The following is a 72089-nucleotide window of genomic DNA, read 5'->3' as shown; positions in this document are numbered from 1 at the left end:
ATATAAATTATTTCCTGTTTTAAAGCCAGTATTAACACAAAATAACACTAAAATGCACTGTTTTATTCAATTCGCACTGTTTTAACATGTGAGAACGTTGTGGTACAGAAACGTCACTGGGATCAACACTATTTATTTATTGTCGGTGAAATGCTGCCGTACTTTTCCGCTCACGCTTTCGGTCCAGAGGCAGCAGCAGCAGCGTAGTGACGTCACCCATAAGAACCTGAACTTCCATTCCGAAGCCTGGCAATTTGAGCTCGACGTTGATGTTTTGCAACACATAAATTCACAGATGTTCCTCCAAATGTGCGCATAATTTAGAAAATTTGACAATCACGTGCTCTGGACGAGGAGCTGTGATCGTCTAAAACACCATAAATCGAGCGGATTCCGCCTCAGACTTCAAACCGAGTACATTTTTTTGCAAACAGCGCAGTCATCGTCCCCCCTGGTGGCAAAGTGCCACTTCCATTCTACTTAGGATCTTCACTTTGCAAACTGTACGACTACATCCATTTTAATATACAGGTGAGGCGGCTTCTGCAGCGGCGGTGTCACACACAGCAGCTCCCCGCGGACTCGCTGACTCTCTGACTCGTGTCCTTTTGTTGCGGCAGCAGAGGATGAAGCAGCCGTACGTCACAGAGCAGCTGTGTCCTCCGAGGTGGCGACAGACAAAAGCCGACGGAATCAATAAAGCCTGAGCTCCAGCCCCACTTCAGCACACTCAGACCTCACATTGGCCTCTTTATCTTTCCTTTTCTCGCACAAATTCCATCCCTTTTCTTTCTTTTTTTCCCTCCCTCCCTCCTACTTACATTACGGGCCAATTCCAATTCCTATCTTAACCCTCGAGCTCAGCCCTTAATCTTAACTGGCCCTCAAAACCAAGTGTTGAGGGTTATTTTGTCACTTAGAAATGGGACACCCCTTAAATGCAGATACACAAATAAACTGTAAATAGAGTCTTGGCAGCGATGGAAATGTAGGATGACAGACCGGGGGGCTAATTCCCACCTGGACCAGGATTTGCTGGAAGACACGATAGATGGACACAGATCTTTAACCCACTCATGAAAACTAACGATCCAGATGTTTTGTCGTCTGCTACGTCTCTCCAGGTCAGCAACTTTACTTTTTGACCTGTTGCTCAGGTTCAGGTTCAAGTTGTTGAAGACATATAATTGACTTTGGTAGCGCTATCTGCCAGAGAGCAGTTGATGCAAGCTAAACTGGTTGCCAGAGCCTTGAATTCCCTGTCTTCCCCTCTTAGTCTTGGACATTGCTACACAGGGCCAATTCCAATTCCTATCTTAACCCTCAAGCTCAGTCCTTAATCTTAACTGGCCCTCAAAACCAAGTGTTGACTTAGAAATGGGACACCCCTTAAATGCAGATACACAAATAAACTGTAAATAGAGTCTTGGCAGCGATGGAAATGTAGGATGACAGACCGGGGGGCTAATTCCCACCTGGACCAGGATTTGCTGGATGGACACAGATCTTTAACTGACTCCTGAAAACTAACGATCCAGATGTTTTGGCGGCTGCTACGTCTCTCCAGGTCAGCAACTTTACTTTTTGACCTGTTGCTCAGGTTCAGGTTCAAGTTGTTGAAGACGTATAATTGACTTTGGTAGCGCTATCTGCCAGAGAGCAGTTGATGCAAGCTAAACTGGTTGCCAGAGCCTTGAATTCCCTGTCTTCCCCTCTTAGTCTTGGACATTGCTACACAGGGCCAATTCCAATTCCTATCTTAACCCTCAAGCTCAACCCTTAATCTTAACTGGCCAGTTAAAACCAAGTGTTGAGGGTTATTTTGTCACTTAGAAATGGGACACCCCTTAAATGCAGATACGTCTTCAGACTGTAGGGGGCAGAATAACGCGAAAGCTAGCGTCCAGTCTGTCAACTCCAACAAAAAAGAAGAAGAAGAAGAACACATTTACGTCAGGATTATTTATTACGATCCGTTTGTCAGTCAAGTTATTAGGTTGTCAGTTAGTTATAAGATGATACTCATACAAATACCACAACCACGGACATATTCAGCTGACAGTTACCACACACCACGGCTTATTGAAAAGTAAACCATAGCAAACCATCGCTTGTCCGCACCGGCCGACTATTGACAAAAGATCGTAAAATAAAAAATAAATGTTACGCAAACAATGACGTCAGTAATCCATAATATGGGCCTAAACTAAGATAATACAATGGTTTTCATCATTTTTATATCTCTATTAAAGGTGCATTATGTAATAAATCTAAAGCAACTGGCCATAAAATCCTCCTAATATGTCACAGAGACTCAGGAATAATGTTCATATAACAAACTGAACTCACCAACAACAACAGTACAGACAAAATATTTGCATTAAAAAAATATATTTTGCAGACTGCAAATCATGTTTATGTTTTGAAATCATGTTTCGGCATGTGGCGCCACCCACCGCCGTCTACCAATCGTCGCAGTCGGTAGAGTCTCAGCTGCCGAGCAACCACGGGTTGCCAGTTACGTCAGAAAACGAAAACCTTAAAGACCTCGGTATTTTGAATTTGATTGGAGTAACCGTTTTTGGCCACATTCTTACATATGGCGCCTTTAATTCGTAGGGTACTCGTTTCGCTGCTTTCGGCGCCATCTTTGTTCTGTCAAAACACGCACTGCATTCTGGGTAGCCCTTGCATTCTGGGTAGCCCTTGCTCCCAAGGGTGGTCCTCAGAAAATCTCAATATTGATGGCGATACAGCCCTTCAACTTGGCCCTCAACTTGATTTTTCTGAGAATCGGGACAGCACTTGCACTAGAGGGAGTGTGCATTTTTGAGATTGAGGGTTAAGCAAAGAATTGGAATTCACCCTTCATGTCCGTTTTTTTTTTTTTTTTTTTGCCTCTCCACCTCTGTCTTTTCCAGGGTGACATCATTTATCTGTGTCTGACTCCAACTTCTGTCAATATTATCTCAATCTGGCCTTTCTGCTCGGCCCTGGGTGAACATGCTGATTCACAGTGAAGCTGTCAGCCTTGACAAGTGGAGGTGAAAGCGAAGGGGGGGGGGAGGAACCATGAGACCAAGGCTGGAGGATTACCGAAGGCCGTTCAGCTTGTTAGTGCAAAAGCACCTGCAACAGTCAAATGCAAACTTCTTCTTCTCCGTTTCTTTTTTTTTTAAAAGGGGGCTGAGTGATAGAAGCTGTGGAGGGTCTGAATGGTCCCCATACAGACAATTTAAATGATGGAGGACCTTGTGTAGTATTCACAAACTATTTCAGACAGCAATGAAAAAGCTATTAGAGACATAGAGGAAGCACTGGGGAGTAGTTTGCAGTAATTAAAGCGGAGCATCAATGTCACCGCTACCTGTTTATGACTCAAAAGAGTAGCGTTTTCCTGCGGTGAAGATGTTTGCCTTTCATTTATTACCGCTGATTCCCATTATGAAGTCCTCCTCGCCAACCGGAGCCCGGACTTTTATTCTGGGAAATGGTAATTTCAATCTCCCCTGGAAATATTTCGCCATAAAAATGATAATAGTTATTATGAGAAGTTTTGGGAAGTATAGACGAACGCTTTTGTTGAATTTCAAAAAAAAACCACAAAGCTCTGTGTGTGTGTGTGTGTGTGTGTTCTGGTTCGTGTCTGGTCTTTTTTTGTTTTCAGTTCACTTCCCGACAATCGCTCGAAAGCATATATAGACATTTATTCTCCTGTTATTTCAGTCGCTACGGAGCGAAAAAAAAAAAACATGCCAAACATGTAAAATTTTAGTCCGATATGTGAAGCCAGCAGAGCGTGAAGAAGCATTTTGAATGTTTACAGCTGCTCACAAATTAAAAATGATGTCTGTGTGTGTGTGTGTGTGTGTGTGTGTGTGTGTGTGTTTGTGATACACTTAAGACCTTAAGAAAGAGTCGCTTTAATCTCCAGTGTAATATGGATTCATATTCTTGTTCGGCTGCCCACGTCCAACCCCGTGAGCCCAAAAAAAGGCATATGTGTGCAAACATAGAACAGGCTTACATAAGAAACCGGATTTAACAGATCAGCTCAGCATGTGTGTGTGTCCTTGTATTTGTGTCTTTGTGAGGTCCAAAAAACATTAAAACCTGTCTTTGTGGGGACATTTGGGGTGAATTCCAATTCCTTGCTTCACGACAACCTAATAACTTGACTGACAAACGGATCCTAATAAATAATCGTGACGTAAATGCGTTCTTCTTCTTTTTTTGGAGTTGACAGACTGGACGTAGCTTTCGTGTTATTCTGCCCCCTACAGTCTGAAGACGTATAAGGGGTGTCCCATTTCTAAGTGACAAAATAACCCTCAACACTTGGTTTTGAGGGCCAGTTAAGATTAAGGGTTGAGCTTGAGGGTTAAGATAGGAATTGGAATTGGCCCTTTGTCCATCCATCCATCCATCTTCTTCCCCTTATCCGGGGCCAATTCGGGAAGACGTTTACGTCGCCCAGGTTGGCGTCACCGGGGCCCCACCCTGGAGCCAGGCCCGGGAGTGGGGCTCGCAGGCGAGCGCCTGGTGGCCGGGTCTTTGCCCGCGGGACCCGGCCGGGCTCAGCCCCAACGAGCGACGTGGGCGCCTCTCCAAGTGGGCTCACCACCTGCATGGAGGGCCATAAGGGGTCGGTGCTGTGTGATTTGTGTGGCAGTCGTGGGCGGGGGGCCCCGGCGGCCCAATCGCGGGACAACAACTCTAGTCTGGGGGGGGAAAGAGCCTGAGCTTGTGCGGGAGGTGGAGCGGTACCGACTAGAAATAGTCGGGCTCACCTCCACGCACAGTTTGGGCTCTGGAACCCAACTCCTTGACCCTTTGTCTCTGCCTCATTACGTTAAGTGTTAAGACCTGGTGTGAGTTTGCAAATGAGCTACCGTTCATTTATAACGTGTAGTTCATTCAAAGTGAATAACTTAGAATCTGCAACCCTGTCAATCATAGACTGGTTCCGCCCTCTCAGACTCCCAGAGATGCCGAGCTTCCGTGGAAGTGACCCGGGAAGCTCAGCAACACCAAACAGAGTGAGCGTAAAAAGGTTACTTCCCTCACTGCTGATTATATATTATTACCCAGACTCTATAGGGTGATAAATTGGCACAGCAGGGAAATATAATCACCAATAGCAGACTTATATATCTATATATATGTCAGGTGCTACAGTCTCTCTGTCCTCTGTTAATAATGAGGGAAGCTCCTGGTTTGCTGAAAATGTCACGGTGTAAAATGTGACCCAAAGTCTTAATGTATGAATATGTAAAGGTAAAAAATGTAAGTCTGGGTTCTAGAATGTTGTTGTTTTTTTAATCACATATTAAATATTTGATGAAGATGACGATTATAACACTTTGGTTATGGTTTAGACGACGATGTAACGTGTTATTAGATCATTAATGATGATTTATAGTGTTAACAGCCTAATTATAAACCCTTTAATGAATACTTTCGAGGTCTGGGGGTGGTCTTATGTTAAAGTGGTAGCATGTGTGTGTGTGTGCGCGTGTGTGTGTGTGTGTGTGTGTGTGTTGGACACAGCCTTCATCCGCCCAGCCTTGACTAAAGGGTCAGTTCCTTGGTCCAGCTGCAGGGTCAACAACATTATGCAGAGGTATTGATTGATCCACACCCAACCCCCGTTTGCATTTTTTAATGTGAGTGTGTGTGTGGTTGTGTCTGTGTGTGGTTGTGTGTTCTTGTATTGGTATCTTTGTGAGGTCCAAAAAAAAACATATACCTAAGGAAGTGAGGACATTTTGGTTGGTCCTCACATTCTGACACCAGTAAAAATGGCCTTTTCGGGGTTAAGACCTAGTTTTGGGGTTAGGGTTAGGCACTTGTGTTGGTTAAGGTTAGGCTAAGGGTCACCTATAACCGTATGAATGTCTCTCGAATGCAGTGAGGACCAAATCTATCTTTGTGACGACATTTTGGAAAATCCTCTCAACTTTAAGGAGCTTTTTGAGAGCATTGGGGTTAGACCTGATGGGGTTAGGGTTAGTGTTATGGACTTGTGATGGTTAAGGTTAGGGTAAGGGTTACTTATAACCTTATGAATGTCTCTAGAAGGCAGTGAGGACATTTTGGTTGGTCCTCACATTCTTACACCCCTAAAATGGCCTTTTCAGATTTAAGACCTAGTTTTAGGGTTAGGATTAGGGACTTGTGTTGGTTTAGGTTGGGCTAAGGGTCACCCATAACCGTATGAATGTCTCTAGAAGGCAGTGAGGACCAAATCTATCTTTGTGACGACATTTTGGAAAATCCTCTCAACGTTAAGGAGCTTTTTGAGAGCATTGGGGTTAGTCCTGATGGGGTTAGGGTTAGTTGGACTTGTGATGGTTAAGGTTAGGCCAAGGGTTACCTATAACCTTATGAATGTCTCTGGAAGGCAGTAAGGACATTTTGATTGGTCCTAACATTCAGACACCCCTAAAAATGGCCTTTTCGGGGTTAAGATCTAGTTTTAGGGTTAGGGTTAGGCACTAGTCATGGTTGAGGGTTAGGGTAAGGGTTACCTATAACCTTATGAATGTCTTTAGAAGGCAGAGAGGACATTTTGGTTGGTCCTCACATTCAGACACCCCTAAATGGCCTTTTCAGAGTTAAGATCTAGTTATAGGCTTAGGGTTAGGGACTTGTGATGGTTAAGGTTAGGGTAGGGGTTACCCATAACCTTATGAATGTCTCTAGAAGGCAGTGAGGACCAAATCTATCTTTGTGAGGGCATTTTGGAAAATCCTCTCAACTTTAAGGAGCTTTTTGAGAGCATTGGGGTTAGTCCTGATGGGGTTAGGGTTAGTGTTATGGACTTGTGATGGTTAAGGTTAGGCTAAGGGTTACCTATAACCTTATGAATGTCTCTGAAAGGCAGTAAGGACATTTTGGTTGGTCCTCACATTCAGACACCCCTAAAAATGGCCTTTTCGGGGTTAAGATCTAGTTTTAGGGTTAAGGTTAGGCACTAGTAATGGTTGAGGGTTAGGGTAAGGGTTACCTATAACCTTACGAATGTCTTTAGAAGGCAGTGAGGACATTTTGGTTGGTCCTCACATTCAGACATCCCTAAATGGCCTTTTCAGAGTTAAGATCTAGTTATAGGGTTAGGGTTAGGGTTAGGGACTTGTGATGGTTAAGGTTAGGGTTAGGGGTTACCCATAACCTTTTAAATTTCTCTAGAAGGCAGTGAGGACCAAATCTATCTTTGTGAGGGCATTTTGGAAAATCCTCTCAACTTTAAGGAGCTTTTTGAGGAGATTAGGGTTAGTCCTGATGGTCAAGGTCCGGGTCTTTGTCTATGAGTCTCCTCATTATGAATGCTGCCCAAATGTGTGTGTGTGTGTGGGGGGGGGGGGGGTGGTGTATAAGCAGGCAGATGAGGCCATGCCCTGAAAAGAGAAGCACGTTCTGGAAGAGTAAGTTTGACATTCAATCTAATCAATGGCTGTGCGGCCTGTTCGCAGACAGACTGAGCTGCTCCTTTATGACGTTTACTGCAAACACTGAACACATGAGTAATCCTGTCACTTCACTTTGGCAGAAAACACTGGGTCATCATTAGCGACCCTGATTTATAAGAGAATAACGCCCACGACAAGAACAAGCAACCAAGGATGATTGAGAACGCGGGAAAATCAATATTCAATATTTCACCTGCTGCTAACTTATCACTGTTCATGTACTCACACACACACATGATCTCTTAACCCTCAAATGGTCCTTTAAAGTTGTGAGGACCAGCAAAAAAATGACCTCAAAATGTCCTCACAAAGACAGGTTTGAACTGGACGGACAACTAAACCCTTGCCCTAAAACCAGGTCTTAACCCCCAAAAAGCCCTTTAACATGGGGCCCCGACAAAATGTCCCCTCAAAGATATAAAAACATGTATGCACACACACTCATGTTTGCACAGCATTCATTATGAGGACACACACACACACACATAATGCATTAACTAACCCCGTAACTTCACCTTAAAACCAAGTCTTAACCCTTAAAAAGCCCTTAAAAAGGGTGACAGAACATGGGGACACTTTAAGATTCTCGTTTTACACTTAAAAAAAGTTCTCTATAAATTGTTTGTTTGTTCTTTTCTCATCAGTAAGATGATGTTTTGTTACCTTAAAAACTCAACAACTCAACGGCAACATATTTTGTGTAGTTTGTGAAGCCTTTTGTGTCATAAAACATCACATTGTAGGTGAAGAAAAGGTTTATTTCTTGTATCCTTGGCAACATGTTGGTTTTTATTATTTGTATCTTTTTCTATTTTAAAGTACTTTTTGAAACCAAACAATTGTGTTTAGTCTTGATCTTTTTGTCACATTACAAATTGTGTCACATTTGTTGTGTAGTTTTTCTTATCATAAAAGTGACGTGCATTAAGATTAACGTTTGTTGGTAACATTTCAACATTTTGTGATATGTTTGGTACTAAAAAGATTGGGATTTTTGTTATATTATTAGTTAAAGGTACAATATGTAGTATTTATGGGTTTATATAACCCAAAATCCACTTTTTTATACATATTATGTGCTCCTGCATTGTCTAGTCGCTGTATAATAGTTTTTGTTTCATTTTCGTAGTGTTTCAAAAAGTCATGTTAAATAACATGACCGCGGACCGCGGTTGCATAGCCACTGTTAGCAGCGAGACGCCATGTTTCTACCGGAGCCTGTAAGGACAAACGCGAGAGAACAAAACAAGCGTCTCTTTACTTGTAGCGGAAGTCCCGCCTCCTCTCTCTCCGCTTCGTCTGCTACGGCCACGGTAGCTCCGCCCTCTCCCTCGCCTCACGAACCTCATCTGCTGGTTAGGGTTAGGGTTTGACCAGCTGCGGATACCGTAGCGCTCAGGGAAGGGAGGGGGTGAGCAGAGCAGCAGGTCTTTGTTGTAAATTTCAGCCTCTCCTCTAGATGGCACTATAAACTACTTATTTCCCCTTTAAATATTTTTCTTCCATGATAACATTTGCTAACATTTCTTGGTAAAAAATAAGTCATTTTTGTGCAGCAGTAGCTCCTTAATTTCCTGTGTTTTCTTAACTGAGAAAATGTGCAGAAAAATGTCTCAAAATGTTCTTACACAACTGTTACGGAATCAAAATAAAACTATATTAAACATTTTATTTGTCACCCAATTTAGGTTGTGAATGACGGACACTGAATTCCTTGTGTTACACAGAGACACCAACAGAGTGAGCGTAAAGGTTACTTCCCTCACTGCTGATTATATATTATCACCCAGACTCTATAGGGCGATATCAAAAAAAGACAAATTGGCACAGCAGAAAGAAAGTCTGCGACACTCTTCGAGGGACGAGGAAAGAACACTTTCAGGTTTATTTTGATCACATTACATGTGACAGAGACGGGAGGTTGTGACAGCTCAGCACTTTCTGAGTGTTTTCGGGGCAAAAGGATTAAGAGGTGGACTGTGAAGGCGGGAAGAGACGAGGGAAGATGACGAGAAGAGCAAAGTGAAACCTGCTGAAAAGATGCACGGGGAAGAAGACGGATGCACCGAAACAACAAAGCTATAAACAGCGAGATTAGAGGGTGTATCGTTGCTAAGTCAAAAAACGATGTTTTTCTGCCAAGATCAAGATTACACTGTGTGGGTTTAAAAAAAAAAAAAAAAAAAAACCTGCACAAACGCTATGTATTCACCTCATCTGGTGCATCAATAAACCAGAACACAGCATCCAGGTTTTTTCGCTCTGTTTGAGAGAAGAAGAAGAAGGAGTCAGTCCGGAGCAGAGCATGATGGGTAACAGCGTGGTACGGAGACCAGCAGCCACTTACTACCGTATGCCCCGGACTATCAGTATCAGACTACACTGTATTTCTTCAGTGTGACCCCCGACCGATCATCGTTCACGACGCCGCACGAGTTCAAAGGGAGCAAATCCCAGTTACCGAAGCATCGTGGCGAGATTCTCGCGGTCTCGATCGCAGACACAAAAACAAGGTCGTTGACAGTTTGGAACGTCCGTCCTTCAGAGAAACGTTGAGGTTGAGAAGTTATCTGCACTGAAGTTATCCTACTAGTCAACGTCCAGGAGAAAGTCCTATGGAGGGATTATTTGTCCCTGGATGGACCTTAGAGATAATTTCTCCTTGGACATACCGTATGTAAGTGGTGTAAGCACCACCAAAGAAGAACCTCTGCAAGAACCTGGAATTCCTTAAGAACCATGTTTAGGACAAACTGAAGAAGAACGTACTTCTTGAAGGATTGATGTTTATGGTCATTATTTTTGGACTGACCATAGCCAAGGCTTGTATAAGAAGGTTTGCCGATTTGAGTACCCAGAGGCGACTCTAGAGTCTTAAGGGGCCCTAGGATTTTTTTTTTTTTAAATGAATGAAATAACATGGAAAAACCTTGTAATTAAAAAGAACAATAAAATACTGTAAATAGCTTTTAAAAAACTATATAAACTTAGTTAACTGAAAAAAATAACTTCACACAGGTTAAAGTGAGGTGGGGCCCCTTTAGGGGGGTTTGCTACTGAGATGTCATTGCAAAAATGGCCCATTGTTGTTTAAGGGGGACGGGGAGGCGGCAGTGTCGGGGGGGGGGGGGGGGGGGCTATCAGCTCGGGGCCCCAAGCAGTTGCCTGCCTTGCCCGTTCACAAGCTGCGCCTCTGTGAGTACCCGCCAGGTGAAGTGTTAGGGTTCCCCCTGAGCAAAGGAACCCAATCCCCATTGCTCACTGTTAACTGGACGCTAAGCATTGACTCCAGCCACATCCAGTTTGCTCCTTGTTCTGGTCCCACGCCCGGATTAATGGGAGGGTTGCGTCAGGAAGGGCATTCGACGTAAACAAAAAAAAAATCAAATATGTGGATCGTCCACTGTGGGGGGACCCCTAGAGAGGAAGAAGCCAAATACCGATACAGTAAAATAAAGGAGTAACGTAATCAGTAACTGAATAACAAACTCACGATGGCAGTACTTGTGTACTCCGAAGCAGAAGAATCAATCGTTTGCTGTCAACATCTTACCTCTGCATTGTTACAAATGTATTTCCCAGCCGTCAAACTTTATCTTTATCAGTTGTTCTTCACGTCTGTCGTTTGTTGTCTCTGTTAGTCGCTTCTTCTTCTCCTCCTTCCTTGTCAAGCCTTGTCAAGAATCGTATTGATGATGTTTAAATCGGAGAATCCACCGTTGACGACTACAGCGTCTCCTCCTACTCCACCGGCGCCGCCGCCCGCGTCGCCGCCCGCGTCGCCGCCCGTGTTACAAGCTTGTTAAAACCACCTCGGAGTGACAGCTTCTGCCGACTTAAAAGTTAGCGGGGTTGTTGTTTTTTTGGAGCTGCGCTCGCCCCGCGGCGTCAATCCTCTTCCCGCGTGTGCCTCGACGCCTCCAAAGCTGAGCTCGGCTTCAGATTCTGAAGTCTGGAGTTTCCTCACAGTCGACGACAGGCTTGACTTGTTTCCTTGCTTTTTTCGGGTACGGTACGCGCGCGTTCAAAACAATGTGAGCGCTCGCACGGAGACGACTGAGATCGTCTGTTCTGCCGCAGCTCGCTCTGACAAAAAGTATGAATGAAAGAAGGGAAAAGGTGCGTGGGTTACCTTGTGTTAAATTTGTGGCAGCAAATGACACAAATAAACTGTAAATAGAGTCTTGGCAGCGATGGAAATGTAGGATGACAGACCGGGGGGCTTCCCACCTGGACCAGGATTTGCTTGAAAACTCTTTAACTGACTCTATCTAACGATCCAGATGTTTTGGCGTCTGCTACGTCTCTCCAGGTCAGCAACTTTACTTTTTGACCTGTTGCTGAGGTTCAGGTTCAAGTTGTTGATGACGTATAATTGACTTTGGTAGCGTTATCTGCCAGAGAGCAGTTGATGCAAGCTAAACTGGTTGCCAGAGCCTTGAATTCCCTGTCTTTCCCCCTTAGTCTTGGACATTGCTACAAAGGGCCAATTCCAATTCCTATCTTAACCCTCAAGCTCAGCCCTTAATCTTAACTGACCCTCAAAACCAAGTGTTGAGGGTTATTTTGTCACTTAGAAATGGGACACCCCTTAAATGCAGATACGTCTTCAGACTGTGGGGGGCAGAATAACGCGAAAAGCCAGCGTCCAGTCTGTCAACTCCAAAAAGAAGAAGAAGAAGAACGCATTTACGTCAGGATTATTTATTACCATCCGTTTGTCAGTCAAGTTATTATATATTATATGTTATATTCAGCTGACAGTTACCACACACCACGGCTTATTGAAAAGTAAACCATAGCAAACGATCGCTTGTCCGCATCGACCGACTATTGACAAAAGATCGTAAAATAAAAAAAAATGTTACGCAAACAATGACGTCAGTAATCCATAATATGGGCCTAAACTAAGATAATACAATGGTTTTCATCATTTTTATATCTCTATTAACAAAGAAAATACTTCATTTGTATCGTACTCGTTTCGCTGCCTTCTGCGCCATCTTTGTTATGTGAAAAACACGCAATGCATTCTGGGTAGCCCAAGGGTGGTCTCGGAAAATCTCAATATTGAGGGCGATACAGCCCTTAAACTCGCCCCTCAACTTAATTTTTCTGAGAATCGGGACAGCACTTGCACTAGAGGGAGCGCACATTTTTGAGATTGAGGGTTAAGCAAGGAATTGGAATTCACCCTAAACATGTGCCGTGTGTATTAAGATATGACGTATATATAGTTTTGGCGGCGACGTTGTCGACGGTGATCAGCTCCGCCTCTGTGGACGCTCGGCACAGAGCGGCGTTAGCTCGGCCTGTCCTGAGGACCGATCGCAGCCCTTGCCGTCTCCGTTGTCCCTTGACGGAGTGACGGACACTTTGTCGTGAAAAAATGTTACAAATATTTCGTGCAGCCGGAGACGACGCAGAGGGCTCTGCGTGACCTACGTAGAGCACTTTACGCAGGAGTATAAATTGAGCTTAAAGTGAATGCAAGCAGATAAACGTGTCCAAGTTTGAGTTTCCTCACAGTTGTTTGCAGCTGAAACCGTCGCGATGTCACGATTGTCACGCTTGTGTCGGTCACAGATGCTGATGAACGGACACGCGCAACAAAGAAAATCAGCGCGGGGTTCGTTTGATTCCTACACTTTTTTGGTGTCGGACTGCAGGGCTCAGGAGTGAGCGAGTGAATGAGTGAGTGAGTGTGGGCAGGGATAACATGCTGTACGTAGGCACACACACACAGAGAGACACCGCGATGGGATCCAAGAGTTAAGGAGGAACATCAGAGCGAAAGGATGGAGAGAACGAGAAAACGAGTCGCTGACACCAGAGGGAGGGAGAGTTAGATTGTTTCAGCGTGAAAGCACATAGAGTGTGGGAGGGGAGTTCAGGGAAGAGGCAACGAGCACAGAGAGTGAGGGTGGAGAGAGAGGAAGAGTGTGTGTGTGTTTATGGAGGAATGTGACAGTGTTTTCGGTGGAGTGGAGATGATGGGACGCACTCGCTTCACCACATCAGGTGCTGGAGAGCAGTGAGAAGAGGGGGAAAAGCCCCGCGGAGAAGAAGAAGAAGAAGACAACGCAGATCTCTGTCTCTTTCTCGTATATATATAACCAGCTGGAATCGGGTTTGTCCGGCGTGTGTGATCCTCGAGGCAGTGAGTGTGACCCGCGGGGGCAGGACGACCGTAATGGAGGTAAGTCACCTGCAGTCAGGCTTGGAGGAAGGTTACGGATGTTTGAGTGGAACGTGACGGGGGGGGGGGGGGGGTTCGGATCCCGGCGAAGACTTCCTAAGTGCACGTTGTAACGTGGCCTTTCAGTGAACTTATTTGCAACAAAAAAAAACTAGAGCGCGGAGGAGAGATTTTGCTGCATTTCAAAATAAAAGCATGCCTGAGTTGAGTTTGAGGGGATCTTCAAAGAACTCCTTCCAAGTAGCGAAATGATAGGGATCTGTCTCAGCGTTCTACACCGTACACAGCAATTTGGCGGGATAAATGGCATTGAGCCGCAAGGATCGGCGGTTTCGCGGCGGGTTGAGCGTGAATTAAAAGTGTCCGTCTTTGCTTTTTTTGTCCCCACCCGATGATTTCCCTTCAACAGTCTCATTATAATATATTATTGTATAATTACTGGCAACAGGGTGGAAGAGTTTTCAGAAAGCTTTTCAGGGAGCTGTCACACCTTCATGTGCTCCGTATATGTGTTCAGACATGGATCCAGATCCACTGCACACACCGGTGACAAAGGTGGATACAGTGAGGCGTGCGTGTTCAGGCCTGTTCAGGATTGCGCCCCGTGTGTTTGTTATACCGAAAGAATCACAGAGCAGAGGTTGAATGGGAGGAAGAGGAAGAAGAAGAAGAAGAGGAGGAGGAGGGAGTGGAGGAGGAGGACGACGACGACAGCAAAGACAGTTCCCACTGTCTTTAAACGTAGCTGAGATATTTATCTCGTGGATCCGAAAATACAGAATGTGAAAAATGGAATATTTTTCCACAGGAGTTTTTGTTGCATAACTGTGTGACAAAACCACCGGAGCTGTCGTGACCTGCTAAAGGAGAAGCGGCTTTAAATAACTGTCCCAGATTCACCAAAATACAGCATCCTTTCATGAGTGAACGCTCTGTCGGGGACGTTGCAGGATGATGCTGCATACTTCTCAACATTTCCCCACCCTAATGATTCCCCCATAAAACAGCGGCCCTGGAATAGAATTATAGAGCGAAAAAAAAACACAGAGGGCGAACAGATGTGCACAGATGGTAAAATACGTACGCTTGTTGTTATTTGCGGCACGCGAAGCCGCTAATGAGTTCTGTCTGCGATCAAAGTTCTGAGAGCTCTTTTTTTATTTGTCTGGTTTTCTGAGACGCAGGTATCGCCCGCGGCGCATATTTCCAGCTGCTTTTCAAAAAAGGTGATATACTAGATCCCTGAAAGTGATGTCATTGTGTCTCACTCCACACTCCTACATTACACCACACACACACACACACAGAGAGCGAGGAGGAGGTGCAGATTAGAAGAATGGGAGGAAGACTACGCTCCTAAATGACAACCTTATCGCTGAGTCTTTAGCTGGCAGGGTCAACGGGGCCCCCCGTGCCAGGAAAAGGCCTCATTCTTTTCCACCTACCTATGCATATTATTCCACTGTGATCATGTGTCAAAGCAGAGTCAGAGAGAATCTGAGAGAGAGTGCAGCAATCATGGGGTTTGCAGTATGAGACACCGATCAACAAATCATGACGTTATTGCACTGTAAATAGTTTGTATTTATATATTTGTATTAGTTTTAAATTACCACTTAAAGCTGCCATTCACTCACACAGCGCATCTATGCAGCACATTTTCAACTGTATCGCACATCTTTTATAGCCATTCACAGGCTGCAGGTCAAGGTTTTTTTATAAAACTAACGAAATAAACGAGAAAAAATGAAATTAAAATAAAAACTAACTTATAAAAGAGGGAAAAAAATAATTGTCCGAAATTTGACAAAAAATGTCGTCGAAAAAATTACACCCAAAAAAATCGAAAAACAATTTTGTTCAAAATTTTTAGAAAAAAAGTCAAAAAAATGTTGTCTAAAATGTGTCCAAAAAAGTCCAAAAAAAATGTTGTCCAAAAGTTGTCCAAAAAAGTCATAGCGCGTTGTCGTCCAAAATTTCACCAAAAAAAAGTTGAAAAAAAAATTTTGTCCAAAATTCCACAAAAAAAGTTAAAAAAAAATGTTGTCCAAAATTTGACAAAAAAAAGTCCCCAAAAAATGTTGTCCAAAAAAGTCATAGCACGTTATGTCGTCCAACATTTGACAAAAAAAAAAAGTTAAAAAAACTATTTTGTCCAAAATTTGTCAAAAAAAGTAAAAAAACTATTTTGTCCAAAATTTGTCAGAAAATGTAAAAAAAACTATTTTGTCCAAAATTTGTCAAAAAAAGTAAAAAAAATATTTTGTCCAAAATTTGACCATAAAAATCCCCCAAAAAATTCATACTACTGTATTTAGTCCGCTAACTGAAACTAGCGATAAGTGCTTAGTTTTTGTCTTTATGAGAGGTTTTATTTGAGACACAATACTTATTATCACCTTTTACCATCTTGCGCCTGGAAAATACTACATATGACCAAAAACTAGCACTAAGACTAATAAAAAGTAAGCATTTACAAAAACTAAAAACTAGCAAACCCACTCAAAAAACAAATTAAAACTTTTAACAACAAAAAGTCAAAACGAAATAAGAACTAAAACTAATGAAAAATCCAAGGACACATCGGCACGTAGACTAGTGGAGCTGGGAGTTGAACCCACAACCTTCAAACGGCACAACTCAACAGTTCGTCATTGTCATCAAACCAAAGGACAAAAAGCACAAATACAGGACATTTTACCAAAAAAAGAAGACTCTTTATATCGTTATAAAACAGGGCAGTGAAGCTGAAAAAATAATAATAATAATAATAATGTGATTCTCAGTTCCACTCAGTCTGTGTTCTTCTGGGATGACATTTCATCTGTCAGTCTCCAAGGCTAATGGTGACGCTCCTGCGCATAACTGTGCACATAAAGACGGCAAGGTTTTTATTTAAAAATGTGAAGAGGCCCTGCAAATTGTGCATTTTAGTTTGAAAACTCCAGGGACATCTTGTTCTGTCTGGACACAAAGAAACAAAAACCCTCGGAGATGCTAACACACCGCTCCGTCGCGTTCATTTCCAAAACGGTTCCAAGCGACCGTGACCCTACTGTCGGCTGTAAACGCTGACTCACAAGAAGACAACATTGTAGAGAGCAGAGAAACCCAACAATTCACACAATGGGCAAACACTCTAGGCTTTTAACAGGGAGAAATGTGCCTAGACAGGTTGTGGTGAAAGGAAATATGGGGGGGGACAGAATAAGCAAGAGGGAGGTGAGGTCGAGACAGAAGATAGAGACCAGGAGCAGAAATACAACAATTGTATCAAGTTATAAGTTTAGATAGTTTAGTTTAGCTAATAGAACTAAAATGTCATTTATATCAGCAGCAGCAGAGATTGTTGATAAAGAATTATACTGATATCAACTGTAATTATAGCATAATAATAATGATAATGGTGATGATATATCAGCATATGAATGAGAATAATAATAACAGCCTCAAAACGGGATCTGGATCCTGCAGCCTGCAAGATGAGGATACACAGAGTTAAGGACAAGAAGGAAAGACACAAACTATGGAGAAAGAACAATGAGTTTTTATGAGTTGCTGCTGTTGCTTGAAAAGTTGAATGTTTCTCAAATGTTTTCAGCATTTTAAAAGCAAATTTTTTACCCATTTTGAGGTCTATGGTTGTTATTGGACATATCTACAGCCATTCATATACTGTGATCTGACGCTCGTTGCTGCCTGGATCAGAATCACATGAATTCGGGCCGCGACACATTTCCACCGTGAACGTCAGGAGCGATTAACAGTGCGACGTAATAGGAAAAACAAAAGAGTCGGCTCATTGGAGACGTCGGCGTTGACGTATTTTCAGCTTTTGTCAACTCGGTGTCCACTGAGCCCAGTGGTGGAAGAAAATAGAATCTCTCAAAAACACGTCACAAAGGGCACAAAGGTGAGCCTTCAGATTAAAACGCTTCAAATGGAACTGAACTGCTATGATTCAGGTTTTTTAAAATCACGATTCTCAAACATTTCCTCACCCCTAGTTTTCAGATACTTCTGATCGCAGATTCCTTTGAAAATCCAGTCCAGTTTTTCTAGCACAAAAACTGACCTGTGAAAAAAACCCAGTTTTCCAACACAACGGCTACAGTAAAGCGTCCTTATCTCGCTGCTCAGAGCTCAAAAGTGCATGAATAATAATAATAATAACCCGGAAGCCACAACAGAGCTTTTATGCCAGTGACGTTTTATCAGGCTCTCATATCTCGCAATAGACATCGCGGCCAAACAAGTGGACGAGCTTAATGGAAAAAATTTAAATATTTATGGGGCAAAGCGATGGGCGATAATTCATAAAAAAAAAAAAAATCTATCGTCTAAAAATAATCCCACTTGTTTCCGTATGTTTTCACTCACTGTTTCAGAGCGCGATAAAAGCCTTTCACTGCTAAATAATTCATGACCGATCAGCTTTTTTCGAAACTGAAGACTTTTGGACACGTTCCAGGGTAACGCGCTGTGCTCCGAAGCATTAGCGTTAGGCAAAGTACGGCAAACGTAGTGTGAGTTAAAGGTGCATTATGTAATAAATCTAAAGCAACTGGCCGTGAAATCCTCCTAATATGTCACAGAGACTCGGGAATAATGTTCATATAACAAACTGAACTTTAACCTTTAACCATAATAGCCTAACCCTAACCCAACCCTTAATCATAATTACCTAACCCTAACACCAACCCTGAACCATAATGGCCTAATCCTAACCCTAACCTTAAACATAATTACCTAACCCTAACCCAACTCTTAACCATAATGACCTAACCCCATCCTTTAACCATAATAGCCTAACCCAAACCCAACCCTTAGTCATAATTACCTAACCCCAACCCTGAACCATAATGGCCTAATCCTAACCCTAACCCAAACCTTAAACATAATTACCTAACCCTAACCCAACTCTTAACCATAATGGCCTAACCCCATCCTTTAACCATAATAGCCTAACCCTAACCCAACCCTTAATCATAATTACCTAACCCCAACCCTGAACCATAATGGCCTAATCCTAACCCCTACCCAAACCTTAATCATAATTACCTAACCCTAACCCAACCCTTAACCATAATGGCCTAACCCCAACCCTGAACCATAATGGCCTAATCCTATCCCCAACCCAAACCTTAATCACAATTACCTAATCCTAACCCAACCCTTAACCATAATGGCCTAACCCAACCCTTAACCATAATGGCCTAACCCCATCCCTTAACCATAAGGGAACTCACCAACAAAATCTTTTGCAGACTGCGAATCATGTTTATGTTTTGAAATCATGTTTTTTTGCATGTGGCGCCACCTTCTGCCGTCTACCAATCATTGCAGTGAGTAGAGTCTCAGCTGCCTGAGCAACCACGGGTTGCCAGTTACGTCACAGAAAAACGATACCCTAAAAGACCTCGGTATTTTTTGAATTTGAGTGTAGTAACCGTTTTTTTTTGGGCCACATTCTTACATATGGCGCCTTTAATGACCGGTAGTGTCCGACACGGCACCATACAAGTAAATATACAAGGAAAATTCCCCTTTAAGATTTAATTTTAGAACTCTTTTAGAACATCCACGAGCATCAATTCCCATCCTCGTCACTGTACTAAAGGCTCCCATTTGGACTCCATTAAAAATACATTTTCCTCCATACTCCAGCTGCCAAGGTTATGCAAATGTCTGCACAAGAGCAGGAGTTGTCCAGGCACACACACACACACACACACACACACACACACACACACACAGACGAAACCTCCTTATCTATTAAAACCCAAGGAGGTTGATTGTTTGCTTGACCTAATGTCTCATTTGGATGCACATTACAGCATCCGACTGCAATCTAATTTCAGCAGGGGGCCGTTGACTAAAACCTGGCCTCCGGGCAATGGCGGTTGCCAATAAAGAGACACGGAGATGGAAATGAATGAGAACTTTGCAATCGCTTAAATAAACTCGCGGTTCCTTCGTTTCTGCTCACCCTTCATCATCTCACGGTGAACAGAGCAGACGCCGACTCTTTCCCAGATAACGCAACAGTTATCAGTGTATAATGCGGCGGCGGCGGCTATAACAGAATATAAATGGCTTGGTCTTTCTTTCTCTCTCTCTCCGTGCCGCCTGGCAGTCCATCTCTTCACTCTGGGGCGGTAATGAGTGTCTGCTCTTCAGCACTGACGCCCCATTCATGCTCAATCTCCTTTACAATGCTCTAAAAGGATTACCCAATTAGCTGCTATTGGATGCCTGTGTGTGTGTGTGTGTGTGTGTGTGTGCGTGTGTGTGCGTGTGTGTGTTCTTGTACTTGGGGCATACTGAGGACCAGTGAGGGTTTTAAACCAACAAAGTGAGGTCATTTTTACGGAGAGAGGACATTTTGGCCGGTCCATCACTTCCTTAGGTTACTATAACATGCTATACTCAATTTGTCAAAAAAAATAATAATTCAAATTTCTGTCAAATTTTGGACCAAAAATTTTGGGTCAAATGTTTTTTTCAAATTTTGGACGACATAGTATAGTATGACGTTTTTTCTCAAATGTTGGACCAAAAATTTTGGGTAATTTATTTTTAAAATTTTGGACGACATATAGTATGACGTTTTTGTCAAATTTTGGACCAAAAATTTTGGATAATTTTTTTTTCAAATTTTGGACGACATAGTACAGTATGACGTTTTTGTCAATTTTTTGACCAAAAATGTTGGGTATTTTTTTTTCAAATTTTTGGAACGACAGTGTAGTATGACGTTTTTGTCAAATTTTGGATCAAAAATTTTTGGTCAAATTTTTTTTTTAAATTTTGGACGACATAGTATAGTATGACGTTTTTGTCAAATTATGGACCAAGAATTACAAAAAAAAAAAACATCGTAAAAGTTTTCCAGCCCTTTTGGCTCTGGGGCTCCACCTGCAGACATTTTATGTTACTGCAACCAGTAGTTCTTTGTAGATGTCATTCATGAAGTAGATATTTGCAATTGTGTTGATTTATAAAGTGGAAATGCTGGTCCTCAGTATGCAGCAAGTACAAGAATGTGTGTGTGCGTGTGTGTCTGAGGAGTGAATGATGGATGGTTGTCTCTACCCCTGCACCTCACTCCCAGTTGATGTTCTGCTAGAGGCCACATTACTCATCCACAGTGAGCGTAGGACATGAGACGGGGGAAGTGTGTGTGTTTTGTGTGTGTGTGTGTGTTTTGTGTGTGTTGCTTGTGGTGGTTGTTCTTTGTGAGTCTTCAAACACCGGTTCAGGATCCTGACGATTGTAATTGTGCGAATGTGTGACGATGTGCGTTAGAGATAATGATGAGTTCTTTTGACTTTTTTTTGAGTGTGTTATTGGTTAGAGTAGACTGGTGTGGGGACACTGCACCAATACACACACACACACACGTTTGGCCTAGTCCTAACCCTAACCCAAACCTTAAACCTAATTACCTAACCCTAACCCATCCTTTAACCATCATAGCCTAACCCCAACCCAAACCTTAATCATAATTACCTAACCCTAACCCAGCCCTTAACCATAATGGCCTAACCCCATCCCTTAACTATAATAGCCTAATCCTAACCCAAACCTAACCCAAGCCTGAACCATAATGACCTAATCCTAACCCTAACCCAACCCTTAACCATAATGGCCTAACCCCATCCCTTTACCATAATAGCCTAATCCTATCCCAAACCTAACCAACCCTTAATCATAATGGCCTAATCCTAACCCAAACCCAACACTTAACCATAATGGTCTAACCCTAACCAACCCTTAAGCATAATGGTCTAATCCTAACCCCAACCCTTACCCATAATGGCCTAACCCTAACCGAACCCATAACCATAATGGACTAACCCTAACCAACATTTAACCATTATGGCCTAATCCTAACCCAACCCCTAACTATAATGGCCTAATCCAACCCTTAACCATAATGGCCTAATCCTAACCCAACCCTGAACCATAATGGCCTAATCCTAACCCTGGTCCTAACCTTACCCTAACCACAACCTCAACCTAACTTTAAAACATATCTTCATCTTAAAATATAGTCATTTACATTATGGGGACTCGCTTTGTGTCCCCATAAGGAAGACCCCATAATGTGACTGCGTAAACAGGTTTAGGTCCCCACAACATTAGTAATACCTGGACACCCTAATAATGCAAATACTATAAACTCGCCAACAATGTTTAGTTTGTTTTCCTGGTTTAAACTAAATTAGTTGACTTTATATTTCTCACTAAAAAAGTGACTTCAGGTAAAAGCATGTTTTCACTCTAAATGAATCATCATAGCAAACTTCATTTGATCCATTCATGTCTGTGCGGTTAAATAATCTAAAAACTCTAATATCTCTGGCTGATTTCCTTCTGCTTTTATTTCGGTGGCATGACGTCGACAAAAGAGAAAACAAGTAGAGCAGAGAGAGAAAGAGGGAGTGAGTGTGTGATGGGTTGCAGGTGTGCATGGTTGTCTCATTGACTGACAGGTGTGTGTGTGTGTGTGTGTGTGTGTGTGTGTGAGTGTTGAGGTGGATGCTGAGAGCTGATTGGTCCTCCTTCACTGGTGCTTCCACTATAAGAGGCCGGATCATCGTCGTTGCAGCTGCAGTGGACTTTGTTGAACCCACTCACAGTCAGAGAGTCTGTGCTGGTCTTTATATAAACTGTATTTAAATGGTTTGTTTAATGTGTTGATGTTGATTTTTTGGGGTGAGTTTGGAAAGAGGGAATCTCCACATTTGTAACCTTTGGACATCAAGAGCAGAGTATTTGCTGGAAATGTGACGTTTCCTCGTTCTTTTTGTATGTGTACATATGTATGTTTATACATATATACTTAATAATGACATAGTGGATCATTAGTACGTTCTCATGAATCACTGTTATTCAGCATCACACAAAGATGCCCTCATCAAATTAATTAATTCCATTTATGACGATGAAAACTCAAGTGTTCTGACATGTTCCGTTGCTGTAGCAGTACATACACAAACCTTGGGTTACATTGAGGATAAATCTTCCTTTGCTTCACTTATACTCCCCTTTGGAAAAAGACTTAAAACTTTTAACGATTTTATTACAAAGTATAAAACCTCATCCACCGACCGATGTGAAATCACATTATGTTTGAAAATGAAATACAATAAAAGAAGTGTTTCAAAGTTTGGTGTGAAAGTTTCACACATGGTTGATTAATATTGAACCACGATATAAAAAATTTGAACAGATTGGTGCGGTGGCCCTGAGGTGCAAAACGCAAATGACAAACGCAAATGACAAAACACAAAACACAAACGCAAATCACAAATCACAAAACGCAAAACAAAATACACAAAACGTAAATGACAAAACACAAACGCAAAACACAAACGCAAATCACAAAACGCAAATGACAAAACGCAAAACACAAACGCAAATGACAAAACGCAAATGACAAAACACAAACGCAAATCACAAAACGCAAATGACAAAACACAAACGCAAATCACAAAATACAAACGCAAAACACAAACGCAAATCACAAAACGCAAAACAAAAAACGCAAATCACAAAATGCAAAACGCAAATGACAAAACGCAAAACAAAATACACCAAACGCAAATCACAAAATGCAAATGACAAAACGCAAATCACAAAATACAAACGCAAAACACAAACGCAAATCACCAAACGCAAAACACAAAACGCAAAACACAAACGCAAATCAAAAAACACAAACGCAAATGACAAAACGCAAAACAAAAAAAACAAACGCAAATCACAAACTGCAAAACACAAACGCAAATCACAAAGCAAGCGCAAAACAAAAAACGCAAATCACAAACGCAAAACAAAAAACACAAATGCAAATCAAAAAACAGAAGCGCAAAACAAAAAACACAAACACCAAAGCTGTAAAAAAAACATTAACTAAGTTTGTGTTTTGTGATTTTCTTTGTGATTGGCTTTTTTGTGTGTGTGTGATTTGCGTTTGTGTTTTGCACCTCAGGGCCACCGTAGATTTGGGGACCACAGATTAATGTCTAAGCCGCATAATGTATCCGCTTCAACTCAAACAAAGAGCGATAATCTGTGGCAGAATGACCTAAAAAAACACAGATAGATTACACTTTACATCTGTCAGACATTACCATACAGACAGACAGTGAGAATTAAAGCGGCGCCATCTGGAGGTACAGTGACGACGCGCGAGACGCTTTCACGGTTTCATTGTGGAACAGGTATAAATCCTGCATCTTTGTGCCTCCACACAATGGATTGGCTATGCTCTGTGTAAACTGTTCTATACATTTAAGTAAGCAGTTTGTGTGAGGGAGGAGGAGGAGGAGGAGGCGGAGGAGGGTTCACGCTGGTCAGCTGGAGTTCTTTTGTGTGGAACAAGCGGCCAATCAGACGTGAGATTAGACGTACACACACACACACACACACACACACGGTCCCTCCTCACCAATGGTCTTAAATCATGTCGTCCACTCTGAAGCCACAGGGTCAGATCATTTGTGACGGAGCCGTGAAAAAGTGTTGTCAAATCACTGCTATATGGAATATAAAGGATAATTGAAAGTGAATAAGGTCGTGTTTGTGTTGCAGGTGACACCAAAGTGAAATTATGGGATTATTTAGTCACTTAGTAATGTACTTGTTTTTGAAGGGAATGCACTTTTTTTTTGAATATAAGATTAAATGAATCAGAAATAGACTCTATACATTGTTAATGTGTGTAAATGGAAGCATATCTTGACAAAATCAACATCACATACTATTGGAAAACACCCCCAAAACTAATGATGGAGACCATTATCACAGGGAAATGTACATATTTTGTAAATCAAGTGAAAAGTAAGCTTGTTTTCCTTTAGACTTTCATTCAAACTAGTGGTCATTCAATATATTCTTACTTCCTGGTCAGCTTCAGGAGGAAACTGGAAGTGTGCTTTCTACCGTTCAAAAGTTTGGGGTCACTTGGAAATCCTTATTTTTGAAGAAAAAGCACTTCTTTTTCAATGAATATAACATTAAATGACACTCTATACATTGTTAATGTGGTAAACAACTATTCTAGCTTCAAACGTCTGGTTTTTAATGGAATATGTACATACACTCTTAGAAATAAGGGTTCCAGAATGGTTTTTCTACAAGGGCTGAGGTTCTCCCTGGAACCATTTGCTTCTGAAAAACCCTTTCCCGAAGAAAGGGTTCTTCAAGGGTTCTTGGTAACACAAAGGGTTCCAGTAAGAACCATTTCGATCCAGAGAACTATTAAAAACCCATTTTAACCTTTATACCTGGAGCCAAAAAAGGTTCTCCTATGAGGACAAGCCGAAGAACCTTATATGGTTCTACTTCGCACTTTTATTTCTAATAGTGTAGGTGTATAGAGGCCAATTTCCAGTGTTCTAATGGTACATTGTGTTTGCTAATGGCGCTAGAAGGCTATCGGATGATTAGAAAACGCTTGTTCAACGACGTTAGCACAGCTGAAAACAGTTTTGCTGGTTCTTTGACGAAAGGGCAAAACTATTATCATCAGTAGGGGTCGCTGCGCAAGGTTGTTGTGCTTCTGGCTACAGTGAGCAATGGCGTCCGAGAGAGAAAGACTGTTGTTGTTGAAACAGTGGCCGTTTCTCACTTTTCTGTGTCACGGAACGCAGTTTTAAGACTATTTGAGGCGAGAAATTGGCCATTTAGAGTCTAAACATGTGGTTTGTGTATTAAGATACGACTTATTTACAGTTTGGCGGCGACGTTGTCGGCGGTGATCAGCTCCGCCCTCTGTGGACGCTCGGTGCGCACTGTGAGCCGGCACAGAGCAGCTTCGCTCGGCCTGTCCTGAGGACCAATCGCAGCTCTTGCCGTCTCCGTTGTCCCCTGACGGAGTGACGGACACTTAAAAAATATTTTGTGCACCCGGAGACGACGCAGAGGCTCTTCGACAGGTTCTGCGTCGACGCAGAGTCTCTACGTAGCCTACGCAGAGCACTTTACGCAGAAGTATAAATTGGGCTTAAACATGTGCTGTGTGTGTTAAGATATGACGTATTTACAGTTTGGCAGCGACGTTGTCGGCGGTGATCAGCTCCGCCTCTGTGGACGCTCGGTGCGCACTGTGAGCCGGCACAGAGCAGCTTCGCTCGGCCTGTCCTGAGGACCAATCGCAGTCTCTTGCCGTCTCCGTTGTCCCTTGACGGAGTGACGGACACTATTTCGTGAATATGTTTTTAAATATTTCGTGCAGCCGGAGACGACGCAGACGGCTCTTCGACAGAGTCACTTTACGCAGGAGTATAAAATGGGGTGAAAGATTTACACTTTTTTTTCGTTTGGAAACACAGTTTTCTTTTGTTTGTTTTGTTTTTTTTTCATCCACAAGGTGTTTTTGTCAACACTCTGCGGGACGCCGAGCGCTCTCGAAGTCCAGGCGTGAGACTTCATTCGTGTGTGTGTGTGTGTGTGAACAAACAGCGTAAAGAAAGGACGGAGGTAAATCACCGTAAAAAAAAAAAACTGAAGCTCTCTAAACACTCACTGTGAGTGAGGACCGGAGTCACTCATTTAACACTCGAAATATGGTCCTGGGCTGTTTTGGAGGAGAATATATGAAGCGGGAACACCAGAGTCCAAACAAAGAGAGGGCACACTTCAACACACAAAAGAGTGAAAGGAGAGAGAGAGAGAGGGAGAGTCTTTTTTTCCCCTCTCCTTTTACAATTGAAGTGTTGTTTGTTCAGGGTGGGTGCAGGGCAGCACCGGGTGGGACGGATGGAGCGAGGGAGGGAGGGAGCAAGTGAGGATGAATGGTTATTACGCAGTTAGTCGATGCACAAACGGAGGAGGGGGGTGTGTGTGTGGATGATAGTGGGGAGAGACGAGGGGGCGTGAAAGATCCTTTTGTGAAGGCCGAGAGTTAATCACTTGAGCGGCACACGCCGGGTTCTGTGGGGAGCACATGTTGGACACTGGATCCCCAGGGAGGGGGGAGGCCCTCGACGCACACACAGGCCAAGTAGAAAAAGCAATGAGGACACACCCCCCCCCTGAAAGAACAGTGAGCAGAGCAGACCCCTCTGGCTGTGGTGATAGTGGGAGCTTTGCATTTTGCTGCTGGTTCATTCAAGGCCTCACACTCTCACACAGAGGGATGTACACACATGGACGGATGGACGGATGGATGGATGGATGGATGGAGCGGCCCCGTGTTTAGAGATGGATGCCTAGTTTGACTCGGCAGTAAGTAAAAATCTACCGCTTCGTGAGAGTGGATGTTAATGTGTGTGAGTGATGGTGGAAGAGCAGCGATGGGGATTTAGAGGCAGCGGCGTTTGTCAGGGACTGTTTACATCACAGGACCGCGAGGGGGGAGGAAACGGGCACGTGACGACGTTTGTGACTCAGCGTTCTGCCCACTGTTATGGGTTTGTGTTGTGAGATTTGGACTGTTAACCTGGAGAACGTGTCCGTTTTTTCGAAGGTGTTTTTATAGGCAATTCTCCTTCTCATGGAAATTGCACCCTACGATCAGCGTTGCAAAATGACGACGTTCTCCGACGTCTCGTTTTTGTCCGCGAATGATTTGTGGTGACTTCTTTGTCGCGCGGAGCAAAGAAACGAGGAAAATATTCACATTTAAGAAGCTGAAACGATCAGAAATCTTGTTTTTAATCATGAAAAAAGCTTCAAACCGATTCATCGATCATCAAAACAGTTGATGATTTAGTAATTTAGTAGTGGATTATTAATCCATTAGTTGTTTCAGCTCTAAAATAGTCTGTTTCCAGCGTTAAAGTCAGAGAAAAATCACAAAACATCTCTTTTTGCCCACTGTTATAAGTTTATGTTGTGAGATTGGACTATTACCTGGAGAACATGTCCGTTTTCGAGGTGTTTTTACAGTCAATTCTGCTTCTTATTCTGATGGAAATGATGGAAAAACAGAGACCTGCAACTAAGGATTACTTTCGTAATCGATTAATCTGTTGATCGGCGTTTGTCAAACCTGGAAATGACGACGTTCTCCAACGTCTCGTTTTGTCCACGAACCAAAAAATGATTCAGTTTGAATGATTTCTTTGTTACGTGGCACAAACAAAACGAAGAAAATATTCACATTTAAGAAGCTGAAACGATCAGAAATCCTGTTTTAAATCACGAAAAAAGCTATTTCAAACCTATTGACGATTCATTTTAGTAATCGATAAATAATCGATTCGAGAGAAAATCAAAAAACAAGCTCTATTTGCCCACTGTTATAGGTTTATGTTGTGAGATTTGCTTATTACCTGGAGAACGTGTCCGTTTCCGATGTGTTTTTACAGGCAATTCTCCTTCATATTCTCATGGAAATTGCACTATACGTGATAATTGATAAATCAAAACACAGCAGAAGCAGCATTTTGAGGATGAACTTGTCACGTTTTCACGTCCGTTTAAACAGTTTCTCAGTCATCAGTGACCTGGCTTCCTCCCTGCAGGCTCCTCACTGTGTGTTCTCTGATTCTAACTAACTATTATTCTGCATCTATTTCCCTTCCGTCTTTGTTTTACTGCACTGGTGATGAAAAGTGACAGCGATGAGAAAACTCCACGTGTGGATTTCGCCTCCAGACGAATGCACACGTACACTAATACGTGACTTACGGCGGGTCATTAGTCCCGAGCTCTGTCGTACAAAGCCTAGAGAGTGACGACCAGGTGGTTAGGGGGGGGGGGATCTGCCAGTGTGGAGCCTCTGTTCCCCCCCCCCTAAGAGGAGACCCCCCCCCCCCATCTGTGGATTAGCGATCGCAACATCTGGGGTCTGGTTGGCTTTTTAAAAAATGAGTGACAGTAACTGCGAAAAGCAAGAACGTTACCGTATTAAAAGTGGAATATTTATAGCGCTTATCTCACGATAAGATGCCCGAGTGGAATAGCAAACACACAAAAAAAAAAAAAATGATTGCAGAGTGTTATTGAGACGGCAGCACCGGCCAAGTGTTGAGCAGGCAGTAAATGGCCTAATTGCCAGTTTGTTTAGAGGAAGGGCACCCGAAGGCTTGTTTATCAAACTCAATGGTGCCGGGGCTATAAATCTGGGCACACAGAAGCAGGCAGGATGCCAGGACGGACCTGTTTCACTCAGCAGCACAACTGTGAACACACCTGCTACGGCTCGTCTGGACCTGAAGGAAGAACAATAAACTTAAAGGACACTTGGGGGGGGGAAGGAAACTGCACGACGACAGCTTTGTCCTTTTCGCCGATGAATCTTTTCAAAAGGTGTCGTCGAGCGTCGCTTTTACGACACAAACACAAACGTCTGTTACGCTCGGCCCGTTGTCGGAGACGTTGACGCAAAGACAATTAAAGCCACGCGACTCTCTCGGTGTCACCTGCCGCCATCATACGCTCCCAGAAATAAGGGTTCCAAAAGGGTTCTTCTGCCAGGGCTGAGGTTCTACCTGGAACCCCTTGCTTCTGAATAAACCCTTTCCCCAAGAAATGGTTTTTCAAGGGTTCTTGGAAACACTAATGGTTCCAGTAAGAACCATTTTGATCCAGAGAACCCTTTAAAACCCCTTTCCTGGATAAAGGGTTTTAAAAGGGTTCTTGGTGGATCCCTCCAAAAGGGAAGCCAAAAAGGGTTCTGCTATGAGGACAAGCCAAAGAATCTTATATGGTTCTACTGAGCACTTTTATTTCTAAGAGTGTAGGAAGTGATTTACTACTGCTGTATACACTCCAATGCTCCCCCATTCAGGTCCATAGAACATATTATGTGACCATACACTTCAAGTTTCCTCCTGAAGCCAACCAGGAAGTAAGAATATATTGGATAACCACTAGTCGGCGCCACTGCTGGTTGGAAAAATAACTCAGTTTGAATGGAACAAGCCTACTTATACTCATTTTATTTACAATATCTGTACATTTTCCTGTCTTAATGGTAATCTATACTCTATATACTATAAAATTACTAGTTCGGGGGCCACATACAGGGCAATTTGATCTCAAGTGGGACGGACCAGTAAAATAACAGTGTAATAACCTATAAACAACAAGAATTCCATTGTTTACCTTTGTTGGTAGTTAATAGTATTTGTAGACATATTTGAAATGTCCTCAAATTCATCCTGCGGGCCAGATTGGACCCTGTGATGGGCCACTCCTGGCCTGCGGGCCTCATGTTTGACACCCCTGATTTAGAGGATAAATTGAACAGAACAAAGGCACGCCACATAATGAGGGGGGACCCCGGTGTGATTGACAGGTGTTATCGTCCAATAGGAGCCTGATTGCAAAATCTGGAAGCTTTAAAACAGGAGTTCAAATTAACCGTGACCTGTTTCCACTTGGTCAGGTCTGATAGTTTTGCTTGACAGAGCCCATTTTTCAGAGCATTTAAATAATGTCACAAAGGGTACAGAAACAGGCGAAGCTACGGTTTATTGGCTTTTTAATAATACATTCATTATTTATGGGTTAATGGGCCGGTCCAAATTGACTTAACCCTTGTATTGTGTTGAAAAAAAAGTGTGATTGACAGCTGTTGTCGTCCAATAGGAGCCTGGTTGCAAAATCTGGAAGCTTTAAAACGGGAGTTCAGATTCATCATGACCCGTTTCCAGTTGGTCAGGTCTGATAGTTTTGCTTGACAGAGCCCCATTTTCAGAGCATTTAAACAATGTGAATGAACTGCAGCGGTGACAAACCCCGTGTTTCATATGTGACGTCCTTGTCTCGTCCTGCAGATGAAGCCCCCGACCGCTCTTTCCCCGATGTCATGAGTTGTTGTTCGTCCTCCTCACTTCTGCGTAACCTCGCCACCCGGACCGCTTCAGCCCCGCCCCCGCTCCGCTCACCTATGCCTGCAGGACCATGGGTAGCGTCAGCAGCCTGATCAACGGCAACAGCCTCGACACCAAACACTGCAGGGCCTCCGAGTATCGCCTGAGAAAGGGAGCGAACCAGCACCGGCGGAGCGGAGGCTGCAGCCTCGACGGGCTCCTGAACTGTGGCTTCGCTCCGGGCTCCTCGTCTTCCTCGCATCATCCCTCCAAAGGCCTCGCACACTCCCGCTCGGGACGCAGCGAAGACTTCTTTTACATCAAGGTAAGAGCATGTGAGCCATGCTTTTTTTTGGAGCTGAACGGCAAATATTCCACCGCTGCTAGGTAAATGTTTCACATTCGTTTCATTCAAGGTGAACCATAAACCGAGGTCGGTGCATCACAAAGTGGGAGCGATGGAGGAGCGAGGGAACAGAGGCGGAGAATCAAAGGCCCGACTGCAACCGAAGCCGCCGCTCGTGTCGGGGAAAAAGCCCGAGATGGTGAAAGAGAATTACCTGACTTTACTGCACACAGAATTTAAAGTACCTGAACTATTGTTAGTACAATATTGCAATTGTTTAAACTATTCATAGACACACACTTCTCAGTCAGACAGTCCCTTCCTCTTCCTCGACTTGCTCCGACAACCGTTTTCTCAGCTTTTTTTTTTGTTTTTTAGCCGACTCTGCCGTGACGTACGTCTAAAATAATGCAATCACTTTCTTGGTTTTATAACCGGTGCCTTGTGTAGTGCCGTAAAGCAATCAGTGTGTACCTGCGAGACCAGAAACTTCGCAAGATCTCCTGATTCTGAGGGATTCAGGGTCGGCGAACCTGATCGTGCAAGGCTGGTTTTCTGCTATACAAAACAGTAGAGGGGAATGGAGATGACCCTTAATCTCATCTCAACAAGACATTTAAGAGACATTGGAGATTTTCTGTGCTAAATGTTGGAGATTAACGCACGTGTTCAGGATTTTTTTAAGTCTTTTTAACTGATATACAGTTCGGCATTGATTCGATTTACAAGGGTTAGGGTTAGGGTTAGGGTTCAGTGGACGGCAGTTTGTCAACATCACGCATAGCATCAGCTCTGCTCGCTTGGAACCTCGTCAGAACAGACACTAAAAATGTACAAGGTGCCAGGTACACCAAAACGGCCAAAAAAAAAAGATGCCGAGTCACGCTGTTCCAGGACCGTGTAGTGCAGGGCCAGCTTTTCGGAAGGCTGACCATCCAGTGGGCCGGTCAACCCCTGTACTGCTATTTTGTGTTGCACAAAATGTTATCAATTATTTAGCACTTATTTATTGAAATGGCTGCAAGTTTTGTGCTAAAAAAAGTTACAAAAGTAACAAAACCACCAACATTCAGGTACAATACACTTTGTGTATCGTGCAAAAAGCTGACGGTTACAGTACCACCAACATTTGGGTATAATATATACATTTTAGGTAACCATATAAACAACATTAAGATGCGGTGGCCACAATAGGCTATTTTTGCAGAAATAAAAGTTACAGTACCAACAACACAGGCACCGCTACTGTTGGCTCATAGTGCAAAATATTCCGGTACATACATAGGCTGCATGCAATTACAGCTGTACTAGTATTTGCCACCCAGAGTGGGGCCCACCGTGAGTACCGTTAGCACTCTTGCCTTTACTGCAAGAAGACCCGGGTTCCTGAGTTCGAGCCCACCGTTTGGAACAACTTCGGAACAAGGGCCTTTCTGCAAGGAGTTTGCATGTTCTCCCCGCGTGTGTGCGTGGGTTTTCTCCGGGTTCTCCGGCTCCCTCCCACAGTCCAAAAACATGCGATATGTGGATTAGGTGAATTGGTCACTCTAAATTGACCGTAGGTATGAGAGTGTGAGTGAATGGTTTTTTGTCTCTATATGTGGCCCTGTGATGGACTGGCGAACTGTCCAGGGTGTGACCCCGCCTATCGCCCAATGGCAGCTGAGATAGGCACAGCACCCCCCGCGACCCTCTGGTGGAGGATAAAGCGGTAGATAATGGATGGATGGATGGATGGATGGGCCAGGGACCGGTCAAAATTGCTTGAAGGGCCGGTTCTGACCCCCAGGCCTTAAGTTTAATATCCTTTGTGTAGTGGAAAAGTGCCAAAAGACTCATTAGGGGAAAACAATCCAGCATAGTCACGCTTTAAACTTTGCCGCTTTGCCCTGCAAATGTCTGTCGGACAGTTTGAGCAAAGTACATTCGATTATTATCACACCATCAACAGCATGTACTCTGGTTGGTTGGATGCCAAAGGTGAACATTTCTTGGGTATTTCTTGGTCTGAAATAAATAAAATCCGTATCATCGCTCACTGTTGTAGACGCTCACGACGACTGGATCCAAGAGTTGGAGAAATCGTATATTGACGTGTAAATACGTCGCTCGGTGTGCAAACGAGTCTTGATTTCACGCAGATGTTCCTGCTCTCGGTAAAGGAAAAGCTCAGCATATATAATCTAAGAGGCAAAGTGTCATTATTTTTTTGTTTTAAACGAGGTTGTTATGCATTATGAAGCAGCCATTGTAGACTTTGTTAATTAGCCCGCTTTAGAGGCGCTCTGGGACTCGTTTCGTTGCCGTCGTAGAGCGCCAGGTTTGCTTTTTAACCCTCTTTTCTGTCTTTTTCTTCTTCTTCTTCTTCTTCTTCTTCTTCTTCTTCTTTTTGCGACGCGGCGCTAACCTGCTGCCGGCTACAGCTCAGCTAGCATGACCACGGCAGACTTTGAAAAGCTCGGCGCGCACAGCGGGGGGTTTAATAAGGTAGCCGACGTCGCTCATAACCTGCGTCGAGCGCCTCTCGGTTTATTAATCACCGTAATGACCGAAGAATGCCTTGATCTTCTCGGGGGAAGTAAATTTCTGTGCCAAGAATAAGGGAAGCAAACAGAGGTGTATTCTTCTTTCTTTTTATTCCTCGGGGGGGGGGTGTGTAAAAGAGAGGGAAGAGGCAGAGGAGAATAAAGGAGGACGAGCCAAAGAGAGTTTGAGGGAAAGGAAAAAAAACGAGGCATCCCAGTCATGAAGTCAGTGAGGAGGAATGCTGAGCTCACAAGGCTTTACCTCTTTTACTTCAGCGGTAGCTCATATTATTAATATCCCACAGAAAGGCTATTTATCTTCACTCAGACAGCACATAGGGGGAGGATGTGGGATGCAGAGGGAGGAGGATGGAGGATGGAGGAGGATGGAGGAGGAGGAGGGGAGGTGTGGTACCGCCGCCGCTGACGTTTCTTGGACAGCGCAGATGGGGCATGTGGAGCATAAGTTCATCTTTGAAAATGAGTTTTTCTCCTTTTTATGACAGTCTGGTGAATTGTACTTGCAGCCACTGCTGTGTGTCTGTTTAAGACTGCCAGCTTGTAATGAAGCAATCGCGTATGCTTCGACGGCTCTGTTTCTAATATGAAAAGAAATGATGGGGGCGGCGGCGGCGGCGGCGGGCGGCGGAGTAAGTCCCTTTCGTTCGTACCGACTTCCACCATGTGACAGTATTTATCTGCGTAAGAGCCCGTCATTGCGATTCTCAACTTTCACAAACGTGACTCATCCGTGGGGACTTTTTCTTTCTGCGCCGTCAGCTATATACGAGAAGCGGCGGAAAATAAAAACGGATATCTTGAAGAGCACACACACACTCTTCTTCACCGCCCACCCCCCCCCCCCCCCTCCCCCCCGCGTCTGACTGATGTGTCATTTTTTTACTCCTCCAGACCAATCCTGAGAAGTCAATGGTCCATTCCGCTGCCTTCAAGCCGGTCCTTCTTCCTCTCCGGAGTACGTCGTCCACGGAGACGGGCCACAGCGGCGGCGGCGGCGGCCTGGATCACATCCTTTGTCCTCTGGAGAAAGCAAGGAGTAGACACAAGCAGGACACCTTCTCAGGTCTTTATCTTTGTTTATTTTGTATATTAGCTCTGCCCTTAAGGACCACTTTAAAAAAAACATACAGTGGGTAACAGTGCTGCTTCAGGTTCTCAGATGGCACAGTGTCCATGGGTGTTCATGTACAGACGCTCAGAAAACAGCGTCATAGAGGTTTTAACCAGCCCTAGAAATAAAAGTGCTGAGTAGAACCATATAAGGTTCTTGGGCTTGTCCTCATAGGAGAACCCTTTTTGGCTCCAAGTATAACCTACCTGGAACCCTTTTTGAGGGTTCAACCAATAACCCTTTTAAAATCATGTATTCAGGAAATGGGTTTTAAAGGGTTCTCTGGATCAAAACGGTTCTTACTGGAACCATTAGTGTTACCAAGAACCCTTGAAAGACCCTTATCTTCGGGAAAGGGTTTTTCAGAAGCAAATGGTTCCAGGTAGAACCTCAGCCCTTCAATCAATCAATTAATCAATCTTTATTTGTATAGCCCAAAATTACAAAACACAGTTTGTCTCACAGGACTTCACAGGGTTGGTAACATCCTCTGTCCTTAGACCTTCGACCAGGGTAAGGAAAAACAAACCCTTATAACAGGGAAAAGGGTAGAAACCTTAGGGAGAACCACAGGTGAGGGATCCACTCCCTGGACGGACAGACGTGCAGTAGATGTTACCCAAAAACATACAATACACTTCTTGCAGAAGAACCCTTTTGGAACCCTTATTTCTAAGAGTGTAGGTAGAGCTGCTATTGGTATTGCTCATCCAGGCTGGTTTTACTGGTGACTTCTGTGAGAATGTATCTTTGATTTGTCGGCAATTCATTGGAAAGCTATTCCGGGCAAAACGACACAAATCTAGATGTTGGCCTCAAAATTGACTACTACAACTGACTAGTTGGCACGAAAACAGTGGACTTATCTTTAACTTATCGTCCACAGTTTGCCAAGATAGTACTTTATGGAAATCTCCCATACGTTTGTGTGGAGTGAACTAATCTTTCTGCCATTATTCATAACCCAAATATGGGAAACGGTGGTGCCTTTTCCTATTTGAGCGGTGTCTGGTTGGTTTAATCGAAGGGCCAGGTCATACATTTAGCAAAATACATGGGTGGGCACTAGAGATGCAACGGTACAGTTTCCCCACGGTTCGGTATGTGTCACGGTTTTGGGGCCACGGTATCGGTACGGTTTCGAGATCTTAATATAAAACTACTCAGACTAGCAAAGGCAATAGAAACTACAGCTACAAATACACCAGGCTGCTCCAAGTGAAAGTGATGGGTGATGACGCTTGCTCTGGGTGGCGCTGTAGAGCGAGTGTCTGTCCAATATCCAACTTCACTGCGCTGCATATTGCATCCAATTGGATCATATTGGATCTAATCACGCAGCACTGTGTATTTTAATATATTTTGACAGACTGAAACGTACCGAAATACCGTTGTTTGCCGTAAAATACTGAATACCGTTGCATCCCTAGTGGGCACCACCAGAGTTTTGATGGTTTCTGACTTTTTCCATTGTCTTTTTTTTTACCAAAATAAGAGCGTGACAACAAAGTGGCCTGGAATCTGTCATCATCATCATATCATATAATTATCTATAGACAGGCAGAGGGCAGTTAAGAGCATTAATAAGAGCATTCCGACCACCAAACGCAGTACATTGCCTATATTGATAAGGTTGAATGACAAATTACAGTAAAGAACAATGTGGGTTTTTTTTCTTTCTTCCTCCTTCCAGGCACACTCTCTGACTCTGGACGTAACTCCATGTCCAGCCTGCCCACCCACAGCAACAGCGGCAGCCTAAGTGCCTCCACAGGCCCCGTCAGTCAGAGCGACGGCAGCTCTGCTCCCACAAACAGCCTCGGCAAGGAAGCGCAGCCCAGTTTGCCGTCGTCACGGGTCAAGGGAAACGGCGCCGACCTCGACTGCGGCTACAGCAGGACCGCTTTGACACCGGCCGGTTTGGCGTCTAAGATCAACGCGGGCTCGCCGCCATCCGCACGCGAGCCGAGTCCACTCTGTGAAACAGCGGGGGGGATCCGGTCGCCCATCACCACGGACGCGTCACTGATCGAACGCTTGGAACAACGGCTGCTGGAAAGAGAGAGCGAACTGCAGGAGCTACAGGTGACAGACGAAAAACCGTGCTCATCATCGAGATCAGTCAGTCAGCGTTGTGTCTGGTTTTTTTAATTGGCGGTTTGTGCAATTTGCAATAGGTGAGTTTTGAGGAGAAGGAAGCCGACACCTGCCAGCTGTTCGAGGAAAGACAGAAGTACTGCACCGGGGAGATGGAAGGGCTGAAGCAGCGATGCTCCACCAAGCTGAGGCAGGTTTCTCACATGGCGGCGAAAACCCAGCAGGGCCTTCAGCTGCAGGTCAGCCAGCTCCAGGTCAGACCATCGCCACCTTTCCATCCATTATCTACTGATTTATCCTCAAGCGGAGGGTCACAGGGGTTGTTATGCCCATCTCAGCCGACATTGGGCGATAGGTGGGGTACACCCGCCAGTCCATCGCAAGGCCACATATAGAGACAAACAACCGTTGATTCGCACTCTCACACCTACGATCAATTTAGAGCAGGGGTTCTCAAAGTTTTGATACCTGAGGGCCAATTTAGGAACCCAACATTGGACTGAGGGCCGCCAAAGGAAAAAAAAAACTGAAAGAAATCCCATTTGTAATAACTATGTCGTCCAAAATGTGCCAATTTTTTTTAAAAAAATGTTTGGTTTTGAAATTTGACAAAAACAACATACTATACTATGTCGTCCAAAATGTGAAAAAAATGTGAAAAAAAAATGTTGGTCCAAAATTTGACAAAAACCTTGTACTATACTATGTCGTCCCAAATTTGACATTTTTTTTCAAAAAAAATGTTGGTCCAAAATTTGACAAAAGCGTCATACTATACTATGTCGTCCAAAATAAAAAAAAATAATAATAATAAAATTTGGTCCAAAATTTGACAAAACCTTGTACTATACTATGTCGTCCCAAATTTGCACCATTTTTTGGGAAAAAATGTCAACGCCAAAATTTGACAAAATCGTCATTCTATACTGTGTCACTATGTCATCCAAAATTTGATGACATAGTAAATACAGTTCTACAGTTTACACTTATTGATCTGTATCCAGTAATGTCCAATAAACATTTGACAAGCTTAGTAGCTAGTTTCTGCGGGCTAATCCCCATATCGCATGTGTTTGGACTGTGGGAGGAAGCCGGAGAACCCGGAGAAAACCCACGCGCACACGGGGAGAACATGCAAACTTCGTCTTATTTAAAAAAGGATGTCGCAGTATTAGTCACGGGGGGGAAACTCTGCTTGATCAGACGTCTATGGGAAAATGAACGTCACTTGATTTATAAAATCAGTGGACTTTTTCCTGAGGAGTTAATGGTCAGAATTGCTAGTTTCAGATCGCCTCAAACGGGAGGAACAAATGTTCCCATTTTGAGCAGATGGTGAATCATTGCACACATGATATTATCGTCCAATTGGTGCCTGGTTGCAGTTGAGTTCCTGTTAACTTCCAGGTTCAAAAACTCAACTGGAGAATACGTCCTTTTTATTAAATTAGATATATTTATATATAGAACTCGCAGAATTTGTGAATGGTGTGAAATGAACTCTCGTACAGGCGGAGAAGGAGAGGCTTCAGGACAACGTCTCAAAGTTGACCCGAGAGAGGGACCACATCCACCTCAAGCTGAGGTCGTACGAGAACGAGAGCACACATTTGGCGCCGACGCTCGAGGAAACGCAGTGGGAGGTGAGTGACGACGATATCGGTCGGGTTTGAAACCTTTGCTGCGTACAAAGTGACCTCTTACACCAGAGGGAAAGTCTCAATCATTATTCACTCCTTGCTCCGACCACTTAGCACGACCCCTCTATGTGTTGACGTAGGGAGCTAAATGCTAATTAGCCCTCCACACTGACATTTGTTCCCCTCATAAAGCTAACATTAGTTAGCTAGTTGTTGTGCAGCTACACGAACAAGAACAAAACTTGTTTGTAATGACTGTAAACAAACTATGAACTGGTCCACTAGCACTTACGACGTTTTTGGACATGTCTCTGTCTCTATAATAGACAACAGCGATAGCTGACAAAGGTCAGAGGTGGTAAAAAGGAGGCGTTCATGTTGAATCTTTGGCAAGAACACGTCGTGTCTGCTTGCATGTTAGCGTTGCGTTAGCTAGCGGTAGACGGGACCGTATCTATGTTCCCCGGGTCCTATGTTCCCCGCTTTGTATGTGACCGGGGAACATAGGACCCTTTCTCTAAAAAAAGGGTCCTATGTTCCTCGCTGTTCACCCAAAGGGTCCTATGTTCCCCGCTTTGTATGAGACCGGGGAACATAGGACCCTTTCTCTAAAAAAGGGTTCTATGTTCCCCGCTGTTCACCCAAAAGGACCAGGGGAACATAGGACCATACCCCTTACCCTAACCCTAACCCTAACCCTAACCCTTACCCTTACTCTACCCTACCCTACCCTAACCCTAACCCTTTACCCTGGAGCTCCACACCCAGGCTTCCACAAAGTGGGGAACAAAGGACCCTTTTTTTAAAAAAAAAGGTCAGATGCTCCCCGATCGGGGAACATAGGACCCGGGGAACATAGGTAAGACCCCGCAGTAGACTGCTACTAGCTTTAGACTGTAGACTGTGCAGTATATCAGCCACACATGGGCAAAATACGGCCCGCGAACCAAAAGTTGTGATAATAGCATCTGTGACGACAGAATCAGAGATTCTAGATTCTACGATCGAAGCGTGAACATCCTAAATATTCTACGCCCAAAAACAGACCGCTGACGCAAGGCCCCTTCATGGGCCGTGATCTGTGGATCGCCATAAAACGAGACAATATATAGAAATATCGGTTTAATGATTATTATTTCTTTACAGACTTTTAGTTGTACCGCTGATATAGACTGTATTTGTGTGCCCTTTAATGTAGGTGTGCCAGAAGACGGGTGAGATCTCCCTGCTGAAGCAGCAGCTGAGAGACAGCCAGGCGGACGTCAAGCACAAGCTGAACGAGATCGTCAGCCTCAGGGCGTCGCTGAAGGAGAACGCCGCGAAGATGGAGACGCTGGAGAAGCAGAACAAGGACTGCGAAGACAAACTGCGCTGCCGCACGATAGATGCCGAGGTTAGTCTGGTGATGGACCAACTTCACGTTGATCTTCAGACCTTTTCACTCATCGAGAACCGTAATCACACTTAAAGGAATAGTTGGGGGGTTCACTGAAGAATGATTGTATGAGGTTGTTGATGCATTATCAACATAGTCTCGGTCGCCTAAAGGAGTCAGACACTCGCTCTCACTGATAACTTGGCTGCCATCGGGAGGTTCGCCGGATAAAATCTATGCCTGCTGAAGTCTGCAGTATCTTAGGAGTGTGATTGCTGCTTGTTGCCTCAAAACTTATTCGTTTTCACTGTACGGCACCAAAGTCTGAAGAGAAAATTGTTGTTTTTAGCATTTTGCTGCCTCGTTTGGCAACGTTGTGCCATTCATCTTTATCCAAACAAGGGATATTGAGTCTATGGAGTTTGGTTTCCAGCCTATAAAGAGAGTAATTGGCAAATTTGGGGCCAATTCCAATTCCTATCTCAACCCTGAAGCTCAACCCTTAATCTTAACTGGCCCTCAAAACCAAGTGTTGAGGGTTATTTTGTTACTTAGAAATGGGACACCCCTTAAATGCAGATACGTCTTCAGACTGTAGGGGGCAGAATAACGGGAAAACTGCGTCCAGTCTGTCAACTCCAAAAAAGAAGAAGAAGAAGAACACATTTACGTCAGGATTATTAATTACGATCCGTTTGTCAGTCGAGTTATTCGGTTGTCAGTTAGTTATAAGATGATACTTCTAAATACCACAACCACGGACAAAAGATCGTAAAATAAAAAATAAATGTTACGCAACAATGACGTCAGTAATCCATAATATGGGCCTAAACTAAGATAATACAATGGTTTTCATCATTTTTATATCTCTATTAACAAAGAAAATACTTCATTTGTAGCGTACTCGTTTCGCTGCTTTCGGCGCCGTCTTTGTTCTGTCAAAACACGCAATGCATTCTGGGTAGCCCTTGCTCCCAAGGGTGGTCTCGGAAAATCTCAACATTGAGGGCGATACAGCCCTTAAACTCGCCCCTCAACTTAATTTTTCTGGGAATCGGGACAGCACTTGCACTAGAGGGAGCGCACATTTTTGAGATTGAGGGTTAAGCAAGGAATTGGAATTCACCCATAATCCTTAAAAATGGGTGTTATTAGGTGCAAACTTGGGTATATTTGGCCAAAATCTGTTTTTCTTCAGTCCCTGGCCGCAGCCGTGTCATCAGTGAGAGCAAGAGTCTGACTAAAGTTTATGAAAACTGTGAAAAACTCAACAAAGTCAGTGTTGAAACCTTTTTATTAGATTATTATATCTGATCTATTTCCCATTTTCTATATTCAGGTTTGCCAAAATGAGCTCCAGCGCAAGAAGAACGAGGCCGATTTCCTCAGGGAGAAAGTGGGCAAACTGGAGAAAGACGTTCAAGAAATGAAACAAGATCTGGCCGAGGCCAAAGAGGAGAGGTCGCAGCACTCGGACGCCCAGAGTCCCGCCTCGGAAAGACCGACCCGAGGTTCGGATTCGCCCGTGCGGCGTCGGGACGAGGAGAACGCGGACGACGACGACGTCTCCACAGAGTCGCTCCACAGAGAAGTGGCGAGGCTGAAGCGGCAGCTCGGGGAGGAGAAGGACGCTCGGGAGAAGCAGGCCGGCGGCTTCGAGCAGGAGAGGAAGACGTGGAACAGGGAGAAGGACAAGGTCATCAAGTACCAGAAGCAGCTGCAGGTCAACTACCTGCACATGCACAAGAAGAACCAGGACCTGGAGAGGATCCTGAAGGAGCTGACGTCGGAGCTGGAGAGCCGCGCCGAGCTGGGCGTGGAGCTCGCCTACGGCTCGGGGCTGCAGACGTACGACGACGTCATCGCCACGGAGATTTGACCGGGGGGAGCGCTTACACTGTCGCACGTTACCGGTCACATGACTGCTGTTTCACCGCTGTATGTGTCTCACTGTCACAGCTGGAGATTCTTCACTGCTGATAGACTTTTTAGTACACTCTTAGAAATAAAAGTGCCAAGTTGAACCATATAAGGTTCTTCGGCTTGTCCTCATAGGAGAACCCTTTTTGGAGGGTTCCACCAAGAACCCCTTTTAAAACCCTTTATTCAGGAAAGGGTTCTCTGGATCAAAATGGTTCTTACTGGAACCATTAGTGTCACGAATAACCCTTGAAAAACCCTTTTCTTCGGGAAAAGGTTTTTCAGAAGCAGATGGTTCCAGGTAGAACCTCAGCCCTTGCAGAAGGACCCTTTTGGAACCCTTATTTCTAAGAGTGAAGAGCAGATTATTGAATTTTTTTTTTCAGGAAGCACCAAACTTTGACTGAATGTACTTCTCGGGTCATTCTTTTGAAAAATCCCATTAGTGATTCACGTTCATTTCATCAGAATTTCATTTCCTTGGCCCGATTTCAGTGATTTTGGTGTCAAATGACAGGTAAAATTTCAAATGTTTAGATCAGAAATCCTTTTTGTGTCTCTTTCTGCCAATATTTTCTAAAGAATAATGTTCAAAAAATATACACAAACAACATGATTCCAGCAAAATGTACAAAAATGGTCCATGTATTTGCTCATGAGGAGCTGAATCCTCATTTTGAACAGCATGGCATACATTAAACAAAATGTTATAACCAATTATAACCTGAACATCTGTGATGCGAATAAACATTTTGGTTATTATTTTCGAAAATATTCTCAGTAAATGGCAGAAATAGATATAAAAAATATAATATGAGAATTTTTATCTATCATTTGACACAAAAATCATTGAATTTAGCCCAGGAAGTGAAATTCTGATGTAAAAGATGGTTGGAAATGACGCCAATTTTTAAATTTACGTGGCTAATGGGATTTTTATCTACTATTTCCAACGGTTATTTAACAAGATATACTGTACATCATTAGTGTTTGAGTCCATGGCACAAAAAGAGTGAAATTATTCTTGATATGAAATGTAATTACCCTGTTGCTACTGCTTTAAAAGTAAATACTAATTTATTTAATGTTTACATGTGTTTCTGTATTATTCTTTTTATTCATAATGTTGGTCTTTTTTGAGGCCAGACAAAAGCTGACTATTGTGGGTTTTGGTGATGGATGTCCTGTGATGGCACATGAAAAGCCATGATGATGATGATGATGGTGGTTGAACACGCGTCTCTTCAGGCTCTTCGTGGAGATGACAGTGATGTATCATCATCATCATCGTCGTCGTCGTCGTCCACCGTGAGCGCAGGTCTCCAAACACTGATTAACTCGTGTGTCACGTTCATTCGGGTCCTCCCACACGAGCTGCTGTGAAGGAGACGTATGGATTTAAACAGCAGTCGATACACAGCGACGTGTGTGTGTGTGTGTGTGTGACACCACTGTTTATAAAAGAACAGTAGTTTAACTACATGGGTGTGTCACTCTAATACGACAAATCAGTTGTGAAATGAATATATTTTAGTAAAAAAGGAGAACATTTCTGAAGATTTGTCACTTTAAAAGTCTTTTCAGGCACCAAATTGAGACCATAATAAATCTAAATCAACTGGCCATAAAATCCTCCTAATATGTCACAGAGACTCAGGAATAATGTTCTTATAACAAACTGAACTCACCAACAACAACAGTACAGACAAAATATTTGCATTAAAAAAAAATATTTTGCAGACTGCAAATCATGTTTATGTTTTGAAATCATGTTTTGGCATGTGGCGCCACCTACTGCCGTCTACCAGTCATTGCAGTCAGTAGAGTCTCAGCTGCCGAGCAACCACAGGTTGCCAGTTACGTCAGAAAACGAAACCTAAAAGACCTCTGTATTTTGAATTTGAATGTACTAACAGTTTTTCATTCTTACATATGGCACCTTTAACATAAGGGAAAACATTTTTTAAACACTTCCAATAGTTCTTCTTTGACAATAAAAATAACACTAGAAACAAAACAAATGGGCCATAATAAGGAATGGGACAGAAAACCTAGACAGATTACCAGCATCAAAAGTCCTGGAACTCAAGATCGTAAAAACCTGTGTTTGTCCTACAGTTACGTCATGAAAAACAGTTGCTGTAAACACACCTTAACACAACTTTAACACAACTGGACGCTTGTTAACGCATATACAGCCAACTTTGGATCACATCAGACCATTTAAAATGACAAAAATCCTGGATGTTGACAGACAAAGAATCATAAGTTTGCGTCGGTATGAATTCAAGCCTTGAGATTCATAATTTTGCCAGTTATTAAACAACACCAGTTGTCAATCACATGAGTCGTACTGTATTCCCTCTAAATGGGATTACGGTTGAACAAAATTGATATCATGTTCGATTGAAAAAGACCCGAAACTGAGAATTTGGCTCATTAGTCTCATCGCCGAGTCGCCCCCCCCTGGTGGCTATCCAATATATTGTTACTTCCAGGTTGACTTCCGGGAGGAAACCAGATTCTCTGTAAAAGATCTCCTTGTCTTTTCCTCTTGTTGTTGTTGTTGTTGTTGTTGTTGTTGAGTTTGATGAGCGTTTGCTGCCATCAGGAGACAAACAGCCTCCTCTGGATATTTGGCTCTGTGCACTTTTGGAACAATTCCACTTCCCACAGGAGGGGGGCGAAGCAGTTTGTGAAGTGCCAAAGTTTAGTAAACTACACACACACACTCGATACTCCGGGGCTCACACTAACTATGCGGCAAAAGTACCTGCACACACACACACACACACACACACACACACTCTGTATGTGCCAACCTCTGTTCTGAGGCTGCTTAAGAACACTCAGCCTCCCACCATGACATGACATCACTGCAGCAGGTCAGCAGAGACAGTGTTGGCAGACAGACTCCGAGTGGAACCCGGAGGTGAGACGCTGTAGCCGCGTGGCATTTAAAAAACTCAAGTGACGGCTAAGTGTTTCGCAGACCTTAATCGTGACCTGAGCGCAGAGGAGTGGTGGAAACAGGCAGCGAAAGGGACTGTGGGAGCTGCAGAGACGGTGGAATTCGAGGCATTAAAAAAATCTAAATCTAGAGCAACTTGTGCACTCGGAGCAAACAAAAACCAAGCCTAAGTGAAGTCTCGGTCTGTTTGCTGCGATAATCCTGTAAATATGAGAACCAAGGAGCAGGCGAGCGTGCGAGCGTGCGAGCGTTCGTTCGTCCGTGGGTGCATCACTGCTTCTTTTGTTTTTCGCCCGTCGCGTATGCTGCATATTAAAGCTCTGCTCATTAAAGGTCCAGTGTGTGTAAAAAAAAAATTAACCACATCTAATGTCGAGAATGCAGATTGTAATGAGCGGAAAGCTCAGTCGTCCACTCGACCTTTCCTTACCCGAGTGTGTCAGGGAACCACAGTGACCTTTGAGTGGATCTCAAGGCTGGGTCATTCTTGCCCACGTCCATGTGTGATATGAGGTCCTCTAGGGTCCGTTAAGGTCCGCTAGGGTCCGTTAAGGTCCGCTAGGGTCCGTTAGGGTACACCAGTGTCCGCTAGGGTCCGTTAGGGTCTGCTCCATTAGGGTCCACTCAGCTAGGGTCCGCTAGTGGACGCCAGTGTCAGCTAGTGTACGCCAGTGTACGCCATTGTCCGCCAGTGTCCGCTAGGGTCCGCCAGTGTCCGCTAGGGTCCGCCAGTGTCCGCTAGGGTCCGCCAGTGTCCGCTAGGGTCCGCCAGTGTCCGCTAGTGTACGCTAGTGTCCCCCAGTGTCCGCTAGTGTACGCCAGTGTACGCCAGTGTCAGCTAGTGTACGCTAGTGTACGCCAGTGTCCGCTAGGGTCCGCCAGTGTCCGCTAGGGTCCGCCAGTGTCCGCTAGTGTACGCTAGTGTCCCCCAGTGTCCGCTAGGGTCCCCCAGTGTCCGCTAGTGTACGCCAGTGTCCGCCAGTGTCCGCTAGTGTACGCTAGTGTACACCAGTGTCCGCTAGGGTCCGCCAGTGTCCGCTAGGGTCCGCCAGTGTCCGCTAGTGTACGCTAGTGTACGCCAGTGTCCGCTAGGGTCCGCCAGTGTCCGCTAGGGTCCGCTAGTGTACGCCAGTGTACGCCAGTGTCCGCCAGTGTCCGCTAGTGTACGCCAGTGTACGCCAGTGTACGCTAGTGTACGCTAGTGTACGCCAGTGTCCGCTAGGGTCCGCCAGTGTCCGCTAGGGTCCGCTAGTGTACGCCAGTGTACGCCAGTGTCCGCCAGTGTCCGCTAGTGTACGCCAGTGTACGCCAGTGTACGCTAGTGTACGCCAGTGTCCGCTAGGGTCCGCTAGTGTACGCTAGTGTACGCCAGTGTCCGCCAGGGTCCGCTAGTGTACGCTAGTGTACTCCAGTGTCCGCTAGGGTCCGCTAGTGTACGCTAGTGTACTCCAGTGTCCGCTAGGGTCCGCTAGTGTACGCTAGTGTACGCCAGTGTCCGCTAGGGTCCGCCAGTGTCCGCTAGGGTCCGCCAGTGTCCGCTAGTGTACGCTAGTGTCCCCCAGTGTCCGCTAGGGTCCCCCAGTGTCCGCTAGTGTACGCCAGTGTACGCCAGTGTCCGCCAGTGTCCGCTAGTGTACGCTAGTGTACACCAGTGTCCGCTAGGGTCCGCCAGTGTCCGCTAGGGTCCGCCAGTGTCCGCTAGTGTACGCTAGTGTACGCCAGTGTCCGCTAGGGTCCGCCAGTGTCCGCTAGGGTCCGCTAGTGTACGCCAGTGTACGCCAGTGTCCGCCAGTGTCCGCTAGTGTACGCCAGTGTACGCCAGTGTACGCTAGTGTACGCCAGTGTCCGCTAGGGTCCGCTAGTGTACGCTAGTGTACGCCAGTGTCCGCCAGGGTCCGCTAGTGTACGCTAGTGTACTCCAGTGTCCGCTAGGGTCCGCTAGTGTACGCTAGTGTACTCCAGTGTCCGCTAGGGTCCGCTAGTGTACGCTAGTGTACGCCAGTGTCCGCTAGGGTCCGCCAGTGTCCGCTAGGGTCCGCCAGTGTCCGCTAGTGTACGCTAGTGTCCCCCAGTGTCCGCTAGGGTCCCCCAGTGTCCGCTAGTGTACGCCAGTGTACGCCAGTGTCCGCCAGTGTCCGCTAGTGTACGCTAGTGTACACCAGTGTCCGCTAGGGTCCGCCAGTGTCCGCTAGGGTCCGCCAGTGTCCGCTAGTGTACGCTAGTGTACGCCAGTGTCCGCTAGGGTCCCCCAGTGTCCGCTAGTGTACGCCAGTGTACGCCAGTGTCCGCCAGTGTCCGCTAGTGTACGCTAGTGTACGCCGGTGTCCGCTAGTGTACGCTAGTGTCCCCCAGTGTCCGCTAGGGTCCCCCAGTGTCCGCTAGTGTATGCCAGTGTACGCCAGTGTCCGCCAGTGTCCGCTAGTGTACGCTAGTGTACGCCAGTGTCCGCTAGGGTCCGCCAGTGTCCGCTAGGGTCCGCTAGTGTACGCTAGTGTACGCCAGTGTCCGCTAGGGTCCCCCAGTGTCCGCTAGTGTACGCCAGTGTACGCCAGTGTCCGCCAGTGTCCGCTAGTGTACGCTAGTGTACGCCGGTGTCCGCTAGTGTACGCTAGTGTCCCCCAGTGTCCGCTAGGGTCCCCCAGTGTCCGCTAGTGTATGCCAGTGTACGCCAGTGTCCGCCAGTGTCCGCTAGTGTACGCTAGTGTACGCCAGTGTCCGCTAGGGTCCGCCAGTGTCCGCTAGGGTCCGCCAGTGTCCGCTAGTGTACGCCAGTGTACGGCAGTGTACGCCAGTGTCCGCTAGTGTACGCTAGTGTACGCCAGTGTCCGCTAGTGTACTCCAGTGTCCGCTAGGGTCCGCTAGTGTTCGTCAGTATCCGCTAGTGTCCGTTAGGGTCTGCTCCATTAGGTTTCACTCAGCTAGGGTCCTCTAGTGGACGCCAGTGTCCGCTAGTGTCCGGGCCAAGGCCACATTATACTTCTCCGTCTGCGTAACCACGGAGACACCTCGAGCCTTCATACTTCTGCGTCGTGGTGACGCATACGTGCGGCAATTTCCCCGCCCGATCAGTAGGGGTCGCTGCGCAAGGTTGTTGTGCTTCTGGCTACAGTGAGCGATGGCGTCCGAGAGAGAAAGACTGTTGTTGTTGTTGTTGAAACAGTTGCCGTTTGTCACTTTTCTGTGTCACGGAACGCAGTTTTAAGACAATTTGAGGCGAGAAATTGGCCATTTAGAGTCTTAACATGTGCCGTGTGTGTTAAGATATGACGTATTTATAGTTTGGCAGCGACGTTGTCGGCGGTGATCAGCTCCGATGTTATTCATTGCGATATTTTAATTAATGGGGCCAAATAACGCTAGTTATAGTCTTAGTTATGTGATGTAGCGTAACAGTAATAGTGAAGAACTTTTCCCTATATGTAAATATGATAAATACTTAATATCTAAACTTATGGAGGTGTGTTGTATTTTCAGAGAGCGGTTTTTGGTTGATTTCCAAGCACTGGCTGGATTTTACGGGGGGAATAAATATTCTTAAATATTCAAAGCCGCGTTGAACTGCGCTCTTTGTCCGTCCTTCATTATCATTCTCGGGCTCCTCTTGGACTTCAATAATGAGACATTTGTTTTCTCCTTCCCATCTAATCATCTAATTTCAGCCTTTTGATAGTGTTTCCTTCCGCGCGCGCAGAGGTTCTTTGCATGCACAGCTTCTGTCATAACTGAACTGATTGAACCAAATCAGAAATTAAATCAAATTAAGGCCCATTGTTAGTGCGTGTGTGTGTGTGTGTGTGTGTGTGTGTGTGACATGAAAGAGGGACCACACGCCGAAGAGATAACGAGAAATTTTAAAGTCGCTGCTTTGACACGAAGAGAGCGAGAGAGGGAAAAAACAAGAGCTGTGTGTCGGGAGGATGTTTTTCTAATAACCGAACAATAGAGGGGGGGAAACAAATAATGATGCACGACAACAGGACGCCGCGTTTGTTCTGCTTCTGTGTTTTATTGCAATGGTTTTTGATTCCGTGAACGTGACTTTATTCTCCATAGAAATGGAACAGAGTCGCAAAAACACACACACACAAAAAGAGAGGCTTTTTTAGGTGAAGATTATGATATACTATCTCTTTTTATGTGGACTCAGCTGAACATACAGAGTCCTGGTTCCGGCAGATGTCTCTGCACGATTGGACAGCAGTTAGGCAGCGCGTATGCGAGAAGACACTGGGTGATCATTTAAGCCTGGCCCCTGCAGAGACGTGATAATAACGCACTCATATCCTGCTGTGATTCTCCCGATCAGACTGACAGTCCGACACAAAGAAAGGGGGCCCCCGAATTCATTAGGGAGCCACATTTGCAAAAAAAAAAAATCCCCCCCTTCCCTTATTAAACTGTCCTATTCCGATAAATAACTGTTGTTCTGTGCAATAACTTCCATTTCCTGACTCCAAACCTCACCTCTTACATTATAATACATATTCCATAGCAGTAAATAATAGATGAGTCAATAGGAGTGGATCACTTTCTGCCTACTCATTACACTCTCTCTCTCTACATATATATATATATATATATATATATATTTATATATATATATATATGTGTGCCACATCCCTAAGCAATTAGTTGCTCGAAAATATCAGGGGGCTAGTTATTCTGGCGTGTATTTCATTTTTTTTTTTTTTTTTATTGGTTTATTCAGAGTCTTGCATGCGGACCAAGGTACAGCAAACACCGCAGCAGCAGCAGCAGCAGCAGCAGCAGCAGAATCCCCAAAGCTCCTCCGCAGTCAGCAAAGTAATTGGGGAGGGAGTCCCAGTGGGTCCTCGCACGCCGCTGATACCCCCACCTACCCTCGCTATACTGACAAGTTGAAATGGCGCTAAAGGTAGATAGGAGTTTCTGTATGTGTCAGAGTGTGTGTGTGTGTGTGTGAGAGAGAGGAGTATATAAGTATTGGAGGTGGTTGGACTACTTTGTGTGAACAGGCAATCTTTACAGACGCCCTGGCTGACTGGGTAACCATCTGGTTTCTCCCCCCCCCCCCCCCCCCCCCCCCCCCAGCTGCATTACCCATGATTCCTCAATTTCTATGGGGATGTCAAACTCTGCTCATGGTGTGTGTGTGTGTGTGTGTGTGTGTGTGTGTGTGTGTGTGTGTGTGTGTGTGTGTGTGTGTGTGTGTGTGTGTGTGTGTGTGTGTGTGTGTGTGTGTGTCCTGCTGCTGTTGCCAATTTAAGCCCCTATGGCTCTAAACCAGTTAATTAACTCTATCTCTCACACAGAGAGAAATTTCCCTTTGTGAGTCATTTCAACCATTCATCACAATCCAACTCCTTTTATTCTCTTGAAGCACTGTCCACTATCGGCGAGTGAAATTAGCAGAAATGTGGGGATATTAAAATTTTTTTTTTTTTTTTTTTTAAAAAGCCCCCATAAATGACTTCATACTATTAAATAAGTTTTAAAAAAAGAGAGAGAGCAAATGAGTGAAGGAAATTTCATGATTAGAGTCCAAATGTGAGAATGCACCAGAGCTTTTCCGCCATGTGCTGCATTCGCAACTTTACTGATAAGAGTCCGGACGATTAAAATTCAGTTTGTTTAGACATTACATACATTCACTGATATTTATTTATTTATTTGGTACCTCCATATATTCATGGAATATTCTTATCTGGTGCCGTCATCATGTATGATGGCATACACACACACATACATACATACATATATGCATATACATACATATACATATATATATATATATGCATATGCATATACATATATACATATATATATATATATATGCATATGCATATAATTATATACATATATATGCATATGCATATACATATATATATAAATATACACATACATACATATATACATACAGTATATATACACATATACATATATATACACATATACAGATATATACATGTATATATATTCAGTAAATTCATTTACAATAATCACACGTGTCAGTGTTGTACGCCGACTCTGTGCACGGACACAAAGTGATCGTGTCCCGTGGTGATGATGACACGGAGGTGGACTGCACTGCCGCCGTTTAGCTGAAAGAGAAAACCAGTGACACGCAGTTGTTTTTCCTTCCGTCTCGTATGACATGTATATAATTTATATAATTTAAAACACATTTTCGACATTGCGACTCACCGAGACGGAATTTGACTGGAGATGTCCTTCTGTGTGTTCAAAGTCTGTCATTTAAACATTAAATGTAACGTCAATCTCAAATAAACGACCTTAAAAGTCCCGTTACTGTACAGTAGATGGAAGTCTAACTCACCTTTCTCTGTGACCAACTCAAACTGGGATGCGTTTTGCGACATGTTCTTTTCCACTTTTAGGTGTTTTACTGCAAAAGAGACAAACATACGACTGTATTTATATATATATATATATATATGTGTGTGTGTGTACATAGCTGTAAACAAACCGAGGGTGTTTTTCCTTTTTAGATTTTGTAAGAAAGCGTCTGGCACCGATTTATAAAACGTTGAAAATGTAGTCAATGGTCACAGCAGATGGTCGATTGTTAGATTTGGTCGCGGTGAATACGGGCAATCAAAGCCCTACCCAGGATCACCTGTAATCCCTTTGGCACTCGTTTTGTCCATCTACTGCCACCATGAGGTCATGTGTGTGTGTGAGTGTGTGTGTGTGTCTCAGCACGGCAGGCACATTAATGAGTGATTACTTGTCTTTGTTTTGTCACATGTGGATGCAGCGTTAAGGCCACATTATACTTCTCCGACTGCGTATGCGTTATCCGTCTGCGTCACCACGGAGACGCCTCAAGCCTTTATATTTCTGCGTCGTGGTGACGGATACGCACTGCAATTTCCCGCCCGATCAGTAGGGGTCGCTGCGCAAGGTTGTTGTGCTTCTGGCTACAGTGAGCAATGGTGTCCGAGAGAGAGAGAGAAAGACTGTTGTTGTTGAAACAGTGGCCGTTTCTCACTTTTCTGTGTGACGGAACGCAGTTTTAAGATAATTTGAGGCGAGAAATTGGCCATTTAGAGTCTAAACATGTGCTGTGTGTGTTAAGATATAAAGTATTTATAGTTTGGCAGCGGCGTTATCGGCGGGGATCAGCTCCGCCTCTGTGGACGCTCGGTGCGCACTGTGAGCCGGCACAGAGCAGCTTAGCTCAGCCTGTCCTGAGGATCAATCGCAGCCTGTCCTGAGGACCAATCGCAGCTCTTGCCGTCTCCGTTGTCCCTTGACGGAGTGACGGACACTTAAAAAATATTTTGTGCAGACGGAGACGACGTAGAGGCTCTTCGACAGTCTCTGCGTCGACGCAGAGTCTCTGCGTAACCTACGCAGAGCACTTTACGCAGAAGTATAAATTGGGCTTTAGCCTCCGTACCGTTGTAGCTGTCCACCGTCAGAGAAGAGACGTCTGTGGGCTCGGCAAAGCGGACGATGAACTCCTGAGGAAACATCCCAGTGGACATCCAGAACGTGTTCGTGTTTCTGTGGGGAAGAAAAAAAAAAAGCAAACACCATCAAAATCAAAACACCATGTACTCCGAGTCCTTACACCATTCTTGTTTTATTCGATGCGTACAGCACTTTCTTAAACTCTGCTTTAACAAATTTCTTTTAAAAAAGAGATAAACATCTGGGATAATCATTATAGAGACCAACAACATAATAACAACTAGCTAAATAAGTTAATTTTGACGCCTCCTCCCTCATGACAGCATTGTGTATTGAGTATTAACTGATTAACATCATTATAAAATGCCCCCGAAAAATAGGGCTTTTTTATCTATTATTAATTGATCATAAAGTAATCGTCAACCATCTTCTTAAATGTGAATTTTTTTCTGTTTTCTTTGACTTAGGAAGAATTAAATTGTGGATATCTGAAGAACTACTACAATCGATTTCATATTGTTTACATTTAAATGTGAATATTTCCTGGTTTCTTTGCTCATATAACAAATACCAAACAACTCATCGATTAATCGAGACAATATGCCACGCGTGAATCAAATATTAAAAGAATAATTAATAGATTAAATCCCACATTAAAAATGTGTAATTAGGTAAAACCCAGGATTTAGCAGAAAGAAGCTAAACTTACCCGTCAATGATGTTTTCTGGAGGGTGATTTTCGTCGCTGGACGAGGCGACAACAACTTTAGCGCCCAAAGAACCGAGCGGAGAGTCGGTCATGTTCGTCGAGTAACCGAGCGAACACTAATATTCACCCGTTGAATGAGAAAACAACGATATTTTTCCGCAACAAACCCGAGAAAACGGCTCCGTTTCTAGGGCGAGCGAGTGTCGTTGCCAAGCAAAGCAAGCCGCCAACTCCGTCGCAGGATATCTACGTCATCACCGCCGCTGCTGCGTTACGTTACGTCACTCGTTCCCGACGCACGTTGCTCGTGTAGCAGAGTTAGCGCTTAGCAGAGAAATCCACACACGCAGCTTCTCATGGCGAACGGCTGCAAAGACGTGTTGTTTACACGCGGGTCTACTCAGGTTGGTTTACGACTTCACCGCCGAACACAACACGACCGCGTTCACGGAGCTTTTTAAGCCACTGTGGAGTAGAAGAAAGAGGAGGAGAAGTAGGACGGGGGGAGCTAGGATGCTAGGATGCTAACGTAGCTATGTTACCAAAGCTGAGTTTTAGCTAAGTTGGAAAACAAAGAGGGAAAACAACAGGAAATGTAGCGAAATTGTGAATTCTACGTGCGTTTTGTGTCTAGCATCATTTAATTGTCTTGAACAAACGTCGGGTAGATTAGTTGTTGTCGCACTGTAGCTCTTTTTTAGCATCATTTTCGAGTAAAAGTAAACATGCTAGGTTATAGAGAACTGAGTGAATTGTCAACAGTCTTTTGCTTCCAATCTCTCATATTATCCAACGTTACCTTTATTTGATTTGATGTGTTACTTTACAAAGTCTCTTAAGTTTCCCCTTAGTGACAAATGACCGGCTGTCAGAAAGTGATGCTCTGTTTCTGTCTGTTTTTCCAGAGTGATGATTCTGATATATGGGACGACACAGCACTGATAAAGGCCTACGACAAGGCAGTAGCATCATTCAAGGTAAAATACATGATTTTAATTGTTGTTTGAACTTGTTAATTTTTGTTGTGTTTCTGACTTCTTTCTGCTGCTCCTGTCTTTGCCAGACTGCACTTAAAGGTGAAGATGAGCCACAAGCCTCAAAGAAAAGCCAAGCAGCTAAAAAGCGCAAAAACAACAAAAAGAACCAGAGTCGGAAGAGAACCAACGCGCCGCCAGATAAAGAGGTGTGTGACAGTTACACAGGGTTTACACAGGGTCTTAAAATGTCTTAAATTCTCCTAAAATCTCATAAAAAGGTCTTAAATACAATTTTGAAAGTTCTTAAAAATCTATTAATGTTACTTTTATTTAAAACATGCATAAACTTCAGTCTCGCTTTGAAATGTTTCTATTTTTGAGGATGCGATAACAGAACTACAACACGGAACTAAAGTAGCCCACCTGTGCTGCACGGTGACAATTTATTGAGCACAACTAGCTAGTGTGCTGTGCGCGCGCCGCGGTGTGTTACAGGTTAGCATAGCAGCGGAGAAAACTTCATGAAAGCCCACAGCGAAGCCGAATTGCAAGTTCTCTGTGACTCCAATTTTCCTTCACGTCTTTAGTACTTTTTTGCGAGTATGGATTTGAAATGGGTCTTAAATTGTATTCATTGTGGTCTAAAAAAAGTCTTAAATTTGACATGTTGAAACCCGCAGAGACCCTGTATCAATACTTCACAGTGCTCTAAATAAATCTTTCACTGCATCTATTGAACTTCCGAGCAGGAGACAACCTTCAGGTTAAGGCCACATTATACTTCTCCGACTGCGTAATGCGTTATCCGTCTGCGTCACCACGTAGACCACTCGAGCCTTTATACTTCTGCGTCGTGGTGACGGATAGGCGCTGCAATTTCCCGCCCGATCAGTAGGGGTCGCTGCGCAAGGTTGTTGTGCTTTTGGCTACAGTGAGCAATGGCGTCCGAGGGAGAAAGACTGTTGTTGTTGAATGCAGTTTTAAGATAATTTGAGGCGAGAAATTGGCCATTTAGAGTCTGAACATGTGCTGTGTGTGTTAAGATATGACGTATTTATAGTTCGGCAGCGACGAAGTCGGCGGTGATCAGCTCCGCCTCTGTGGACGCTCGGTGCTCACTGTGAGCCGGCACAGAGCAGCTTAGCTCGGCCTGTCCTGAGGACTAATCGCAGCTCTTGCCGTCTCCGTTGTCCCTTGACGGAATGACGGACACTTAAAAAATAATCCGTGCAGCCAGAGACGACGCATAGACTCTACAACAGGTTCTGCGTCGACGCAGAGGACTCTGCGTAACCTACACAGAGCACGTTACGCAGGAGTATAAATTGGGCTTTACCCTTTGACCCCCAGTCACAGCGTCTGCTCTGTCACAGTGGCAGGTCGGCGACACGTGCTGCGCTTACTGGTCAGAAGACGGTCAGCTCTACCCGGCGACCATCTCCTCCATAGACGAGCAGCGAGGCACGTGTGCGGTGGTCTACACGGGCTACGGCAACGCGGAGGAGAAGAACCTCGAAGAGCTGCTGGAGGGGAGTTCTGACGGCGACGAGGAGACGAATGTCGAGGTAGAGCAGGTTTGTCGTGTTTTTAAACTTTACTTTTAGACTTATACCCGGTTATTCGTAGTGACATTGTGTACATTTCATGTCTTTTGGAGTCATTAAGTGCTCGTCCCGTTTTGTTTGTGGTTGTGTTTTAATTATTCGTCCATGTCAAGTGTAGATAGAAGATAAGTCATGTTGATAAAGAAAAACATTTTGCTGATAAACCATCACAATCAAGAGGAATTAGCTTTCTTCCCAGAAAAACACATATCCACTGTAGCCTGAATATAAATCAGAAGCTGATGTTGATGTTGAGGAGCTGCTCTTATTATCTGTCCAAACTGTTTTAGGCCCAAAGTCAAAGGAAATCCTGCCCCACACAAGAGGAATATTTTACCAGATTTCAGTCTCGATCTGGCCCTTCCGTTAATCGTTGGTGCTTTCTGATTTGAGACCGGTTTGAACAGATAATCTGGCCTAATGACCGCGTAGTGTGAGGGATTAACAGAGGCAAATCTTACCTATTGAACATGTCTGATATTTTACGACTCGTTACTGCGAATGGGGCGCGAGCAGATGACCAAGACGCAACCGAACGTAGCACATTTGTTTACGTTCTGAAGTCGCGTCAACTCGCGTGAGTTTCTGTGAGATCCCAAATCTTGCCTGAAATCATCTGAAGTGTGTGGTCCTGGGTTTAGTCCGCGTTTTCGCGTTTGTGGTCTCTGACGTTTTTAAAAAATCAAGTCAGATTTGAAAACCCTCTGCTGTGGAGCAGGTTTACCATGCTTCATCTCCTTCTAACGTCTTTTGAAAGAGATGATCTAATCCAGACTGATCAAAATGAGAGACTGTGCTGGTTCATCTGTGGAGAGATAATTACACTCCCCTGACGCTTGCTGCAAAAAATAATTTTGAATCTAAAAGTGTGTGCTGTAGAGTTTTGGTAACATTATGCCTCCTTAATTTCCCCTGTAAAAGTGTGTGTGTGTACATATATATATATAACATATCCCATGAGCTGTATTCTATATATATATATCAAAGTAATTAAAAAAAAGTTTTTTCCCTCTGCATTGAAGACAAAAGAAGTGGAATCGTCGACAGAGGAGAGCGAGCGGTCGTCCACACCGAACCAGCACAAGCACAAACCGCAGCCTCACAGTAAATCTCAGAAGAGCAAATCCCACAAAGAGACTCCTCCTCCTTTCATGTGGCCTCCTGGTTTCCCAGGGTTTCCTCCGGGTCCTCGTCCTCCTCCCATGCACACTTTCAAACAGGTAACAAAACACCTTTTCTTCCCTTATCTCTCAAAGAGCAAAGTTGTTGTTTTTTTAAATTGCAGTTGACTGCTTGAGTTTTGTGAGAACTAAAGTTCTCTATTAGTGAGAGTGAGTTTGGAGCAATGTGGGGATGTGATGCCTTGCTCAGGGGCACCACAGCTCTTGACCCGTCCTGGGATTTGAACTGACGACCCTCCATTTACAAACCCTTAATCTAACGTAGCAGTGAAAATGATATGTAAGCAGATTTACAGAGAAATTAATAAACCACAACCTCTCAGATTGGCAGAAGTTCATTATACTGTATGTCGTACAATATACACATGTGTATGTATATGTTTATATGTATGTGTATGTGTGTTTGTGTGTGTATATATGTGTATATATGTGTGTGTATGTATATATACATATACATATGTGTGTGTAAGTGTGTATATGTATATATATATATATATATATGTGTGTATATATATGTGTATATATATGTGTGTGTGTATATATATATATATATATATATATATATATATATATATGTGTATATATGTATATATATGTGTGTATATGTGTATATATATATATATATATATATATATACACGTGCATGTACTGTGTGTGTATGCATACACGTGCATGTACTGTGTGTGTATGCATACAAGTGCATGTACTGTGTGTGTATGCATACACGTGCATGTACTGTGTGTATGCATATATATATATATATATATATATTTTTTTTATATATATATATATATACACATGTTTGTATACATACACGTGCATGTACTGTGTATGTATACATACACGTACTGTATGTGTGTGTATGCATACACGTGCATACGTACTGTATGTATGTGTATATATATATGTGTATATATTGTTCCGTTTAAGACAATGTATACACGTGTGTGTGTGCATTTAAAATAGAAATAATGTAGAAACTAAACAAAATAGGGGTTAGCTGAACTTTAAACGTTGTTAACAAAAAGTTTTGAATGTAAAAAAAAAAAAAGTTTTGCAGCATTTATCAAGTTTCCGGGAACAAATTGACAATAACTCGGTGACGCCTGGGAAGGAAAAAAAAAAAGAAAAGCACAATTAATGGGTCGACCTCAAAAGAAGATAAACGATAATTATATTTTCCCACTTTCTGCAGGCGGCACTTATTAAAACTGAATGAGATGATGAGAGGGAACTTATTTTATGGAGAAGTTAACTTCATTTTGATCTAAAAATTATCCTTTTTTTTGCGTCCTCTAGAAGGGAAACAGGAGATCCGGTGGTCATGGACCTCCATCCTGGCCTCCCATGATGCCGTTTGGTCCACCTGTGAGTTTGGGAATATGTTTCACTGAAGCTAAAGCGTGTCGCGCAGTCTCGGCTCAGACACAAACCTGATCATGTAGCACATTAATGATTCACACAGCAACGGCGTTTACATTCTGATCACACACTCGCACTCACACTCTATCTCTGCTGCAGATGATCCCTCCACCTCCACCAATGAGCCCTGACATGGTGGATGATGAGGCCTTGGGCAGCATGCTTATCTCCTGGTACATGAGTGGATATCACACAGGATACTACCTGGTAAGAGTCTCACTGGCTTATTGTCAGCCATAAACAGAAGCATTGTTCAGTCTCCTTGTTCTGTCGTTGAAGAGCCGTGGGACTGAAGTGTCACTTTGGACAATTTGCTAAGGTTTGCTTCTTATCTTTAGGCTCCGAGTTAACGAGAATCGACACGTTTTTTATCGGTATCAGCGTTTTTATTCGCACAGAACTGGCTTTTTGAGAACCATTAAACCATGGATTCACTTTTTTACAAGTACAATTACTTATATTCCGGTACTTGCTGACACCAAAAGATGAATATAAGACAAGAGATCTGTTTTTATTTCCTTTATATTTAGGTTTTTACATCAAAATATCGTTAGCCTAATAGCATCATTGCCTAAGTCATATCTGCCTTACGTTACCAATGTGTTTGCTAAAAAAATTGTTTTTTCTTGTTTTCTGAAAATGTCCAAATATAACTAAGGCAACTATGCTATTAAGCTTACTATGTGTCAAAAGATTGACTTGTTTTAATGGAACACCAAATTTGTGTTAGTAGAGGAACAGGAAATAGCGTTTTTAGGCGAAAAGACTATTTTTGGAAAACAGATTCCAGAGTGAACATGCGTTTGCTTTACGATACTCAACATCAATATCGGTGTCCGATATTGGTCAAAATCACTAGATCGGATATTGGACAGATATAATACTTTGCGATTAATCGAGTAATCGATTACCAGAAAACCTTAAAAAATCGTTGATCAGTGATAAACATGGAAATGACGATGTTCTCCAATGACTTGTTTTGTCCACAAACCCAAGGGATTCACATTTAATGATTTCTTTGTCATGTGGAGCAAAGAAAAGAAGAAAATGTTCACATTTAAGAAGCTGAAACGATCAGAAATCTTGTTTTAATCATGAAAAACCGATTGATCGATTATCATAATTTTTGAGGATTCATTTAGTAATCGAGTAAAATCCAAAAAATTATTTTATGTCGCTTTATATGCTTCATAATGCACAGGCTGTAAAAATTTAAATTAAAATCTGGCTGAGTCATGTTTTGGGCTGGTTATTTCTTCTTTAATGACTGTATTGGACTTGTATCAATATTGGTAGTTCCTCGAGTATCGGTATTGGACATGAAAAAGTGGTGTTTTTCCATTATTTTTTATTATGTATCGTATTATGTTTACGACCAAAACGCAACTTTGGGAAACCAATGATTTCTTAGCCCGAGCTCTAGCTCGCTGTTGCGTTCGCTATCGCTAATCCCTGCCGTCTTCGCTCAGTCTATACAGTATGTAAATGTGTTGATGTCTTATGGCTGCGTTACAGCGCCACACACAGGCCTGGCATGTGTACTGACACTGAATCAGCTCTCTCACTTTCATGTGTTTGTTTGTTTTTTATTCTGGTCTTGACCACATTTTAATATTCTTTACGTTTATTTAGGGCCGGTGCAATGTTCATCTTTTTTCCTTTATGTTATTATTAATCAGTAAATTCTACTTCCTGTATCAAGCCGTTGTCTTTTGTGTTTTGTGTGTAATCTGTGTTTGAAAAATAATGCTGTGGTGACATTTGACGGTTTGTTTTTGCGTCATTAATTAACGCGATATCTACAAAACGCCTTTGAGAAAGTTGACGTTACTGTGACCTTGCTGCGTTTGTGTTTTGGTCATAACTCAATTCCTTTTTTTTTTTTTTACGTACGATGACAAAACACACTGACGTTCTTTTAAAGAGTGTGTTATTCATAAACGTAGACGGACTAAGTTCTTTTATTTTTCATGAGACGACCTTTATCTTTTATAATGATCTTTTTTTCCCTCTTGTATCCAGGGTTTGAAACAAGGTCGTAAAGAAGCAGCAGCAGCCAACTGGACAAAACCGCACCACAAATGAAGTGGAGTGATGTTATGAAATGAAATGAGTGAGCGCAGAGTTCATGGATTTTGTATTCTTTGTAAATAGATCAAATAAAGGCTATCGGAGCAGAGCTCAGGGGGCTTTTTCTCTTGTGTTTATTACACACACACACACACGCATGGTGTCATAAAATGGACACTAGATTGGTGTTAATTATAATTGATCCTTTTTATTTTATTGGCAACAAAACGGGGGGAACAGTTTGCCTTTGATTATGTATGCAAACGAGCCTCACACTCAAGGACGCGGTGTTGTTGTAATGGCGCGTAACGTCCAGTAGAAGTCACACTAGTATAATTTATTCATGTAGGAGACGGTGGTTGTCATGCATGATCACCACATGTGGAAGAATCCACTTCTTTATTCCTCTTCTTCACAGGTTTTTTTTTTTTTTTTTTTTTTTTTTTTTAAAACACACAGAGTTAATTTAGATTATCAGCGACTCCGTGCCTGAGATTCCAGCTCCGCGTTTTTTCCCCCGCGGCGTTCCTTCAATCTGCCTGTCCTACAGAGGTTTGCATCCATCATCGTAATATTCCGCTTAAATCAGATTAATGACTATTTCAGGACGATGATGATGGGCAGAGAGCGTTACGTGTCAGCCCAGTTTGTGCAGATAAAGATTGATTCATACGCAGAAATAACATCATCGAGAGACGTTTTCTCTCCCAATTTTAGATTGTGACACTTTTATCTCCCGGTAAATTAACTATCGTCGTGGATTCGTGAGCAAACTCATCGGCCAAATAGTCATATTTCCAAGAAGTGTAGATGCATTTGGATACATTTGTTTATCGGAATAGTGTTAAATTGAAGTTATTGGGTTTTACTTTGTAGGTGAAGATTGCACATTTAAACCAAGGTTATTAAAACTGGTTTGGAATTCACGTTTATTATATATAATAGTAATATAGAAAAGCACTCGGAGAGCGCAAGTCCCCGGATCGCGGCCAAAATTGAATCACTTGTTCCTGGTCCCATTGCGGCATCATTTCCTGAAAATTTCATCCAAATCCGTTTGTGATTTTTGGAGTTTGGAGTTATGTTGCTAACAGACAAACAAACAAACTCCAGCAAGAACATATACTTCCTTGGCAGAGGTCAAAAGTCGGCCATTTTTGTGATTGTACCACCTTAGAATTCGTGGCATCGCATTTTGGTCAAATTCAGTTCCGGGCCCCATAAAGGCTTGGTCCGGCCCTGTCAACAAGGCAAATGCAACTCGGTTTCATCAGTTTCAAGACCGTTATACCATTATCATCTTATCTGCTTTACTATTTTACATGTTTTCGATTATATATAAGTATTTTAGTGTATTTTTAATAGATGTATTGTCTCTGTAGCTCTGATGTCTCCCTCTCTCTATATATATACAGTATATATATATATCCTCAGAAGTGCTTTTATAAATAAAATTAAGTTGCCTTTCCTTTCGTCAACAAGAAAACCAAGCGAATTCTCAAGCTTTGTGACTCTCCTGGGTCTAATACACTGGACCCTGACGGTCACTGCTCGTCGTTTATAGCTTTTTTTTAATACTTAAGACTTGTTCCGAAAAGGAATGTTTGAGGGATCGCGATCGGCGAGGGCAAAGGCTGCGAGTACTGTGTGCACGTTTATATTTAGAATTAGAGGGAAAAACCACATGTAATTACAGTTGGACGAGCCACAGTCGTCCTCGTGCTGCTGCTGCTGCTGCTGCTGAGCCTGTAGTACGTTCAAGTCCATGAAGAGAAAGCCAAAGCAGATTTCCTGTGTTTTTCTATCCTGCTGTGAACACCCACTGCCTCTGCTGCTAAGCTGGTGGGCAACGCAAGCATGTGTGTGTGTTTGTGTGTTTGTGTGTACACAGTGTAGTATTTGTTAGTTCTTTAGCGTCGTTTCTGACATTAACACTGACCTTGCCGGGACCGGAAGCCCTCGCAGAGACCAAAACATGGTCCCGGTGAGGCAGAACCTCATTTCTGAGGAACCGGTGATGGTTAAGGTTCAGGATAATGCTTCGTTTAGGCTGTCGGTGAGAGTCCCATAAGGACAGCTGCACAACTCTGGAGGACCTTTTCTGTCGTAAACGCTGATCTAGTCGGGATCGGCAGTTCCTCGTGGAGACCAAAACCTGGTCCTAAGGCATTAAGTGGTTTATGGTAAAAGTTGGGGATGATGGAAGTCAGTATGGACTGTTTTAGGACATTTTATTTTTGGACAATAGGGTCGGGGTTTTAGGCAAATGTTGATTCAGATCTTTCTTTCCGAGGACATTTTGACCTTTGGGGGACCATTTGTCTGGTCCTCACAATTGTAGGGGACTTTTTCAGGGTTAAGGGTCAGTGTTCGGCATCTATTTGTATTGGGTACGATGTCTTATGTCTATGAGTGTCCTCCCTTGGGGGTGATGGAAGTCATTTAATATTGGGCTATTTTGGGACATTTTGACCCTTCGGAGGACATTGTGGCTCGTCCTTGGAACTTTAAAGGGCTTTTTGAGGGTTAAGACTTTCTATGTTTAAGGTTAAGGAGTTATTTTTGGGTTTGGGTTAAGTTAAAGGTCAGCGTTTGGCATCTACAGTAGCGGTTAGGGTAAGTGTAAGAGGCTCGGGAATGCATTGTGTCTATGGATGTCCTCAAAAAAACACGTAAAACCATATGGAGTGAGGACATTTTGTGTGGTCCTCACATCTTTAAGGGGCTTTTTGGGGGGTTAAGGCCTGGTTTTAGGGTTGGGGTTAGGATCTTAGTTGTGATGGTTAAGGTTAGGGTAAAAGGCTGAGGAATGGATTGTGTGTGAGTGTCCTCAAAAAACACAAACCATACAGTGAGGACATTTTGTCTGGTCCTTACATCTTTAAAGGGCTTTTGGGGAGTTAAGGCCTGGTTTTAGGGTTAGGGTTAGGGTCAGGCACTTAGTTGTGATGGTTAAAGGCAGGGTAATGGGATAGAAAAGGCATCATGGCTATGAGGGTTAGGCAATTTTTGATTCAAATATATCTTGCTGAGGACATTTTGACCTTTGAGGACAATTTGGCTGGTCCTCACAATTGTAGAGGGCATTTTCAGGGTTAAGACTTTGGTTTTATGCTTAGGTTTAGGTTTAAGGGTCAGTGTCAGGCATCTAGTTGTGCTGGGTAAGGTCGGTGTAAGAGGCTCGGGAATGTATTATGTCCATGAGTGTCCTCAAAAAACATATAAACCATTTTTTGTGGTCCTCACATCTTTAAATGGCTTTTTTGGGGGTTAAGGCCTGGTTTTAGGGTTAGGGTTAGGGTGAGGCACTTAGTTGTGATGGTTAAAGGTAGGGTAGACCTTTGTATGTTGACCTTTGGAGGACAATTTGGCCGGTCCTCACAAATATAGAGGGCATTTTCAGGGTTAAGACTTGGTTAGGTTTAGATTACGGGTCAGGGTCAGGGTTAGGGTTAGGGTTAGGTTTAGGCATCTAGTTGTGCTGGTTAAGGTCGGTGTAAGAGGCTTAGGAATGCATTATGTCTCTGTGTCCTCTAAAAACGTATAAGCCATACGGAGTGAGGATATTTTAGGGACGTGAAGACATTTTGTGTGGTCCTCACATATTTAAAGGGCTTTTCGGGGGATAAAGCCTGGTTTTAGAGTTAGAATAGGGTTGGGGTTTAGGATTAGCCAAATTTTGATTGAAACCTGTCTTTCTGAGGACATTTTGACCTTTGGAGGACAATTTGGCCGGTCCTCACAATTGTAGAGGGCATTTTCAGGGTTAGGGTTAGGGTTAGGCATCTAGTTGTGCTGGTTAAGGTCGGTGTAAGAGGCTCAGGAATGCATTATGTCTCTGAGTGTCCTCATAATACATATAAACCATACGGAGTGACGATATTTTAGGGAAGTGAAGACATTTTGTGTGGTCCTCACATCTTTAAAGGGCTTTTTCGGGGGATAAAGCCTGGTTTTAGGGTTAGAGTTAGAATAGGGTTGGGGTTAGGATTAGCCAAATTTTGATTGAAACCTGTCTTTCTGAGGACATTTTGACCTTTGGAGGACAATTTGGCCGGTCCTCACAATTGTAGAGGGCATTTTCAGGGTTAGGGTTAGGTTTAGATTACGGGTCAGGGTTAGGGTTAGGCATCTAGTTGTGCTGGTTAAGGTCGGTGTAAGAGGCTCAGGAATGCATTATGTCTCTGAGTGTCCTCAAAAAACGTATAAACCATACGGAGTGAGGATATTTCAGGGAAGTGAAAACATTTTGTGTGGTCCTCACATCTTTACAGGGCTTTTTGGGGTTAGGGTTAGAATAGGGTTGGGGTTTAGGATTAGCCAAATTTTGATTGAAACCTGTCTTTCTGAGGACATTTTGACCTTTGGAGGACTTTTTTTTAATGGTTAAGGGTCAGTGTTCAGCATCTACTTGTGTTGGGTAAGATGTCTTATGTCGATGAGTGTCCTCATGCGACATAAGACATGCTGTATGAGAAACACGTGTGTGTGTGTGTGTGTGTGTGTGTGTGTGTGTGTGTGTGTGTGTGTGTGTGTGTTTGTGTCTGAAAGAGAAACAGAGTACAGTTTAGTGGTGGCATGTAACAACATGATCGTGTCCCTCGTTTATTTCGACTCGTACCATGTGATCGTCCTCCAGCTGCTCCACAGCCACGAGAGCGCTGCCTTTGTTCGTCGAACCGACCGACCGACCGCGGTCTGCATTTTATTTTACAGCCGACTGTGGCGGCGTCCAAACTGCTGCTGCTGCTGCTGCTGCTGCTGTGTTTGATTCTCCCTATTTGTTTAACGTATACACACGTTATGTTTTCCCGGGGAGAAATCCGGACCGTACGTGGGAGTTTTGTTGGGATTACCGAATAGAATATGCGCTGTGAATTAAGAGGTGATAAACCAGACCTATCTGTTCCCCACAGATGGATTTAAAATCTGCCACAGTAAAGCCTGCACATAAGCCCATTGCCTGCCTGACTCTGCAGCAAACTGAGCCGCCCACCCCCACCACCCCGCCGCCCGCCCGCTCCCCCAAAGGGCTCCACGGAGCCCGGGCGAGGAGTTAGAAGGAGGAGGTCGGATCCGGGAGGTTCGGGAAAGCGCTGCTCCTCTCCGTGACCGTCTACCCCCCTACTGACCTGAGCGTCACGAGGCGTGTAAACATAATCTGCATTTGCTGCGTGAATCACGGCGCCTTCAGTTATTTACTCGACCTCCGTACGTCGGCAAACATCCTGCTTTTAAATCAGAGACTGAGGGAAGATTAGAAAAACAGAAGCTGCACACACACACACACACACACACACACACACACACACACACACACACACAGAAGCCTTTTTTTCCCAAAATGCAAACACTCACTTGCAGAACTACCGTCATTACAATTTTTAGATTGTGGTGCAAACGCCATTAACCCCAACTGATTAGAGTTAGTGTTTTTGAAACAGGGGGAAAAAAAACAACAATGTGGTTTAGTTTGCTCTAAATCACTGGATTAAACTTCTGAGTAATCTGGAAATGCAACACTAGTCATATATATATATATATATATACATATATATATTCAGACTGCTGACAATAAATAGATGGATTTTATGGCAGACACCAGATTGCAGCGTCGAGGCTGTTTACGATTCCGACTGAAAATGAGCCGCGCGCTCCATTACAGAGCGATACGACGGTGCCAGACATTATGAGTGAGCTCAGTTATGCTGTAAACAAAAGGGAAATCAAAAAAGGGGGGGGGCGGGGGGGCGGGGGGGGGGGGGGGGGCGACAATGGCTGGTAATTACAGCCTGACATATAGACTTTATCTTATTGCACTGATTTTCAGAACTTAGCATCACAACAGGCTTTCAGACGCACCCTCTCTGTTATTGTCTAAAACCCGTGTTTTCGATCGCTTCGGGAGACGCAGACAATGCGAACCCGCTGAAGCTTTGGGGCGTTATCGTAAAAAAAGATAAGCAGCGTCAAAATACCAGATGGAGAACAAATGCGGAGCCACATATTCAATTTTTATTTGACTTTTCTGTCTTTGTTTGATTACTAAGGTCCTAGAGTTCGTCATAAAATACAACAAATATGATGTAACGTAATCAATAATGATGTATTTTAAAGCGGAACCTAGACCGGAAGTTCCAATTAACACAGTTTTTTTTTAGTGTGTATCTGCGTCGTTACCTTGTTTAAGAAGCCCTGAAGGTTCTTAACAAACAGTTCAGCCACTGCTGAGAACGCTGTGTTTTATTGTAATCTCGGGCTCAGCGAGATCTCTGATGAAAACCCGGTCCGGTTACGTAAACACCGGTTCTCCTGAACAGCAGATCGTCCTGCTCTGGGCACTAGTCCGGGCACATCCGGTTGCGTACATTGGACCGCAGAAGAAGAAGAATAACGTCCGTTGTGGAGGTGTTTCACGAGCAACAGTGTCTTCTGACTCTGGGTCTGACTCCGGGTCAAAGGTCGTCAAAGGGACTGCGGCGGGGAGTCGTGAAGAAGCTATTTTTAAACACTGTTAAAACAATGTTTTTGATAATGAGTAGCAGTGCATCCACCGTTCCAGAGGGGGGAGCTGCGCTTCTGAGAGCTGGTGTGCTGAATATGTCACTTCCGGGGTACTGGCCAATCACAAGACAGTCTGTCTTCTGGGTGTGAGGGTTGAGTCTCAAATCTCGCGGCTGGGAAACAGCGTCAGAAAAGAGGATTTCTGTCGGCTCGTTTACAGCAACTAGGAGGTTTTTGACCATAAAAACAAGTTAATGTATGTAAGTAGACCTCCATAACTGTGCAACAGGACCACTCTATGTGAGCTTTAAGGCGCTGGAGGTGTCAGAGGTGAAGATGCTGAGATGTTCTTCAAGAGTGACCAGGATGGACGGTTTGGAGAAAAAGTCAGTAAGAGCTGTGATGGTTGAGATGGTGATTTATTACATTGGACGAACGGATTTTGAAGGTACGAGGAGAGGAGGAGGACCACAGAGAAGGTCCATGGAAGAACAAGAAGAGGCCAAGGTGGAGGCAGATGATCCGCTGTGGCGACCTCTAAAGGGAGAATCCAGACGACGACGAAGAAGAAGAAGAAGAAGAAGAAGTCTTTCCTTTCTGTCGTCAGACACCAGGTAAGAGGTCTTTATTCTTACATTTCAACACTTCCACTTGTTATACGTTGACTCATCTTCGTTATTGTATCAGTTTAGGATCTTCACGTGTGTTTGTGGTCCAGCCCACGCAAAGGTTCTTCATAGAAGCAGTAAAGGAACCTCAGGAGGTATGTTCAAGAACCTGTTGAATTAATGAAAAACATGGCTGTAACCTAAACTGTTCTGTTAGGGTTATTTAAAGAACTTAAAGGTGCATTATGTAATAAATCTAAATCAACTGGCCATAAAATCCTCCTAATATGTCACAGAGACTCAGGAATAATGTTCATATAACAAACTGAACTCACCAACAACAACAGTACAGACAAAATATTTGCATTAAAAAAATATATATTTTGCAGACTGCAAATCATGTTTATGTTTTGAAATCATGTTTTGACATGTGGCGCCACCTACCACCGTCTACCAATCATTGCAGTCAGTAGAGTCTCAGCTGCCGAGCAACCACGGGTTGCCAGTTACGTCAGAAAACGAAACCTAAAAGACCTCGCTATTTTGAATTTGAACAGTTTTTGGCCACATTTTTACATATGGCACCTTTAACATAAGGGGGAAAAAAATGTTGTGGCGCCACCTACCACCGTCTACCAATCATTGCAGTCAGTAGGGTTTCAGATGCCAAACAACCACGGGTTGCCAGTTACGTCAGAAAACGAAACCAAAAAGACCTTGGTGTTTTGAATTTGAATGTAGTAACCCTTTTTTTGGCCACATTCTTACATATGGCGCCTTTAAGAAGGATTAAATATTGAGGGTTCCTTGAAGACTCTAAAAAGGTTCTTCCTGCTCTGATATCGCCTCAAACCTCCAGCCGTTTTCTTCTCACGTCGTGTCCGAACAAAGACTCTGACATTTGTCGCCGTGGATACGACCTCTGCCTTGGCGACGCTGCTCTTTCGTGACCTTTTTTTTTACCTTCGTGATTCCGCTCACAGCAGGTGCACCAAAGTTCTTGGTGCCGCCGAGACTCGTGAATGAACATTCCTGCTGTGCTGGAAGGGTTAGGGTAAGAGAGGCTGTGACATTTCTATTAAATTACTGGTCATTAACACAGACCACAGTATGTCGTGTACATGTAATCTGTAAACTGTGCTCCTTTTAAATTAAAGTTGCACAAAGGTTCTCGGCTCTGAACTCAACATCAGCCCAGCAGGAGCATTATTTAAAGGTCTACTGTGTGACAATAAGGAGGAGGATTCATTAGCATGAATATATAAACGTATAATCACTTCATTCTTAGCCTGAGGGATGTCATCTTGCGCTGCCATGTATCTACATGGGACAAATCGGCTAAAATGTCTGTTTTGAAGCAAAAAACAAAGATGAATGACGTCCTTTCTGACGTGTGAAGGCCACCGTAGTTCCCCGACGCACTTGGTAAGAGAAGAGGTGAACGTAGAGGTCACTATTTCTCACAGACTGTAGTTATTAGTGATGTTCTGCCTCTTTTTGCGCCTTTAAAACATGTTTTGTTTATTTATGTCACTTTTAAATATGAACCAAGAGATGTTTTATATGTATATTGACAACTAAAGACCACACATACATAATGCAGGTGTAGTTTAGTTGTTAGCAATAACGTCAACATCAACTTACATTTACTCGCGTTGCTGTAATTGAGTAGGTTTTTTTGTGGTGACTGTGTAATTTTTAGTCATTTTTTGATATTTGTAATTTTACTTTTACTTAAGTATGGTTTTTTTGGACTACATTTAAAGAAATGACTAGAATTAAGATGATAATAATAATAATAATAATAAAAAATAAAATAAAGATAATAAATGATGAGGACATTTGAATTGACACTAGTTAATGTAAGGTAATGTAGTGTAATTTAATCTACAGTCCATTAACAACCCACAGTTGACCAGACTGCTTTACAAAATAAAAGCATTACAGACACGCGGCATTAAAAATGACACAGAAATTAAATTCATGAAACGTAAATTAAAGCATAAAAATACCAAATAAAAACAAACAAGAATAAAACTAAGTCAACTCAGAGAAAATGAAGGTTGAAAGTCACTTACCCAGCACTTTAATTTGAAAAGGTTTGCCTTTAATTAAATAGAGAATAGTGTGTGTCCCCTTCACAATAAAGAACCCCAACCTTGTTTAAAAAATAAAAAATAAAAATGTATATGCTCTTTTACTTTAACTTGAGTAGATTTTTAGACCAGTAATTTGACTTCAATTTAAGTCAAATGTTATCAAAAATAGTGGTACTTTTACTTTTAGTGGTAGTTGAGGCAGGAATAATGAGACAATGCCACTAATGGCCGGCAGGGGTCTCCACAGCTGAGCAACAGGTCTGCAGTGACTCAATCACCGCGTGGAGTGAGTGTGTGTGTGAGTGTGTGTGTGTGTGTGTCACCGTGGAACTCACACAGCAGCAGTGTGTGTGTGTAAAAGTGTAAAGTCAGCTGTGAAGGAAGACGCCGTGTGTGTGTGTGTGTGTGTGTGTCTGAGTGTGTGTGTGAGGGACACGTTTGTTTGACTCGGACGTTTCTCTGCGACTTTTTTCCAGACTTTTTTCCCGCAGTGTTGCTGCTTTTTGCTGCTTTTTGCCTCTTGTTGCCGCTTGTTGTTCTGGTTTAGTGGAGAAGTTTTGATCTTCGAAGCGCAGACGATGTTTTGCCGGAATCAAACGGTCAGAGCGACCGTCGCCCGCGGATCTGCGCTGGAAATGGAGATACGACGAGGGAAATTCAGAAAGAGCGTTTTCCTGGAGACTTCACAGGTGAGAAGATTGTCCTCCGGTCATCACCACTGTCTCTCTATCTCTATCTCTATCTCTATCTCACACACAAACACACACTCTGTTTACGTCTTTGTCTGATGTCTCCATCTGTCTCCAAACTTCTGCTCTTTCATTTAAATAACGCCGTCATTTTGTTTTTTTTCTTTACACGTTCAGAAAAGTAAATTAATTCATTTCAGTTAACACCTGTTACTCTGTAGCTCAGTACAGTAACTTGAGAGGGGAATCGGCTGAGACGGTACGATATTATCACGATATTTAAGTCACGATACGATATTATCAAGATATTTAAGTCTCGATACGATATTATCACGATATTTAAGTCACGATACGATATTATCACAATATTTAAGTCACGATACGATATTATCACGATATTTAAGTCACAATATTTAAGTCACAATACAATATTATCACGATATTTAAGTCACGATAAGTTATTATCACGATATTTAAGTCATGATACGATATTATCACGATATTTAAGTCACAATACGATATTATCACGATATTTAAGTCACAATAATCATGATATATAAGTCACAATACGATATCATGATATTTAAGTCACAATATGATATAACGATATTTATGTCACAATATGATATTATCACGATATTTAAGTCACGATTATCATGATATTTGTCACGATAAGATAGCACGATATATAAGCCACAATACGATATTATCACAATATTTAAGTCATGATACGATATTATCACGATATTTAAGTCATGATATGATGTTATCACGATATTTAAGTCACGATTATCATGATATTTAAGTCCCAATGCGATATTATCACGATATTTAAGTCATGATATGATGTTATCACAATATTTAAATCACGATTATCATGATATTTAAGTCACAATAAGATATTATCACGATATATAAGTCACAATGCTATATCATCACAATAGTTAAGTCACAATATGATGTTATCATGATATTGAAGTCACGATTTACATGATATTTAAGTCACGATATGATATTATAACGATATTTAAGTCACGATTACCGTGATGTTTAAGTCACTATGCGATATATCACGATAGTTAAGTCACAATACGGTATTATCACAATATTTGTGTCACGATTATCACAATATTTACGTAACAATGCGATATTTAAGTTGCAGTTGTCGTGATTGCCACAGTATTTAAATCATGATTTGATATTATCACTATATTTAAGTTGCAGTTGTCATGATATTTAGGTCACAATGTGATATTGTCACGATATTTAAGTCGGTATGTTGTGACATAAAAACATGAAGTTGTTGTCATGTATGTTGCTCGCTTTAGTTTCCCTGTGTGTTGCTCACACCTGTATCAGGTCATTGTTCTGACAGTTTTCACTCGTGTTCCTTTCACCGCAGCACAAACCATCGCTGTGTTCTTGCTGCTGAAACGTTTGCCTCGTTCAACTGTTGCAAAGTTTTCAAAAGTCTTCTTCTTCTTCTGGTTAGCTGCATGTTAGCTGCACTCCAGTGCTTTAGCTGTGGCTGCAGCACGTGGACACGTTCCCTCCTCCAGGGAAAAAAAAGACTAAGCCAAAAGTTGATAAGTAGGTCAAAGCTGTAGCTTATGATGTGCATCATGGCTCCGGGCTGTTTGTCGCTGGATTAGAAGTGGTGGTGGTCTTCCTGGATGTTTTTCCTTCTCCGCAGACTCCAGTTCCCATGTCAACATCTGCTTCATATTTGTCTGCAGACTCAGACTCAGACTCGGGATCTATTTCCAATCCAACAATCTATTTTTACTCGCATTCAACTGTAATACTGTTATGATGGAAAGTCCTCGGTCTGTCTCTCGCTTGTTTCATGTCCGTATTGGTGCTGTAGTGTAACATTGGCTTTATTTATATGAAAACTTTTGTTAAAACTGGCCTGTGATGCTGTCAGACCTGACAGAGGGAGCGCTTGCGTGTATACAGCAGCAGTGCAGGGGCGAGTGGGGTCATTTATCCCATCAAATAGATGAAAAAAGATTTGAAAATCTTTTTGTTGGGCACTTGATGTTGGTGTTTCGACTCCAAAAATTCAGAATAAACACTAGTATTAACAGTAGGGGTGGGAATCACAATATGACATGATACAACGCAATACCTGGTCCACAATACCAATAATATCACGATACAACCGTTCGGTGATAATCGATATATTGCGAGACGATCGTATAGCGATGCGTCGCGATATGTCGAAACTGAAGAAAACGCGAAAAACGTTAACGTGAAATGTTAAAAGTGCAGGATTTCTGGAGAACAGAGTGCATAAAGTAGCGCTGTGCGATAGCTTAACGCGTGTTAGCGCACCATGCGTTTCCATGACGACTG

General features: G+C 43.4%; 3 protein-coding genes across 4 annotated transcripts; 2 read left to right on the top strand and 1 right to left on the bottom strand.

Moving 5' to 3' along the window:
- Positions 1-30537: 30537 nt before the first annotated feature.
- lzts1 (leucine zipper, putative tumor suppressor 1) lies at positions 30538-41440 on the top strand (the record flags this gene model as incomplete). The annotated part of the gene is made up of 8 exons (XM_083904944.1): positions 30538-30771; positions 30863-30991; positions 34230-34401; positions 36143-36534; positions 36627-36800; positions 38058-38189; positions 39385-39579; positions 40901-41440. The coding sequence occupies 8 exons, from the start codon at positions 30538-30540 to the stop codon at positions 41438-41440; spliced, it is 1968 nt and encodes a 655-aa protein (XP_083761070.1).
- An 8962-nt stretch (positions 41441-50402) lies between these two features.
- On the bottom strand, positions 50403-52778 carry hspb11 (heat shock protein, alpha-crystallin-related, b11). The gene is made up of 5 exons (XM_083905422.1): positions 52578-52778; positions 51855-51961; positions 50769-50837; positions 50636-50679; positions 50403-50532 (listed from the first exon to the last, which is right to left on the bottom strand). The coding sequence occupies exons 1-5, from the start codon at positions 52667-52669 to the stop codon at positions 50440-50442; spliced, it is 405 nt and encodes a 134-aa protein (XP_083761548.1). The 5' UTR covers positions 52670-52778; the 3' UTR covers positions 50403-50439.
- A 91-nt stretch (positions 52779-52869) lies between these two features.
- Positions 52870-59934, top strand: smn1 (survival of motor neuron 1, telomeric). Of its 2 annotated transcripts, none has more exons than XM_083905418.1 (8): positions 52870-52981; positions 53483-53554; positions 53641-53760; positions 54928-55119; positions 56181-56378; positions 57639-57707; positions 57861-57968; positions 59784-59934. In XM_083905418.1, the coding sequence occupies exons 1-8, from the start codon at positions 52934-52936 to the stop codon at positions 59844-59846; spliced, it is 870 nt and encodes a 289-aa protein (XP_083761544.1). In that variant the 5' UTR covers positions 52870-52933; the 3' UTR covers positions 59847-59934. The 2 variants fall into 2 exon arrangements, with proteins under 2 accessions (XP_083761544.1, XP_083761543.1); XM_083905417.1 differs by having other exon boundaries at positions 54928-55128.
- The last annotated feature ends 12155 nt before the right edge of the window (positions 59935-72089 follow it).

This window comes from Microchirus variegatus (assembly GCF_963457635.1).
Source record: "Microchirus variegatus genome assembly, chromosome: 18".
In the NCBI taxonomy this organism is placed as follows: domain Eukaryota; kingdom Metazoa; phylum Chordata; class Actinopteri; order Pleuronectiformes; family Soleidae; genus Microchirus; species Microchirus variegatus.
This window is presented reverse-complemented; position numbering and strand designations above follow the sequence as displayed.

Coding starts and splice junctions, on each gene's coding strand:
- hspb11 (XM_083905422.1), bottom strand. CDS start 52,669: ATGACCGACTCTCCGCTCGGTTCTTTGGGCGCTAAAGTTGTTGTCGCC. Junction 51,962..52,577: donor CCAGAAAACATCATTGACGG/GTAAGTTTAGCT, acceptor TCTTCCCCACAG/AAACACGAACACGTTCTGGA. Junction 50,680..50,768: donor TGAGTTGGTCACAGAGAAAG/GTGAGTTAGACT, acceptor TTTAAATGACAG/ACTTTGAACACACAGAAGGA.
- smn1 (XM_083905417.1), top strand. CDS start 52,934: ATGGCGAACGGCTGCAAAGACGTGTTGTTTACACGCGGGTCTACTCAG. Junction 52,982..53,482: donor TTACACGCGGGTCTACTCAG/GTTGGTTTACGA, acceptor CTGTTTTTCCAG/AGTGATGATTCTGATATATG. Junction 56,379..57,638: donor CCATGCACACTTTCAAACAG/GTAACAAAACAC, acceptor TGCGTCCTCTAG/AAGGGAAACAGGAGATCCGG.